Source organism: Oncorhynchus mykiss, chromosome 1 (assembly GCF_057628025.1).
Source record: "Oncorhynchus mykiss isolate SJ-2025 chromosome 1, ASM5762802v1, whole genome shotgun sequence".
Taxonomy (NCBI): domain Eukaryota; kingdom Metazoa; phylum Chordata; class Actinopteri; order Salmoniformes; family Salmonidae; genus Oncorhynchus; species Oncorhynchus mykiss.
Window position 1 is genome coordinate 67,382,452 of NC_143022.1, and position 72,089 is coordinate 67,454,540.

At 40.8% G+C, this 72,089-nt stretch overlaps 1 protein-coding gene across 1 annotated transcript; it reads left to right on the top strand.

Annotated features, from left to right (window-relative positions):
• Nucleotides 1–4,679: 4,679 nt before the first annotated feature.
• LOC149985614 (uncharacterized) lies at nucleotides 4,680–42,411 on the top strand. Its single transcript, XM_090184538.1, has 9 exons — nucleotides 4,680–4,825; nucleotides 5,545–5,728; nucleotides 6,048–6,093; nucleotides 9,229–9,365; nucleotides 30,003–30,143; nucleotides 30,415–30,517; nucleotides 34,376–34,490; nucleotides 34,994–35,954; nucleotides 41,925–42,411. Exons 1-7 carry the CDS (start codon nucleotides 4,680–4,682, stop codon nucleotides 34,417–34,419), a joined length of 801 nt encoding a protein of 266 aa, XP_090040664.1. The 3' UTR covers nucleotides 34,420–34,490; nucleotides 34,994–35,954; nucleotides 41,925–42,411.
• Nucleotides 42,412–72,089: the final 29,678 nt, after the last annotated feature.

Consider the following 72,089-nt stretch of genomic DNA (forward strand, 5'->3'; position numbering starts at 1 on the left):
GTGTATCTATATTTGACATTTTAGTCAGTAAGGAGACAATCTTGTTCAGAGCAACTTACAGGAGCAATTCATGTTAAGTGCCTAGCTCAAGGGCCCATCAACAGATTTCTCACCTAGTCGGCTCGGGGACTCAAAACAGCTTCAGTGATATTTGCAATTCGTTCCAGTCATTGGCAGCAGAGAACTGGAAGGAAAAGCGGCCAACGGAAGAGTTGGCTTTGAGAATGACCAGTGAAATATACCTGCTGGAGTGTGTGCTACGGGTGGGTGCTGCTATTGTGACCAGTGAGCTGAGATAAGGCAGGGTTTTACCTAGCAAAGACTTATAGATGACCTGGAGCCTGTGGGTTTGATGACGAATATGAAGCAAGGGCCAGCCAACGAGAGCATACAAGTCGCAGTGGTGGGTAGTATATGGGGCTTTGGTGACAAAACAGATGGCACTGTGATAGACTACATCCAGTTTGCTGAGTAGAGTGTTGGAGGCTATTTTGTAAATGACATCGCCAAAGTCAAGGATCAGTCGGATAGTCAGTTTTACGATGGTATGTTTAGTAATCAGAACATTTGGTAATCAGAAAGTTTGTTTCAAGTTTTAACCTTTCTGATCTCCCCATCCCGGATCCGGGATCGTGAATACAGACTCAAGCTCATTATCATAACGCAACGTTAACTATTCATGAAAATCGCAAATGAAATGAAATAAATATGCTAGCTCTCAAGCTTAGCCTTTTGTTAACAACACTGTCATCTCAGATTTTCAAAATATCTTTCTCAACCATTGCAAAACAAGCATTTGTGTAACAGTATTGATGGCTAACGTAGCATTTAGCATTAGCATTCAGCTGGCAACATTTACACAAAAAAACAGAAAAGCATTCAAATAAAATCATTTACCTTTGAAGAACTTCAGATGTTTTCAATGAGGAGACTCTCAGATAGCAAATGTTCAGTTTTTCCTGAAAGATTATTTGTTTAGGACAAATCGCTCCGTTTTCTGCGTCACGTTTAGCTATGAAAAAAACCCTGTATCCAGGATTGTGTAAATCTATCAGCAAGCTCATTAGCATAACACAACGTTAACTATTTATGAAAATCGCAAATGAAATGAAATAAATATGCCATCTCGCAAGCTTAGCCTTTTGTAAACAACACTGTCATCTCAGATTTTAAAAATATGCTTCTCAACCATAGGAAAACAATCATTTGTGTAAAAGTAGCTAGCTAGCGTTAGCATTTAGCGTTAGCATTTAGCGTTAGCATTAGCGTTAGCATCCAGCACGCAACATTAACAAAAACATAAAAGCCTTCAAATAAAATCATTTACCTTTGAAGAACTTCTGATGTTTTCAATGAGGATACTCTCAGTTAGATAGCAGATGCTCAGTTTTTCCAAAAAGATTCCTTGTGTATTAGAAATAGCTCCGTTTTATACATCACATTTGGCTACCAAAAAAAATCCGAAAATTCAGTCCTCAAAACGCGAACTTTTTTCCAAATTAACTCCATAATATCGACTGAAAACATGGCAAACGTTGTTTAGAATCAATCATAAAGGTGTTTTTCACATATCTCTTCATTGATACATCGTTCTTGGACACATGCTTTCTCCCCTGAATCAAATGGTAAAGTAGAAGCAGCTGGCAATTGCGCACCGAATTCGACGCAGGACACCAGGCGGACACTTGGAAAATGTAGTCTCTTATGGTCAATCTTCCAATGATATGCCTACAAATACGTCACAATGCTGCTAAGACCTTGGGCGAACGACAGAAAGTGTAGGCTCATTCGTTGCGCAATCACAGCCATATAAGGAGAGAATGGAAAACAGAGCTTCAGAAATTCTGCTAATTCCTGGGTGATGCATCATCTTGGTTTTGCCTGTAGAATGAGTTCTGGGGCACTTACAGACAAAATCTTTGCAGATTCTGAAACTTCAGAGTGTTTTCTTTCCAAAACTGTCAAGAATATGCATAGTCGAGCATCTTTTCGTGACAAAATATCGCGCTTAAAACGGGAACGTTTTTTATCCAAAAATGAAATAGCGCCCCTAGAGATCTAACAGGTTAATCTCACTTGCACAAGTACAGTGCAGTACAGTGAAATGCCTTTCTTGCAAGCTCCAAACACAACAATGCAGTAATAAATATCAATGTAGCACTAAAAATAACGTAAGGTAGAACAAAACACACAATAAATAAGAAGAACACGAGAAAGTAAGAAGCTATATACAAGGTCAGTACCATTACCATATTTACAATATGCAGAGATACTGGAGTGATGTTCGACGAGCACGTGTCCACATACTTTTGGTCATGTAGTGTATTTTTATGTGCAACCCAATCCAGTGATCGTAATGAATTTTGGGTTGACAATTAGACTATAGTTGCTATATTTTACCTCCAAATATGACTCCAGAGTGTTTTGTACAACAGAGACGAATTACATACTGTATGTGCAATAACTAATATCATAGACTAACTAATTTGGGAAATTCAAAACTAGATATAATACTCACTGCTAGTAGCTAAGTATTCATCGAAGAGTACATTTTAATGTCCTAATAAAAACTTTGCAGTTGTAGCCTACTACCCATGAGACACATAGGCCTATTTCCTGCAATTGCCGTTGCGCATTTCTATATCTCAAAGCCATATCACATATATCGGTTGTAAAATAGTTGCTTTTGAGCTGAATATTAATACCCTCCTCTCTCCGACAAGGAAAAGGGGACAACGTTTCCAAAGCTGTGTTTTTTTCTGCAATTGTATTTTGAAATGTTATACAATCAGAACATATTTTTCTCTTGTGCGGTGAGTGGCTCAATCATCACAGCACCAGGCCCCAACGAGGGTACAGGCTCAGCGTCAGGGTAGACACTTTCATTACAGGAATCATGAGGATAATGCGCTTTGCTTTTTGACCAAATCATAGTTTTAGATGCCCAAATAATAGGACGTTTGAGTGAGGTAACGCTGTGGAATGTGCTCTTTCAACATTTCTAGGCAGCCTTTATGTTTTTTATGACCGATTATCTTGTCTGTCTAACTGATGACAGAGTTGGAGCAGGTGTCTTTGCTGATGTCGTGTTGGACTTTGAATGTGAGGCTGAGCTGTGGTCACCCAAACTATCAGAAAACCAAGCCGGTCGTTGCCCACTGATCAGCCAAATGCTCATGATTGATTAGTATGACAGAGAACAAAAAAAGTATCTTAACAGGCCCATGGGCCACACCACCTTTTAAAATCTTAGATGTATATTTTTTTTATTTAAAAAGGTATGGGCCTGTTAAGATACTTTTTTGTACCGTTTCTAACTAAAGAAAATATATATATATATTTATATTTATATTTATATATTTTTACAATTTTATATTTTATATATATATTTTATATATTTTTATGTGTGTGTCAATTTCGAACCAGCAAACCAACAAAAAAATGGTTCAGATCATCTGGTGTTAGCCAGAATTGCCGGATGTACCTACCTAACTGTGATTTAATTATTTATTTTTGTCAAAAATGGCTTCTTAGCAAAGGGCATTTACTCAAGCAAGAATTTTGTTTGGTCTGAGTGGGGAGGGAAAAGCTGAAAATGTACTGTTATTGGCAGAGATTTGAACTCCCTTTCAAATTGGTCTATTAACAAATTGATCACATGGTGATGTCACCATGGAAGGACAAAACTCCATCCCCCAAAACAAACTGAAATTTCAGGTGGTGTGATCATTTTCAAAGTGTTATTCCAACCTCAGTGTTTAAATATACACAATATAAAACACAGAAATCACGTTTTTGACTGCACTGGGCCTTAAAAATATGGGATGGGATCAAGTGTTTGTTAACATAGCAAGATGAGCTGCACCTAGTATCCACAATAGAACATTACAATATACTCAGAGCCATATGCAGTAGTAGTTATAGTAAATATGTTGAAACAATGTGCAATATACAGTACTACCACTGACTTCAGTTAATGGTTATCTTCAAGGCTTTAAGGTCCCACTCTTAGTATGGTTCTCCAAAATGGTGACAGTCAGTGTCTATATTCCTTTAGCAGTAACATTTTGTCAAATTTCTGACCGGTTGACTAATGGCATTTTTTGCAGACTTATTCAATTCAATAACATTTGACCCTTTCAAGGCAAAGCCGGTCGGAGATGTTGAGCAATGCTGCATGTTTAAGAGGATTGAGCATGGTCCACAAGTCAGATGGACATCCTCACAGTTACTGAGAAATCTCTATGTCTGTCTCTGTATGTATAATTCCATGTGTGCCCTCGCAACTAATGCTCCGAATGTATAATGCCATGCTCCTAATGCTTTCGCACCTTCTTCACGACTGTGCGTGTGTGTTTGGACCATTTTAAGTCTTCAGTGATTTGGACACAGAGGAACTTGAAGCTCTCGGCCCAGTTGATGTGGGTGGGGCATAATCCTGTTTGTCACTTGAGTTCCATAAACCTGCTTAGACCGTTACGGAATGAAAATGAATATCTCGTGCTCTATCACTCTCAAACACCACTAAGTAGACATAGAGGAAATCCGGTTCCCACACACACCAGTTATGCTGCCTTATTAGGTGTGTGGCATTTTACTTCCAAGCAGTCCATATATTGTAGTGTTGTTTCCAGAAGCTATGGAATCCAGACACGTGTGTTCTGTGTGTGTGTGTAGGCATGGGGAGCCCTGAGGATGACCTGACTCTGAGAGCAGCTTTGTATGGAATGCTGTTCCACATCCAGGCAGACAGCTCAGACTGGAAGGGAGCTCTGAATCTGCTGAAGTATGCAATCCCCACACAAGAAACAGGTTGTGAGTACTGGTTAGAGATGGCAAGGGGAATAGGGGAGAGAGAAAGGCAGAAGGGAGAAAAGTGTGATAGAATATAGATGGAAGAGAACAAGGGATAGACATGGTGAAAGGAAAGGAGGAGAGAGAGGGGAAAGGATTTATACAACACTCCTATTACTACCATCATCATTTGTATGCATGTGCCTGCAAGGTATTCATACCTTGATATGAATATGACGTTATAAATTAGTATGTACGTAGATGTATGTTTAATGAAATTTCATATTTTGGATAGGGAAAATTCTTTCAATATGGATGCCTCAGCAAAAAAGGCCTCATCCTTATTGGGTGAATGAGCATAACTTTAAATATGTATGATTTGTAAAATCTACTGCTGAATAAAATCAACTTTGTGAGGGCATTTCAGAGTGTCAAATCCTTATGAAAACATTAGGTGTTGATAGTTTAGCCGAAGGAGATGATGCCCTTACTAAAGCATTAACCTTTTCATGATCACAGTCACATTTCTGTGGAGTTAGCCATGTGTGAGACCTTAATACCCTTTACACACTACTGAGTCAGGATAAGCTGCTCTGTGCTGGCCTGGTTGCACATCCACATAGTTACTGGAAATGACAATGTGAAAACAAAATGTCCGAGCAAGGACAGTATGATTCGGGTCTACATGATGATGTGAAAAGGGAATAAGAGTGTGAAACTGTGCATGTTCTCTCCTTGACTGTGCCTTAGGCTCCTGTTAATGCACTGGGTGCTGGTGAGGGCCTGGCTAGGGGAGAGCGTTCTGCTAGACATGCCGAAGTTCAGGGATGAAGGGGAACTCAGTGCCACATGTGGGAGCAATGGAGTTGCACTGTGTGCTGGGGAAATACTAAAGCAGCTGGCCAGCTACCAGAACTCCATAACCTCCCTACTGGTAGGTGGTAACACAAACACACACACGACGCACACTCACATAAACACAAATGCACACACACCACACACACTTTCCACATTCACTCTTGCGCTAGACTACTTTAGAGACATACACATAGCTTCAGTGCTCTCTTCGAAAGTGTGAAAGATTGCAGCAGTTCCTCGCTAGGTTTGAATCCCAAGTGGAGCTATTGCACTTAGGGTGTTGAAGGACTCTAGCAATATCTAGTGGAAACTTAGTGCTATTGCAGCTGTGCTCTGTGTATCGCGCTTAAGCTGTAGCTTTGTATGCGTGAGCCTTATGGGTTTATGGTGTGTAGAATGTGAAGAGTCACTGGCAGAAGGTGGATTACCTGTTGGAGTTTGGTGAGTGGCTATACTGTCAGAACTTTCCCCTGGCTGACCCCCAGCACCAGTGGGCTATCGACATCCTCCTGCACATGAACACTGACCATAAAGAGAGCAATATAATTTTTCTCGTCATTGCTATATGCATTTTGTATCCTTGCTATGTAAAGGTATGTTTAGCTGCTCAAGAATAGTAAACCATTTCATTTTCTTCTCTATTAATAGAGAAGACTGGTGCACAAGAGATGCAAACTGAAAGAACCGTAGAGGAGAGAGAATTCCCAAGGAGGTACTGATTTCTCTTGGGATGAGTATGTAGAATGGAAATGCTGACCTGGGATCAAATACTATTTCAAATATCTTCAAGTACTTTAGCAGGTCTTGATTATGCTTGCCTGGATCCAATAGAATATTCTCAGCTGCATTCCTGCCACTTTGGCACACCAAGTAGGCCAGAGCAGATGGCAAAGTATTAGAACATTTTCAAATAGTGTTGAAGCCAGTTCTTATGTAACGTTACAGTGCCTACATAAAGTGTTCAGACCCTTTGACATTTTCCACATTTTGTTGTTACAGCCTGAATTTAAATGTAGATTTTTGGTCACTGGCCTACACACAATACCCTATAATGTCAAAGGTGAATTATATATACTTTTACAAATTTAGTAAAATATAAAAAGTTGAAAGGTCTTGAGTCAGTAACAGTTTAACATGATTTTTTAATGACTACCTCATCACTAAAGAATGCCAGTTTTATTGCTTTTTTTAATCAGAACAACAGTTTGCAGAAGGGTTTTCTAATGATCAATTAGCCTTTTAAAATAATAAACTTGGATTAGCTAACACAACGTGCCATTGGAACACAGGAGGGATGGTTGCTGATAATGGGCCTCTGTACGTCTATGTAGATATTCCAGTAGATATTCCATCAAAAAATCTGCCGTTTCCAGCTACAATAGTCATTTACATCATTTACACTGTATTCCTGATCAATTTGACGTTATTTTAATGGACAAAAACATTTGCTTTTCTTTCAAAAACAAGGACATTTCTAAGTGACCCCAAACCTTTGACTGGTAGTGTATTTTTTTTTAAATATTGCTTTGTTTGCTCTTTTCCATATTATGTCTATCTCTGATAAGCTACCCAGGAAAGGGCTGAAAATAGTCCATATTAATATATGTAGCCCAAGAAATAAGGTTCATGTAATCAATACCTTGCTAACGTCAGATTTAAAATATGAATATATTAGCCATTTCTGAGACTCACTTAGATAATTCATTTCATACAGTGGTAGCCATACAAGGATATAAGATCTATAGAAGAGGCAGGAATGCTTATGGGGAAGGTGTTGCTGAATATATTCGGAGCCCTATTGCTGTAATGCTTAGAGAAGATCTTATGTCAAGTGTTATTGGAGTGTTTTGGTTGCAGGTTCTCCTGGCACATCTAAAGCCTCTTCTTTAGGGTGTTGCTATAGGCCACCAAGTGCTAACAGTCAGAATCTAAACAATCTGTGTGAAATGCTTTATAGTGTATGTGATGTCAACAGAGAGGTCTACTTTCTTTGGGATCTGAATATTGACTGGTTTTTATCAAGCTGTCCGCTCAAGATGAAGTTTCTCACTGTAACCGGTGCCTTTAATCTTGTTCAGGTTATTTCCTTGTCCCATCGTACTCTAGCAACTCCTTGTGGCGGGCCGGGCGCCTGCAAGCTGTCTTTGAGCGCAAGTTGGACAGTGATTTCTCCGAAACATTGGTGTGGCTGGCTTCCGGGTTAAGTGAGCAGTGTGGCTTGGCAGGGTTGTGTTTTGGAGGACGCATGGCTCTCGACCTTCGCCTCTCCCGAGTCTGTAGGGGAGTTGCAGCGATGGGACAAGACTGTAATTGGATATCGTGAAATATTAAAAGGGGTAAAAGTACAAAATATATATAATAAAGAGGTCATACAAAATATTTTGCTGAGACTTACATGGATAATGTTAGAAATATTTGTTGGTCTGAAGTGATTAATTAGGAGCATCTAGACACTCCACTTGATGAATTTATGAAATTGCTTCTTCCAATTATTGATAAACATGCACCTGTTAAACTGACTGTTAGAACTGTTAAGGCTCCATGAATTGATGAGAAACTGAAAAATTGTATGGTTGAAAGAGATGGGGCAAACAGAGTGGCTAATAAGTCTGGCTGCACATCTTCCTGGCTGACTTACTGCAAATGGAGAAATGATGTGACTAAACTCAACAAAAATAAGAAGAAACTGTATTATGAAGCCAAGATCAATGATATAAAGAATAATGTTTAAAAAACTTTGGAGTACTTTAAATGAAAATGTGGGCAGAAAGACAAATTCGACTCCTTTTATTGAATCAGATGGCTCATTCATCACAAAACCATTTGAATTAGTTGATTATTGACGACTTAATTGGCAAAGTGGGCAAACGAGGGCAAGAAATGCCAACAACGGGAAACAATAGGAAAGAGAAAGGAGGATACCTAGTCAGTTGTCCAACTGAATGTATTCAACTGAAATGTGTCTTCCGCATTTAACCCTAGTGAGCCATCGTACTATCGTGACTTGACTTTCATTAATCTGATGATTTATTTATTTAATCCACTAACAATGTTTAATTATTACCCGATTTAAATGAACCATGTAACAATTAACTCATTAGGAATTTGGGAATTTGTTTAGCGAGTTACCATCTCCCAAATTAAACTCTAGAAGATATGTTGATAAGTCACTTATTATTTCATCACGTCATATCAGTCTCATTCTGAACAGTCGTGACCCTCTTGGATCCAGAAAGAACCCCAGCTTTGCGGATTATTCAGTACGACATAATACAATACACACACACTTACATGAGACAAAAGTTCCTAGTGGACTGACAAGATATGACAGCATATTACACAGAGATGGAGAAGGGGGTGGGGAAAATAGAGAGAATACATTTTTTTTTTTTTAGGAATGTCTTCACATTAATCACACACCTTGCACACGAACCCCCGCACGCTTTGGAATAAGAATATATTTACATATATTTACACGTTTGAATGCCGCCGTTTGTCATCTATCTCTGTTGAAACCAAACCTTCTTGAAAGGGCCTTTCCACAGCTCACTTGTACATGCTCCGATTGTCCACCAGAGGTCACAATGTCCTTCTTAGTTGTCCAGTCTCCAATAAGCTTTGTTCAGAACTTGTTCTTTGCTCGTGTGGATAGTCAGAGTTTGAACCTCTTTTACACGGACAGCTGCAGCCTGTTCATGTTCGGGTATATTCTGGTGAGTTTTTCTTCTTCACCTTGTGTTTTTTCAACCATTTCCCACGTGTAGCTAAAGCTCAATTTGTTTCTAGTCTGGTAGGTTTGGTTATCTTCTCATCTAGTGTTGAAGTTGAGAGTTTCAGAGTTTCCAACCAGTTCAACGTGTGGACCACGGTCTCACATCTTCTGGTATGATATGTTAACCTCTCTGCGCACCGAGCCCGTTAGCGGGATTAAATTCGACAACATACGCTGATCGCTACATAAATAGTCATATTAAATATTCATGAAAATACAAGTGTCTCACATGTTTCGAAAGCCTAAAATCTTGCTAATCCAACTGCGTTGTCAGATTTAAAAAAGGATTTACTGCGAAAGAATACGATGCGATTATCTGACGATAGAGCCCCATAAAAAACAACTATTTTAACCAGCACGGGAGTAACAAGATCACAAACTGCAATAAAATAAATTGTTTACCTTTGACGATCTTCCTCTGTTTGCAATCCCAATGCTCATTGGTCTTTTGTTTGATAAAATCCATTTTTATAGCCTAACACGAAACATTTTTTGACCCGCTTGTGTCGTGAATTCCGTCTCATTCCATTTTCGACGACACATTTTATGTAAATACACACACTAAACGTGACTTTTCCAGTCATATTTGGTTTCATTGCAATCAACTGGTTTGTTTGTAACACAACCAAACCTGATGGGTCATTTCGCGGGACGTATTGACTGAAAGAAACCGATTTGAAGACAACAAGTAATGACATGATTGTGCATGAATGATATGACCGCTGTTTCATTGATTGACTGTATTTTAACCAGTTGGATTTAGGGGGCGCTATTTTAATTTTTGGGTGAAAAACGTTCCCGTTTTAAACAAGATATTTTGTCACAAAAAGATGCTCGACTATGCATATAATTGACAACTTTGGAAAGAAGACACTCTGACGTTTCCAAAACTGCAAAGATATTGTCTGTGAGTGCCACAGAACTGATGTTACCGGCGAAACCCAGATAAAAATCCAACCAGGAAGTGCCACATTTTTTGAAACCGCCTCATGCCAATGACTCCTTTATATGGCTGTGAATGAGCTACGAATGAGCTTACGTTTTCCACATTTTCCCCAAGGTGTCTGCATTGTGACATCTTTTTAGGCATTTCCCTTGAAGAATGGCTGTAAGGGACCATATATGGCATGTGGTCACATGGTGTCTCCCGCAGAAAACCTTGCGTAAAATACTGAGGTAGCCATTTTTCCAATCGCTTCTTATGAAAAACCAACTGCCTCGACGGATATATTATCGAATATATTTGTTAAAAACACCTTAAGGATGGATCCTAAACAACGTTTGCCGTGTTTCTGTCGATATTATGGAGCAAATTTTGAAAAAAGTTTGGCGTTATAGTTGTAGCATTTTAGGGTCGATTTCTCAGCCAAGCATGATGAACAAACGGGAGCTATTTCGCCTACAAAAATAATATTTTTGGAAAAAAGGAACATTTGCTATCTAACTGAGAGTCTCCTGAGTGAAAACATCTGAAGTTCTTCAAAGGTAAATTATTTAATTATGTTGCTTTTCTTATTTTCGTGAAAATGTTGCCTGCTGCCAGCAGAGCCTAGCATAGCATTATGCCATGATAAACTTACACAACTGCTTGTCTAGCGTTGGCTGTAATGCATATTTTGAAAATCTGAGATGACAGTGTTGTTAAAAAAAGGCTAAGCTTGTTTGAATATATTTATTTCATGAATAGGAAAAGTTTATAGGGGTATTTATGTCTGTTGCGTTATGCTAATGTGTTTGAGGCTATGATTACGCTCCCGGATACGGGTTTGCTCGTCGCAAAAGGTTAACCCAATGACCACTGATTGTCTTGCAATCTAGCTGGGTAGGTAGCCAATGAGCTGAGGTAAACAGCAATATGTAATGGTTATGTGTTGGAAGACCAACCCATGTAGTAAACTCCGGCATAAAGAGGGTCATTCGCCATTGAAGATTCATACTGGAAGGAGCGCATGTTACGCACAGCACTATTTGGCAAAGGATATGCATATTCTTGGTTTCATTTGAAAGAACACAATAGATCTGGTTTAGATAATACAATGAAAAGAACCATACTTTTTTTTATTGTTGTATCATCATCTTTAAAATGAACAAGATAAAACAAACATTCAGATAGGATGATGGGGACAATTTCAGTGAAAAACATAAGAGGGCAGCAGTACTTGCAAAGTTTCAGAATGATAACTTCCAAATGAGCCAGGTGTCCCACACAAGTAGCCCAAATGTACCCAAGTGGCCAAATTCGTGAGGTTATACATTTTGAATGGAATAACTATATACAAAATACCAAAATGGTATTCTAACACACCCCCCCCAAAAAATGGAGAAAAAACATGAAAAAATTTACAAAATTTACAAAATAACAGTTTCAATATTTGGAAGACCCTCAGTCCTCTAGACAATATTGTGCTGCTGATGCCAGGTGCCATAGCAGTCTCTTTCTGCTGTAAAGCAGAGGGTCACCAAGCATGTGGTGCAGGTGATGGGGGACTTAATTTTGCAAAGAACACAGCGACGCCTCCATGCTGTGCCCTTTTGGCCCTGAGGCACATCCGTGCCTGCAGAAATAAATTTGGGCAGATGAACACCACTTGTGGCAGGAGCAGAAGGGACAGAGGTAGAGGGGCCAGAACGTGGTGCAGTGGTGCTGTAGCCAGCAAGCTCCTTGATGAGCAGCTCTCTGAAGGCTAGCTGTGAGATGGGGGGGCTTTACCCAGCTCTTAGGCATTTCCTTGTGTAGGATGAATGCATTCACCCCAGCAATGTCGATGAAATGATAAAAGAATGTCTTGTACCATTTCATCATCTTATGGAGAACATTGTAATAGCCTATCAGCGCATCTGACAGGTCCACACCTCCCATGCTCTTGTTTTTGCAGTCCATGCCCCAGTAGCGCTGAGACAGGTGTCCGGCTGGATGAACCAGCTTCAGTGGGGGATGGACACCTTGGCACTGGGGGCTCCCATTCGGAGTCAGTGTCACTGTGAAAGAAAATGTTCAGTTAGAATAGTTTCACATATGAGCCCTGTATTAACAGGTATAATAAAAAAAAATATATGGAGAGTACAGGGAACATAAGGTTGAATATATTATTATAGACCTGCTAGATCTACTGTCTCATTTATAATATGACAGACCAGCTAGATCTACTGTCTATTTTATATTATCACATTTCAGCTAGATCTACTGTCTTTATTATATTACAACAGACCAGCTGCATGTACTGGCTCCATTTCACTTTGGCCATTGTTGTGGGCCTGCCCTCCCCTCAACAGCCTCAAATAGGATATTTCATGTGGGGGTGGGGTGGGGTGGAGCGGCAGACACACGCATCTCGGCCATGCTCCCTCTAATCCACAATATGTATATATGCACACACAAACATAGGCTATGGGTCATACACATACAGTGGGGCAAAAAAGTATTTAGTCAGCCACCAATTGTGCAAGTTCTCCCACTTAAAAAGATGAGAGGCCTGTAATTTTCATCATAGGTACAATTCAACTATGACAGACAAAATGAGAAAAAAAATCTGGAAAATCACATTGTAGGATTTTTAATTTATTTATTTGTAAATTATGGTGGAAAATAAGTATTTGGTCACCTACAAACAAGCCAGATTTCTGGCTCTCACAGACCTGTAACTTCTTCTTTAAGAGGCTCCTCTGTCCTCCACTCGTTACCTGTATTAATGGCACCTGTTTGAACTTGTTATCAGTATAAAAGACACCTGTCCGCAACCTCAGTCATATTCCAAACTCCACTATGGCCAAGACCAAAGAGCTGTCAAAGGACACCAGAAACAAAATTGTAGACCTGCACCAGGCTGGGAAGACTGAATCTGCAATAGGTAAGCAGCTTGGTTTGAAGAAATGGACTGTGGGAGCAATTATTAGGAAATGGAAGACATACAAGACCACTGATAATCTCCCTCGATCTGGGGCTCCACGCAAGATCTCACCCTGTGGGGTCAAAATGATCACAAGAACGGTGAGCAAAAATCCCAGAACCACACGGGGGGACCTAGTGAATGACCTGCAAAGAGTAACAAAGCCTACCATCAATAACACACTACGCCGCCAGGGACTCAAATCCTGCAGTGCCAGACGTGTCCCCCTGCTTAAGCCAGTACATGTCCAGGCCCGTCTGAAGTTTGCTAGAGAGCATTTGGATGATCCAGAAGAAGATTGGGAGAATGTCATATGGTCAGATGAAACCAAAACAGAACGTTTTGGTAAAAACTCAACTCGTTGTGTTTGGAGGACAAAGATTCCTCCAGTTGCATCCAAAGAACACCATACCTACCGTGATGCATGGGGGTGGAAACATCATGCTTTGGGGCTGTTTTTCTGCAAAGGGACCAGGACGACTGATCCGTGTAAAGGAAAGAATGAATGGGGCCATGTATCGTGAGATTTTGAGTGAAAACCTCCTTCCATCAGTAAGGGCATTGAAGATGAAACGTGGCTGGGTCTTTTAGCATGACAATGATCCCAAACACACCGCCCGGGCAACGAAGGAGTGGCTTCGTAAGAAGCATTTCAAGGTCCTGGAGTGGCCTAGCCAGTCTCCAGATCTCAACCCCATAGAAAATCTTTGGAGGGAGTTGAAAGTCCGTGTTGCCCAGCAACAGCCCCAAAACATCACTGCTCTAGAGGAGATCTGCATGGAGGAATGGGCCAAAATACCAGCAACAGTGTGTGAAAACCTTCTGAAGACTTACAGAAAACGTTTGACCTCTGTCATTGCCAACAAAGGGTATATAACAAAGTATTGAGAGAAACTTTTGTTATTGACCAAATACTTATTTTCCACCATATTTTGCAAATCAATTCATAAAAAATCCTACAATGTGATTTTCTGGATTTTCTTTCTCATTTTGTCTGTCATAGTTGAAGTGTACCTATGATGAAAAATACAGGCCTCTCTCATCTTTTTAAGTGGGAGAACTTGCACAATTGGTGGCTGACTAAATACTTTTTTGCCCCACTCTATTTACTTAACAAACAGTAAGATATCTGTCCTGCTAATGCTGTGTTTTATGGTCTTCACTCTAGCACCCTGCAGCTAGTCTGGGTGTTGTGGACATGGGTTTTGCTAGAGATAGCTGGAGCTGACAATTAATTGACATTATGATAAAACCTACAGATGGCATTCCAGTGACAGGATGTGGGGTGGTTGTACCTGGGATGGAGAGGAGTAGAACAATGACTCATAGTTTCCCAGATGCCAGGAAGATGAGACAAAGTAAAACACCATCCTGTGTAGATAACCAAGGTGGCTTATGGGAAGGTTAGAAATGACTGACTAAGCAATCTTGGTATCAGCTATATAAAAACTGAGCGTGGTCTGTAAAGTCTAGGCTCTCAGCCTAACAGTCAGAACAAGACTGACAGGCTGACGGTCTCATTATTGCAATAGCTAAATCGATATTAAATAAAGATTTTTTTTTTTTTAAATGACCAAGTCTCTCTCAGTACTGAATTTCCACAACAACATATATTTTCTCAACGGGTTATTGTCAATAATATCAAAGGCTGCACTGAAATCTAAGTACAGGTCAATTTATTTCAACCAATCATTAGTCATTTGTGCCCTTCTCTATACGCATGCTGAAAGTCTGTGGTTAATTTGTCTACAGAGAAATAGCATTGTATTTGGTCAAACAGATTGCTCAGAGCTGGCAGCAAGCTGATAGGTCTGCTGTTGGAACCAGTAAAGGCCGCTTTACCACTCTTGGGTAGCAGAATGACTTTGGCTTCCCTCCAGGCCTGAGGACAAATACATTCCTCTAGCCTCAGATTAAAGACATGACAGGAGTGGCTATAGAGTCAATTACCATCCTCAGGAGATTTCCATCTAAGTTGTCAATGTCAGGAGGTTTGTCATTATTAATCTCTAACAATAATTTTCCACCTCTTCCACACTAAATCCTAACATACAATGCTTTTCTATCATTATTGTTTTTTTTTATGCATGAGTACTGTCATGACTGTCCTGTGAGGTTCAGAATGGTCAGATCAGACTGATGGGAGGGGGACAGTAACCAGGCCTCTCTCCCACAAAGAGGAGAGGGAGAGCTGCTGGAGGGTGACCTTCACACCATGTCGTAAATCAAGCAGGAGAGAATTATCTGGCTCTCTAGTATTGGGATCGGAATTTCTTTGTCTAGAGAGACTTTTGCCAACCAAAAACTCTAATGTTATAAAATGTAACTTTGGAACAAATATTTCTAACATCCGAAAGTGGGAAATGGTCAGAGATGGTCTATGGAACATTAATGTCTATTTTGTGATGTAATTAAAAATGGTATAGTGAAAATACTGTAACTTGGAAAGTGTACACACTGTCAAGTTTACCTCCAATATGTGGTGTAGACTGATGGTTCCCAAACTTTTTATAGTCCCGTACCCCTTCTAACATTCAACCTCCTGCTGCATACCCCCTCTAGCACCAGGGTCAGCATACTCTCAAATGTTGTTTTTTGCCATCATTGTAAGCCTGCCACACACACACTATACGATATATTTATTAAACATAAGAATGAATGTGAGTAGGTAGATAGCCTAGTGATTAGCGTTGGGCCAGTAACCGAAAGGTTGCTAGATCAAAACCCCGAGCTGACAAGGTAAATAGCTGTTGTTCTGACACAGAACAAGGCAGTTAGCCCATTGTTCCTAGGCCATCATTGTAAATAAGAATTTGTTCTTAACTGACTTGCCTGGTTAAATAAACGTTAAATTAAAAAAAACATTTGTTCATCAAAAATTGTGAATAACTCACCACAGGTTAATGAGAAGGGTGAGCTTGAAATGATGCACATAACTCTGCATTGTTGTATTGGAGAGTCTTAAATCCTTTTCCACATAGTCTGTGCCTGTATTTAATTTTCATGCCAGTGAGGGCAGAGAATCCACTCTCACATACGTACGTGGTTGCAAAGGACAACAGTGTCTTATTATGGGGGGGGAGTGGTGAGAGTAGTAGAGACATACCAGTATAGAGGGATAGGCCAAAAAAGTGATAAGTTTCACAAAGATTGGATTTTAGCATTTATAGCAATGGTAACCAACTGTACTGCAGGGATGAAATGGAAGTCACAGAAAATTGAGGTTGTGGTGGCAACTGCAGAGAGGTATTTGGGTGTGCGAGACATGACATCACAGTTACAGGGTTAAGTGTGTTAAGTGGTGACGTCCCATCCTTTCAGGATGATGGCATGAAGTAGGAATACATGTCATTAGTGGAGTAGGGTGGTGTTAATTTTATTTTATATAATTTTGAAATTAGTGAGTGTAGTGTTAGATGGTAGGGTATTTATTTAGTAAATGTTTATTTTTGAAGCAAAGTATACGGGAGTTGTACTCTAGTCTAGTGGGTGGTGGTAATGCAACAAATAGGATACTAACCGCTATTAAACCTCATAGAAGAAGATGTAGTAGTTGGGCGTGACAGTTCAAGTGTGCCTAGGATGTGGAGTCTCATTGAAATAGAGTAGGTTGTCTACATGGGTGGAGAATCACGTGGCAGTTAACTTTTAATATGAAATGAACTTAAATATGATTAGACTGTAGTTTACTACAGTGTAAATAAATATTGATAATGAAAAGAAGTGAAGGGCCCTCATGCGTCTAAGTGCAATGAGTCGGAGTGCAATCAAAAACTGTAATCATCATTTTTAATTAGTATGGAGTACCAATTTATTTGTCTCCGCCTGCAAATTGTCCTCCTAAAGGGTAGGTTATAACGTATAGGTGTCGCTGTCATCAGTGTCGCTGTCATCATTCTTGCTGCTTCCAGTTCAGTAGCCATACCTACGACATCAGTGGCGCGTGTGGTCTCAATTAAACACAGTAGGCTATATCCTATGTATACATGGGCAGAGAAGCACGGGGCAGTTATCTTTCCAAGAAAATGTACATCCTAAATGGGCCTATGATTAGGTTTACTACATTGCCTAGATATAGTCCTACATTTTGATCACCCATTTTTTTACCTGTCTGAAAAAACTCCTACAAGCTAGGCTATAAAAATAGCTCAAGGGAAAGTGTAAGTCTCTCCTACTCTGCTCTCTTCAAACTACATCTAGGCTGATATAGCCCAGTAATACAATGTTAGGGCCATGTGAGAATGTCTGGTAATTTAACCTATTTCTTAAGTTATTTTAAATTGCTGGGACCACGGCTGGCAAGTGAGCTGCGTCACATGTGCCTAAAATAACATTGCTGGACTGTTGTTGTGTTTGGCTGAGAGTCGGACATAAAGCCAGCAGGGGTGGACGGGATGAAGAAGTCGATCCTGCAAAGACCTCTACTGTGCACCCTGACAGTGAAACCTGTAACGTTAGAGCTGTTTATTACTGATGGGGTCAATGTCAAAAGTAAGGAATTAGCTTTGGAAACTGACAGATCAATACCCAGCTAGCGATGAGGAATCGGCCCAGAAGCAGCCGAACTGATTGAATCGGGTGCCGGACTCGGCCCGGAATCAAAATGAATGACTTCCCAAGTACATTGTGCCATTTCCGTCTCCCAGAATTCAGCCGACTTTGCCGGCATTTTACCAGAATCCCCCCAGAAGTGGCCGTATACAAAATTACCAGATTTTGACATTTTAAATATTACTATTATACATAGAAATTATACCCATCCAAAGTTTTGAATGCTGATCAATTGCCTTCAACAATGTATCAAAACACGACTTAAACAGGAAAGACTCTTAAAGAATTTAATCTCAATGTTAATTCAAAAAAATGTATCACAAACAATGAGAAGTAGGTCTGGTCACTTCTCACCCGCTCTCTCCCTTTTCTCCCTCCATCTCTGTCAGGGGCTAGCTGCATCCATCGTTTAATCTATTTTCTATTTTTTTTTTAATGTAATTTATGTATTTGCTGTATCTCCACATCAGGAACTTCAGAATGGCTGCAACGCACAGCGCCTTTGTAAATATCAGAAAGAGAGAAAAAATGAACTTCCCAGTTGACAATCAAATTGACACGCTGGCCTGTTTTTATTTAAATAACCACTTTATGCCTCTCTGCCCCATGCAGTGGCCTTGAAAGCAAACTTACCGATAACAACACTTTTTAAGGCAAGAGGTGCAAAACCCTGTTTACCATTGGCCCCTCTCCAAAACATAATCAATGCAATCACATTATAGATCAGGTGTGGGCAACTTTGATGTTGGTGGTGGCCACAATATGGAGCTGACATGTAACACTTACGATCACACACTGGCTGCTGCTGTTGTTGAATGTTTGGCTCAATCCTTGTTGGCCGATCAGAATTCCCAGGTGTCTCTCTTCTGTCGTCTGGAGGTCTGCTAACTGGTGCAGGTGAGAAACCCTTAAGAGGTGTTTGACTGGCCCTTGCTTGAAAACTTTTCCATTGGCTCCTCATCCTCAGTTTCAGTAGCACTGAATATTTGCGTATTTGTGCTCCTGTTGTTAAACACATAAGGTTATTGAAGTCATAAGAACAACCAGTGAAGTTAACATATGTTGGATATTTAGGCCATGCAATGAGAATTCTATATTTTTTTTAATTATATTTGTTATACCTTCCTTTTCTCTTCATATATGCGGGGCGGTCATCCTCCTCCTCTGTCTGAAGATCAGATTGGACCACAGCCATAGGAAGCTTACGGTGAGCCTCTTCATATGTGTCTGTAAGGGAATATGAATGTACTGTTTAGATTGCGGATACATATTGTTGTCTCAGGAGGTTGATGTCAGTTATAAATAGTTGACTGCAAATATAACATTAACTCACCTCTAGTGTACCTGATGTTCACAGCAAACAAATCCCATGTTTCGTCAGGTGCTTCTTGACGCTTCACTGCCCTTGTGAGGCGTCCTGTGGATGTATAAGGGGGCCAGTAGCTCATGCCATCCTGGACCAATGATGAAGGCACAACTTCGGTCTCCTTCTCCACGGATATAAAGTCCACAATGTGAAACACGCTGTGTGAATTGAGAATGAATATGCATCATTTTCAGTATTGAAAGTAAGACTCTGATAAGAGGACTTGCTCTGCTGACCAGCCCAAACACAGGCTGTGGTGTTGATTGGAACTGCTGAGCCTCACTAATTCTGAATGTCTCACATTTAGACCACGACATTGTGTATTTGTGTCATGGCCATTTTTTTTAGACATGTTTTACTTTACCATGCTAGTTTATGACCTATGTATGATCACAGGTTTGTAGTGTACAGTTGAAGTCGGAAGTTTACATACGCCTTAGCTAACTACATTTAAACTCAGTTTTCACAATTCCTGACATATTTAAACCTAGTCAAAATTCCCTGTCTTAGGTCAGTTAGGATCACCACTTTATTTTAAGAATGTGAAATGTTTGAATAATTGTAGAGAGAATGATTTTTTTATTTCAGCTTTTATTTCTTTCATCACGTTCCCAGTGGGTCAGAAGTTTACATGGACTCAATTAGTATTTGGGAGCATTGCCTTTAAATTGTTTAACTTAGGTCAAATGTTTCGGGTAGCCTTCCACAAGCTTCTCACAATAAGTTGGGTGAATTTTGGCCCATTCCTCCTGACAGAGCTGGTGTAACTGAGTCAGGTTTGTAGGCATCCTTGCTCGTACACGCTTTTTCAGTTCTGCCCACAAATTTTCTATAGGATTGAGTTCAGGGCTTTATGGTGGCCACTCCAATACCTTGACTTTGTTGTCCTTCAGACATTTTGCCACAACTTTGGAAGTATGCTTGGGGTCATTGTCCATTTGGAAGACCATTTGCGACCAAGCTTTAACTTCCTAACTGATGTCTTGAGATGTTGCTTCAATATATCCACATAATTTTCCCACCTCATGATGCCATCTATTTTGTGAAGTGCACCAGCACCAACACAACATGATGCTGCCACTCCTGTGCTTCACGGTTGGGATGTTGTTCTTCGGCTTGCAAGCCTCCCACTTTTTCCTCCAAACATAATGATGGTAATTATGGCAAAACAGTTCTATTTTATTTCATCAGACCAGAGGATATTTCTCAAAAAATTACGATCTTTGCCCCCATGTGCAGTTGTAAACTGGCTTTTTTAACGGCGGTTTTGGAGCAATGGCTTCTTCCTTGCTGAGTGGCCTTTCAGGTTATGTCGATATGGGACTTGTTTTACTGTGGATATCGATATTTTTGTACCTGTTTCCTCCAGCATCTTCACATGGTTCTTTGCTGTTGTTCTGGAATAGATTTTCACTTTTAGCACCAAAGTACGATCATCTCTAGGAGTCAGAACTCGTCTCCTTCCTGAGCTGTATGATGGCTTTGTGGTCCCATGGTGTTTATACTTGCGTACTATTGTTTGTACAGATGGACGTGGTACCTTCAGGTGTTTGGAAATTGTTCCCAAGGATGAACCAGATTTGTGGAGGTCTACAATTTATTTTCTGAGGTCTTGGCTGATTTTTTTATTTATTTGCCCATAATGTCAAGCAAAGAGGCACTGAGTTTGAAGGGAGGCCTTGAAATACATCCACAAGTACACCTCCAATTGACTCAAATTATGCCAATTAGCATATCAGAAGCTTCTAAAGCCATGACATCCTTTTCTGGAATCTTCTAAGTGTATGTAAACTTCCTACTTCAACTATATGCATATTACTTAATATTTCAATATGATATGAATGATGTAGTGCTCATTACTTTAGACACAAATTCATGCACTTTAAAAGACACATTTGTATTTAGAATAGTTTGAATCAGGGGCGTGGCCATAATATTTTTTTTTGGATAGGCCTCGAAATTTTGGATAGGCATTTTTTTCTACTTGTTTATTAGATTTATTTTGCGATATACGGTATATTATTTCATAAAACAATCATTTTATACTAGTGCATAGTACTTGGAGTAACCTCGTTACATATACAAATATTTACCTATCCCACCATATTAAAATAAGACAGCAACTTTAGACCAGTTGCCAACAACATAAAACTCATCTTCAGATGCACTTTAACCCCAATGGGCAAACAAGCCTATATTTGATGTTACCATTTATACCACGGCGGGCAGTAGTACTATAAAAAGGTACCTTTAGCAGACGTATCGTAAGGCGTGACCTTCATCACGAGGCGCAGACGGCGAGGCTTTTAGTGGAATATGGCGACGATTTCATCATAATCCAATGTATCTGTCAGTTGACGCTCAAAAGACAGCAAACTGAAGTGGTTCAGCCGGGCGCTTGTCATTGATTGTGTGAAGACAATTTTTGTTTATCCTAGTTGTTGTTGAGAAAAGTCTCTCCACACTGCATGATGTCATTGGAAGTGTGACAATGATCCTTAACAGAGAGTTTATATTAGGGAAAATATCATCAGGGCAGCTGTCAAGTACACTCATTATGGGAGGAAAGTCACTTTTTCCCATGTTCATTTTGCGACTCATCTGCTGAATAAAAACTGTGAATTCAGCATCCTGATCGCATGTGGTCTTCAGCTGCTCTTTAAGGCCGCAGGTTTGGGATTCTTTGGAAAAGGAGGCTGCCACTTGCATGATCCCATATGTGTCTTCTTGAAATCTTGAGTTTAACTCCAGAATCTGTCTGTCTAGAATATTGTTCCAAAGTTGCCTCAGGTCAGTGTCACTCTTGAATCTGGATGTTTTCCCTAATGAAGTTGTGACTATACTGTCTGCCAATTTTACAGGCAGTTTTCACTGCCTGATGCACTCACATCCCAATTACTAATATCATGTTTAATCATCATCTCTTCAGTTAGCTTGAGAACCTTATCAAAGTCTCCCCCTGAGTTCTCTGAATGTAGAAAAGCTGCTTTTGAGGATTTCAATTAAACCGACACAGTCCGTCACAGATAATGTAGAGCTTTGTAACCCCTTCGTAGCAAAATCCCTAGTGTCAAACCATTTACTAAACGTGACTAACAGGGATAAAGACTTCTTGTTCTGGATTTGTTGTAAGAGGGCTTCGAATTTGGTTTGTCCACAAGCCTCTGAAAAATCTGCAAGAACCTCTAAAATGACATCTAGCAGTAACAGCCCTTTACTCACAGACCCTGATTTTGACTCCACCGTACATCTGTGGATCTTTCCAGCTCGATACACGGCCTATCGGGATGCAACTCTTTCTGTACTTCCATGAATTGAGCATGTTTGTGGGATCCACTCATAAATGTGTGTAGCTGGCTTACTGTGCCAAAAACAGTACTTGCGTGTCCCGACTCTTTTGCCGCGGTGCACAGAACCAAATTCAAACCATGCGGGTTGCAATGCACATATACGGCTTGCTTAAATGTTTGCTTTAGTATGACATGTACCCCTCTGTTCCCTGACATGACTGAAGCACCATCGAAACAAAAACCCACACGCAGAGTGGGATCCAACTCCAGGGGTTGCAACACTTTTTCTGAGAAATTCCTTGTGCAGACAAATCAGCGGTTTCCATAAACCCAACAGCTCTTTCTTTAATCATCCCCGCATGAATGTATCGAATGCACACAGCAATAAGTTCTCGTTTAGGTTGATGTTTATGTTCATCTGCTAGTATGGCAAAATACGTGGAAGGCGCAGAATGAACTTCATCTTTTATCCTGCACAGTAACAATGATGCTGCACACTCCAGCAACTCATTCTGAATTTCTGGGCTCATAAGCATGGCATTGCGAGGTAGCTCATTAAGCCTGTTTTGTATTTCTGAGTCATACTTTGAGATGAAATTGAAGATTTCTAAAAAGTTACCTTTGTTGATTGCCTCTACGGTTTCTCTATGCCCTCTGAGTGGAATATCCATGACCACTTTAACATGTGCACAGTTTCATTCTATAAAATCCATGTTTGCATCACCATGTATTTGGTTCAACACAGTCCTATGACTTCTATGACTTTCTATCCTGGCACCACCTGTTAATGTCTTATTCCGGAAGCTATTGGTAGATTGATCCAATTATTTTCTGGTACACACTATTTTTCCTCCAGACGTCTTTTTTGAAAAACCTAGCGATCGACATCTGGTTTGCCATTGCTAGAACTACTAAATGACCTTAGCTGGTGAGTCAATTTGAGTAAGCTAGCATGGTAGAGCTTGTTAGCTTATGCACTAAAAAGTGACATTGCCAGGTTGTTCAGGTAAACCACTGTATGATTTTTTTTTAAATGTAACCAATAGTCGGAAGCCAACTTGATTGTCGTTGACTATTTCTTTTGTTACATTATATTAAAATTACCCATAAAAAAATAAATCTCACATGCATTTCTTTTAAAAATGTAATAAAATAAATTAAAATGAATTGAATAATATTACACTTTTTGGTGCTTGGCCTGAGATCAAACTGGGTAGGCCACGGTCACACAAAATACTTATTATTAGCTGGCTAGCTATTTTGTTTCCGTCTTGAGTTCCCGTCACAGTTGGAATACCAAGCGCCTCATTAACTTGTGTGCGGGTAGACAGGTTGAAGTAGATCTGCTCGAGCGCAGGTGGTGGTCCAACGTGGATGTTTAAACTCAACAAATAATAATGGACTACTGAGGTATACACGTCCAAGCATAAATGCATGATTCAAGATACAGTGGCTTGCGAAAGTATTCACCCCCCTTGGCATTTCTCCAATTCCCAATTCTAGAATTACATTTTTTTTTTTTTTTTTGGGGGGGGGGGGTGTGTATCATTTGATATACACAACATGCCTACCACTTAGAAAATGCAAAGTATTTGTTATTGTGAAACAAGAAATAAGACAAAAAAACTGAACTTGAGCGTGCATAACTATTCACCTCCGCAAAGTCAATACTTTGTAAAGCCACCTTTTGCAGCAATTACAGCTGCAAGTATCTTGGGGATTGTCTCTCTAAACTAACTTGGCACATCTGGCCACTGGGATTTTTGCCCATTCTTCAAGGCAAAACTGCTCCAGTTTCTTCAAGTTGGATGAGTTCTGCTGGTCTACAGCAATATTTAAGTCATACCACAGATTCTCAATTGGATTGAGGTCTGGGCTTTGACTAGGTCATTCCAAAACATTTAAATGTTTCCCCTTAAACCACTTGAGTGTTGCTTTAGCAGTATGCCTAGGGTTATTGCCCTGCAGGAAGGTGAACCTCCGTCCCAGTCTCAAATCTCTGGAAGACAAACAGGTTTCCTCATGAATTTCCCTGTATTTAGCGCCATCCATCATTCCTTCAATTCTGACCAGTTTCTCAGTCCCTGCTGATGAAAACATCCCCACAGCATGATGCTGCCACCACCATGCTTCACTGTGGGGATGATGTTCTTTGGGTGATGAGAGGTGTTGGATTTGAGCCAGACATAGCATTTTCCTTGATGGCCAAAAAGCTTAATTTTAGTCTCATCTGACCAGAATACCTTCTTCCATGTGTTTGGGGAGTCTCCCACATACCTTTTGGCCTACACCAAACGTGTTTGCTAATTTTCTTCTTTAATAAGCAATGGCTTTTTTTCTGGCCAGACCTCCATAAGCCCAGCTTGTGGAGTGTATGGCTTAAAATGGTCCTATGGACAGATACTCCAGTCTCCGCTGTGGAGCTTTGCAGCTTCTTCGGGGTTATCTTTGGTCTCTTTGTTGCCTCTCTGATTAATGCCCTTCTTGCATGGTCTGTGAGTTTTGGTGGGTGGTACTCTCTTGGCAGGTTTGTTGTGGTGCCATATTCTTTCCATTTTTTAACAATGGATTTAATAGTGCCCGGTGGGATGTTCAAAGTCTCTGATATGTTTTATTCACCCAACCCTGATCTGTACCTTCTCCACATGTCACACCCTGACCATAGTTTGCTTTGTATGTTTCTGTGTTTTGGTTGGTCAGGGTGTGAGCTGGGTGGGCATTCTATGTTACATGTCTAGTTTGTCTAGTTCTATGTTTGGCCTGATATGGTTCTCAATCAGAGGCAGGTGTTCGTCATTGTCTCTGATTGGGAACCATATTTAGGTAGCCTGTTTGGTGTTGGGTTTTGTGGGTGATTGTCCTTGTAACTGTCTAGTGTTAGTTTGCACCAGTTTAGGCTGTTTCGGTTTTCACATTACGTTGATTGTTTTTGTATTGATTCGTGTTAACTTTGTTTTTATTAAACATGAATCTCAATAGCTACGCCGCATTTTGGTCCTCTGATCCTTCTCGCCTCTCCTCTTCAGATGAAGAGGAGGAAGACCGTTACACCACAACTTTGTCCCTGACCTGTTTGGAGAGCTCCTTGGTCTTCATGATGCCGCTTTCTTGGTGGTGCCCCTTGCTTAGTGGTGTGAAAGACTCTGGGGCCTTTCAGAACAGGTGTATATATACTGAGACTATGTGACACTTAAATAAAGTCCACTTGTGTGCAATCTAACTAATTATGTGACTTCTGAAGGTAACAGATCTTATTTAGGGTCTTCATAGCAAAGGGGGTGAATACATATGCCTTACACCCCTTTTCATTTTCTTTAACAAGTAATTTTTTTCAATTCACTGTCACGTTCTGACCTTAGTTCTTTTGTTATGTCTTTGTTTTAGGTTGGTCAGGGCGGTGAATTGGGGTGGGTTGTCTGTTTGTTTTTCTATGTTGTGTTTTGCGTTTGGCCTGGTATGGTTCTCAATCAGAGGCAGGTTCGTTAGTTGTCTCTGATTGAGAATCATACTTAGGTAGCCTTTTCCCACCTGTCTGGTGTGGGTGATTATTTTCTGTTAAGTGTTTTTTCAGCACCATACAGGACTGTTCATTTGTCGTTTTATTGTTTTGTTTCAGTGTTCAATTACTTTATTAAAGAATATGGACACTTACCATGCTGCGCAATTAAAGAATCACCCACCAACCAAGGACCAAGCAGCGTGGTAACGGGCAGCGGCAGAAATCTCAAGACTCCTGGACATTGGAGGAGATTTTGAACGGAGAAGGACCCTGGGCACAGGCTGGGGGATATCGCCGCCCCAAGGCAGAGCTGGAGGCAGCGAAAGCTGAGCGGCGGTGGTATGAGGAGGCAGCACGGCAGCGCGGCTGGGACGAGAGGCAGCCCCAAAGATTTCTTGGGGGTGGGCACAGGGGGAGTGTGGCGAAGTTAGGTAGGAGACCTGCGGCAACTCCCCGTGGAGAGAGGTGGACCGGGCAGGCACAGTGTTATGCCGTGAGGCGCACTACATCATTACATCCCATTACATCGCAGCGCCCCGTATCGGCCGGGCTAGAGTGGGCATCGAGTCAGGTGCCATGAAGCCGGCTCAGCGCATCTGGTCTCCAGTGCGCCTCCACGGTCCGGTCTATCCAGTGCCTGTCAGAGTCTCCCGTCTGTCCTGAGCTGCCGGAGTCTCCCGTCTGTCCTGAGCTGCCGGAGTCTCCCGTCTGTCCTGAGCTGCCGGAGTCTCCCGTCTGTCCTGAGCTGCCGGAGTCTCCCGTCTGTCCTGAGCTGCCGGAGTCTCCCGTCTGTCCTGAGCTGCCGGAGCCGTCCGTTACTCCGGCGCTGCCAGGATCGCCCTTCACTCCGGGGGTGCCGGAGTCTCCCGCCTGTCCGGTGCTGCCGGAATCTTCCGTCCATTCGGGACCCGTTGCTAGGGTCCCCAGTCCGAGGTCGGCGGCAAGGGTCGCCACTCGAAAGGCGCCACGGATGCGGGTTAAGAGGCGGAGAAAGACTATGGTGGAGTGGGGTCCACGTCCCACGCCAGAGCCGCCACCGCGGACAGACACCCACCCAGACCCTCCCCTAGGAGGTCAGGGTGTGAGTTGTGGTGGGTTGTCTATGTTCGTTTTTCTATGTTGTGTTTTGCGTTTGACCTGGTATGGTTCTCAATCAGAGGCAGGTGTCGTTAGTTGTCTCTGATTGAGAATCATACTTAGGTAGCCTTTTCCCACCTGTGTTTCGTGGGTGATTATTTTCTGTTCAGTGTTTTTTCAGCACCATACAGGACTGTTCGTTTGTCGTTTTATTGTTTTGTTCCAGTGTTCAATTACTTTATTTAAGAATATGGACACTTACCACCCTGCGCATTGGTCCTCCTCTTCTTCCACCTACGACAGCCGTTACATTCACTTCACCAATTTGGACTATTTTGTACATGTCCATTACATGAAATCCAAATAAAAATCTATTTAAATTACAGGTTGTAAAGCAACAAAATAGGAAAAACGCCAAGGGGGATGGATACTTTTGCAAGGCACTGTTTTTTGATGTGTAACCTAATCCTGCGATTGTCATGAATTTTGGGTTGACAATTAGTCTATAGTTGCTATATTTTCCTGTCAAAATAGGACTCCAGAATTTCCAGAAGTATTTTATTTCCCAATAGAGATGAATCACACGCACACTAATATGAGAGGCTAATTAATTTGGGGTTCAACACCTCAAGAAGTGGAAACTCAAAACACATTTAGTTTCATGTTTAGCTGGATATTGATATAAATTAAAAACATACCCACAGAGAGCTGAGACCCCCCTGTTTTACAGGGACGAATGGATGAAGCTTCCAAAGCGGTGTTTTTCCCACAATTGCATTTTGAAATGGGAGTGGCTCGCTCACAGCATCAGGTCCTAGTGAGGTCACAGAGGCAGGGCAGACACTTCCATTACAGGAATCATGAGGATAATGCACATTACTGTTTAACCAAATAATGGTTTTAGCCACCCAAGGAATAGGACGTTTTAAGTGAGTTGACAATGTTGAATGTGTTTATAGTCAGCCTTTCCATTTTTTTTTTACAATCCATGATCTTGTCTGTCAAACTGATGACAGAGTCGGAGCAGGTCTCTTTGTTGAGGCCGTATCTGAGTTTTTCAATGTGAGTTTGGTGACCTCAGTTCAGCCTGTGATAAAACCGGGCTGGTCCATATTGGTAAGGGGACCAGCCGTTGCCCACTGATCAGCCAAAGGCTCATTATAGATTACTATAACAGAAATTGTGCAAATGTTTTTTAATCGTATCCGTTCCATGGCACCCATTTCATTGTTTTATTGTTATATAAAAAATATTATTTTTGTGTGTGTCAATTTCCACCAACCCACCAACAAAAAAATGGTCCAGCCCATCTGTCATTTGCCAGAATTGCAAGATGGCCAATCCACCTCCGCGAATTGCTAGGGAGCTTTTGAGGTCCAAAAGTCACTGCAAGGTAGAAATGACCCTGATGGTAGAAATGTGTTCAACATTCACTGAAGTAGCTAGCAAGTTTATTAGCTTGATAGCTACAGTATTTGCCTTGGTAACCAAACAAACAGACTTGTTAGCTTTACTAACCAAACCATCAGTACTCCTACAGTAGCTTGCTGTTATGAAAATCAAATTCAACGATGCTAAAAATGTTTTCAGTGCGACATATGCTTCCAAAAGCAGCTCAAACATAGAATATGTCGTATATTAGAAAACTGGTTTGGAAAAATCTGCAATCTGATTGGCTTAAATTGGACCCCAAGCCTTCGATAATTCCCTGATATCTGCACTGTCTGAGGTAGTCAATCACTCACTGAAGTAGTACGTGATGTCAAAGTATCAACATGCCAACTCCAAGCTTTGAACAAAACAAAACACATGGCACACACAATCTCTCACCGCAGAACCATAACCAGTTGTAAACACAAACTTCAATGAAGGTTATTTTAAAAGACTAATCTAACATTCCCACACCCCAATAACATTGTCGCAGAGGTGGACTTGCTAGCTAGCTACAATATTTGAGTACCTGTATCTCAGCTGTTTTCTAATAAAACAACTCAGCTAGTGAAATCATTTGCAACACTAGCCAGGTTTCCATCTAACCTTTGTTAGGAAGTAAGTACATGTCAGATAAAAGAAGTGTCACGACAGGCCTGATGGAAATTTTTCGGGAAATGTTCCAAATGTAGACAAAACAAAATACCCTAGCCAGGAAGCATTCGGGGCTCGAACCATCATGTTTATAATACATACTACTATTGTTGTTCCATTTATTTCTACTTTTTTAAATTGTGAGGAGCTGGTAATGGAGAAATCTGCAGTGTACTGCGAGAAGCTCCTGAGCCTGACTGGTGTCCTTGAGCAGGAACAAATGGAATATGTTTGCTCCAATCCTTCCCATCAGCTCCTGTAAATACTGAATACTGATTTGTATTGAGTCTGTAGTGTTTACCCTTACTCTGTTATGTGTGTTTAGCCCTGTTTAGATCTCCTGTATATTAATTTCATATCTGAAATGACCATGACTTGTACAATACCAAGTGTATTATCACTGTAATGGTTTGTAGACCTAGAGTTTAGAGAGAAAGAAATAAAAGCTGCACAGGTGGATTACAGTAAAATGCAGACAAGGATGTATGTCCTAACTACACTTTTCATAATGTGACACCCATATCACATCACAGGTTCATGAGAGTTTGATTAGTTGTGGTTGTTATCACTTAATGTCAATATTGCATGACGATGATCATACCTTTTTTTACGAGCATTATTAATGGTGGTCATTTTTTGTTACCTTACCCAGAGATCTGTAGCCCATGAAAATCCCTTTAGATTGATGTTCAGACCTAACCTATTGAGTTCATTACATCGTTCTGTAATATTTTCCATGATATGCAGGTGCAGTGTTGAATATAATTGAGGTATCCCTAATTGTGACAATGCTGCTTTCATCTAACTAACGCTCTGTTTACAGATGTCTGGGAAGGAGTGTGGTGATCTGGGTAGTCAGGATACCTGGCTTGATAAGGCTGAGACATGCCTCCGTATGGGACTGAAATTGATGCTGGAAAAGAGGCTGAACCAAGCTCCTAAATTCAGGTTCGCTGGAGAGCAGGTAAGGCTCCTGATTTAGGTCCTGGAGAGTTTCTGGGTTGTGCAGGCTGTCAATAAATCAGTAAATCACCTGATTTAAACTCCTAAAGGTCCAGAGACCGACACACCATCTTGATGAGTTTGATATTTGAATCAGGTGTGGTACTGCAGGGCATGGTCAAAAGCCTGCACACTCAGGCCTTTAAAAGCCATAGTGTACAGTGTTCTACCCTCTGCTGTGACGAAAGCAGACTTCTAGATGTCACTGACTCAATGTGCTGTCTGTCTTTCAGAGGGGTGGTGGAGCATGTGCATGCAGCCAGCCCTGTCGAGCCCCATCCAACCAGTCAGTGGAGAAGCTCATGGCTGCCTTTGACACCCTGAGAGAGACCGCCAGTGAGTTCCTCTGGCCACAGAGAGCAGGCTGCTGAGGTCAGACACAACATCATAGCATGATCTGATCCAATTTGGGATTAATAATGTTCATGTATGAATTTATTCATCCTATCTGCAGTTCCTCTGTTGGTCTGCTTCAAATCATTCACAACATGTGTTCTACTTCGTAAGATACTGGCTAAACATTTTGACAATAAGGAGGGGAAACGACACCACATGATGGCTGGCTACTCCTTCATAAAGCAGGCCGGCTCCACACAGGAACATGTGGTGCTGAACGCCCAAAGCCTGTTCCCCTCACAAGAGGTTTTAAGCTAATACTGCATATCTTCCCAACACCAGCCTTCAAGTGAGAGGATTACAAACATAACATACAGTACCATACAGTTAAACTCTTAGGTAATACTTTGGACTTGTTTATAAAAGCTGTTGTAATTGTACTAAAGATCACCACCAGTTGGTGGTGTCAAGTTATTCTGTTAGATTCTGATCTAAGGATGGCATGTGCATGAAACAGAAAACAGAACACATTTTTGGAACAATATCTCAGCAGTGTTCTTCATTGTAATAGAGTTTGAGTTAATAAGTGTGCAAATCCCATTTTGCTTGGCTGTTAGAGAGCCAAAACTCTGGTTTGAGGAAATCTGTTCTGGAACTAAAAGCATTTGCAGATGGCTAACAAATTACACTCTATTTAGGGAGTAACTGAACATGTTGATAGGGGTGGGTAATTAGATTTGGTTGTGAAAAGTCCATATATGGCTTGTTGTCAGAAAGTCTGATTCGCTGCTTGGACACCTGTCAAGCCAGGGCTGCCAAGGCCAAACCAGTGCTGCTAAATAATTTATTGACTTGAATTTGCCTTATGTTTTACTACGGATTTTGTTTGATTCTAGAACAAGGAACTCTTAAAAAGTAGAGAATCATTCATTAAAAATGGGATAAATATACTTATAAAGAAGTGTTGTGGAAATTCTTACACTGGGACACTCAAAGTCAATCTTAAATTAATCATTGTTTATTTGTCAGCGCGCTGGAGAGGTTTCAACCAACTCAATGCACCATAGTACACGTCAATCAGGAGCTCTCCTTGTGAAGTTCCAGCAGTTGTCTTATATACGGCTATACACAGACAAGTTATAATTGCATGATTTAGAATAATTAAATAATCATTACCATTTTGTTTCATAACATGTGACGGACCAATACCTCACGAGGCTTCTTCTCTCTAAGCTAAGACATTGAAACTGAGATATCTTTTGTTCGTTCTCAAAACAAGGTCTGGGCGCACTGCCAAATTTTACAGATACTGATAAGTGAGGATTCTTTAAATCAGTCACTTGCATGAACACAAACATTGGTGAATAGAACACAGAAATGAGTTACAAGAAAAGCACAAACATTCAAATTCCTATTACAAGAAGTTAAGTCTCGGCCTGTTCATGCCTTCTTCACAACAACAAAAATCCATAATCTAGCCTTTCTTACTGCACATGGTATATCAGACAAATTATTGTTGACTGTGTGTGGACTCTGGAGGTTCCACCTGTTTGCTCCAGAGCTCAGTTTGTTCAGACAGACAAACCACACATACACACACACACACACACACACACACTGTTTGGTGGTTTGTCAGCAACATCTGATAGGAGACGACTTCCCATATGAAGAACAAGCATTCTAAGAGCCAATGTCAAAAATGGAGCAGATATGACTTGAACCATCTCCATCTGGATCTAATAATGAAAAGACATTGAAACAGTCACCTGCTTCATTATTAAACCACCTGCTGAAATATGTCAGAATCCTGTGTCGGCTGTATAGAAATAATAACACTGAAAGTGAAGATCCTTAAACGAAATAATGAGGATTTCTTTCCACCTAATGGAGGTGTAGATTACATCTCACATTCCAGTTCAAACTTAAACGAGACTGCATGGGATTTCTCTTAAATGCGACTCCGTGCAGTCAATCACAATGTCTGCAATGGGTATAATGCAGGGAGCCGCTTGTGAATTTGACAGCTCTAACGTAGTTCCACCTCAGACCGCCGGCTAGCGCGGATTTGATAGAATCTTGCCCAAGTTTCAGATGGGAATACAATGTCAGATATTTTGTATTTATACAACAATTTAATGCATTGTCACTGTACTTAATCTAATAGCACAACCAAAATGGCCTGGATTGCAGTTGAGATTACATTTAAAGCACATTATACAAGTGATCAATGCTGTTTGAGATTCTGTGCATATATTAGTACAGCAATTGTGAAGATCTCCACAGATCTGTGACCTTTGCATGCTATCATGAACATGCAGGCTTTCTATAATTACAATTATAATTTCTATAATTACAATTATAATTCTATAATTATAGTTACTAATTTTAAGGTTGAATAAATACTGTTACATTAGTTTGTAAGATAACTTGCCATGTGTAGCTCCCTTCAGTAACCACGAGCACAACCGTTCCTTGATTTTAACTGGCGGCTTTATTCTGTAGTTTTAGTCAGAATTATCACCTTCCGTGAGAACTATAAAGTAAATTAAAAATACAGTTAAGCACACTCTTACAATCTCCTTATCTTACGAGTGACTTTTAGCTTGGTATAACTCTGAAGTGCTTACATACATAACAGTTTAACCGGCGCTATAACAGTATCATATTAAACACATGAATAAAGGAAAAATACCTAATTGGCTGCTTATTACAGAAGGGAGGAAATCAAACTTCACACGTATTATTCCTGGCATGAATTCACACTTCATCCCAGCATACACGCTGCAACCTTTATGAACTACACCCGATGACATGAAAACTTAGCTAACACAGCGCAGGATTGCCTTCCCTCCAAAAGTGTGTTGCTACAATAAGGATCCCCGTTACAACAGTATTAGCTACGTAGTTCCGCTTGTCTTATTATTTCCCCTGCACAGCAGACACGTAAACAATTCAAACAAAAGACAACAACATAACCGCTAAGTCTAACTGTCAGTTACACCATGTACTGTATTACCAAAGTAATAATGAATTGTGTTTGGTTGCCAACGCAACCAAATATTTAAAGGGTAGGACTAACTCAAATCAAACTTTATTTAAAGTGCATTTTAAGTTTGATTTAATTTTGTCCTATTCTTTAACTTAGATTTTTGGTTGAGATGATAGAGACAAGAATCCAAGATATCAATTATTAATTTGTAGACAAACTGGAATTAAAGCCAGACTAAGTCAGTGGCACAGATGGAACTGTCCAAGCAGAAGATACATCTCCTTCAAATATTGATGTTTGGTTGCGTTGACAACCAAACACAATTCAATATCAAGTTTGTGGAAAAATACCCCCAATACATGCTAACATCCCCTGTTATTGCTAATGGTGAGAGGATAACATGTTTTCGGGGTATGATCTTTGACCCTCTAACTTTCTCACTCATCATTATTCACAACTCATTCAGGATTATCCATAATCATGGTGGCATCCACATCAATGTAGAAATGATTAGAAACATGATTTGTCCTTATTTAGAATAAAAGTCCTTCCAAAATGACACAATACATTATTTACCATTCATTCAATCTGAAACACAACAAAAACTGCAAAGGCATCCAACATGTTTGTAGAATCACAAGCTTGAAGTAGTCATTGCATGCTAGGAATATGGGACCAAAAACTAAACTTTTGAATACTTTATTTATAAGAATCTTTAAGGGTGATAATCATTTTGACCCCTACCCTTTTTAGATTTCCCCCTTACCCTCCATCTCCTTCCCTTCTTCCTTTATGCAGCCCTCCATTACCAAGTTTGTATTGTCAGCGTTCATGACCAGATTGTAAACTAATCTTGATTCGATAAACAGGAGGAGGACCGATCAGAGTAAAGCCAGCCCTGAGGAGGAGTTAACCAGAGAGAATGGCCGAGATTCAAGCAGAACTGAGCCCAGACAGTACATGGCCAAATGTGCTGAGTTGCAGGTATTGTATAGCCTACCTGAAACAACTGACCTATGACCCTTTCTCCACTTTAATCTGGTGTCCTTAGACAAAACCTAGTCTATCTTGGCTAGTCTTAATATCAAAGACAGTCTTTATACTAAAAGTAACCTGACAATGTCAAGTCCATCCAGAAATGTAACTCTGAATTTAGTGCACTAGATTAATAGTAGAACTTGTGCGTTATGCTAGTATGTTGGCATACACAACTTGAAGATACTTGTTTTCTGTATGTGTGTGTGTGTCCGTGTTTAACTATACTTGTGGGGACCAGACTAACTGGGGACATTTTGTTGGTCCCCACAAGGTAAAATGCTATTTCTAGGGGGTTTACGGTTAAGGTTAGAATTAGGTTTAGGGTTAGGAGCTAGGGTTAGTTTTAGTGTTTAGAGCTAGGGTTAGGGAAAATAGGATTTTGAATGGGAGTGAATTGTGTGTCCCAACAAGGTTAGTTGTACAAGGCTGTGTGTGTATGTATCCTACAGGAAGAGGGTTCTGCCTAGCAGCTGCTGGCTCTGGCCAGTGAGGCTTTAGCGCAGGCCATCAGCCTCTCTCTGCAACACAAACCCCCCTAGCTCCAACCTCTCAGAAGCCTGTCTCAATATGCTGGAGTGTCACGTCCAGTTTGACCCGTGTGCCACCGGTCAATACCTGGCCCTGCTTCAGGTATGTACTGTATGTGGGGGGGTGCACACACATATAGAACAGTTTTATATCTGTGTGTGCACATGTGTACATGCCTGTGTATGTCCGCACGTGTGTGTAGTTAGAGGCTGTCTTGGTCACTACGATGTGTGTCACAGTCTAACTGTTTGTGTGCTAGTGTCCTTACTCCCTTCCCATTAAATCAGAGAGCTCACCATTGTGTGCTCTTGCTAATCTCTGTTCATCTCTATTCCCAGAGCTGCTCTTGCACAGCTATGATGGCTGACATTCTAAGATCTGATTGCAGATTGTGCCAGCGCTCTGCACTACTCAACCTACATAGGGACCTGCTCCTCTCTCACAGGAGACCACTAGCCTACTGAAGGGAGTGGAGGGCACCCTCAATACAACAGATCTTTTATAAGCACCATATAGACATTCACTTGAGCACTCATTACTGGTTCCCCATAAATGTAATTCAATACATTAAATTAAGCCTTGTTTTGTTTCACACACTGAATGCCATGTGGTCTCACTGTGATGTATCCTCCATCTTTCTTAGCTGGCTAATTGCTCTTTAAATTGTGTGTTCATTATTTGACATACCAAGCTTTGGATAAAATATTTATTTGCAGTTACCATTTCAATTGTGTATCATAAATAATGTGTACAAAATGCATCAACATGTATAACATTTGTGCCCAGGCCTACAGCCACCTGACCATTAACCCCAACCACCTGTGTCTCCTGGTAGAGCTGCCCTCTAACCTGAAGATCCTGCTGCTTCAGCACACAAGACAGGTACTTGTCAACCACAGGAGGCTGCTGAGGGGAGGACAGCTCATAATAATGGCCCAAACGGGGGCCAATGGAATGGCATCAAACACCTGGAAACCATGTGTTTGACGTATTTGATACCATCCCACCTAGATACCATCCCACGAGCCCATTATCCCCATTTAAGGTGCCACCAACCTCCTGTCAACATCGGCTTTTAGTCTATCTACCGTGTCAAACACATACAAGTACACAAGTCTACTCTGGCCCCATCTGTTACACTGGCTCATGGTCTAAGTTCATGACCGCAGGTCACATCAGGTTATTTTACATACTTTTTCTGGTGCAGAAGTGGCCTTGGTGCAATACTTGATGACGCCACCAGAGGGCTAGTCACATCTTATGTCCTTTGTCGAATCAGCACAGTCAGACTCCTGCTGAAGCACATAGCATACTGTAAATGCCACACATGTATATACTGTACTGTTATGACACAGTTTGCAGACAAATAAGTCAATTGTGTGTTATTTTTTTTAGGTCAACTCTCTGTGGAGCTTTCTATGAGAGGAGCATTAGGTGGTAACCAGTAACAGGATTGCCTTAGATTATAGGTTTATTTATGTGTGTGTGTGTGTGTGTGGTGGGGGGGGGGGGGGGATGTTTTTCATTGATATTATATGGAATTCGTTTTTTAAGACTAGGCAAATATGCCATTGAAATGGCGCAGCACTGAACTCAGCATTCAGACTTAAACTTTAAATAAATAAATTCCAGCGTAACATTTAGTTAGTACTACGGGTCTCTCCCTAGCAACATGAAAGGTTCAAAGCTAATGTAGACAAAGAGACACATGGAGAGATAAACACTGAACAGTAAGATACCTGTACACGGACTCTTTCACATCTGCCAGCACCATGCTTCACCGTAGCGATGGTGCAGGTTTCCTCCAGACGTGGCGCTTGGCATTCAGGCCCAAGAGTTCAAACTTGGTTTCATTAGACCAGCGAATCTTGTTTCTCATGGTATAAAAGACTTTTGGCAAACTCCAAGCGGGCTGTCATGTGCCTTTTACTGAGGAGTGGCTTCCATCTGGCCACTCTAGCATAAAAGCCTGATTGGTGGAGTGCTGCAGAGATGGAAAGTTTTCCAATCTCCACAGGGGAACTCTAGAGCTCTGTCAAAAAGACCATTGGGTTCTTGGTCTCCTCCCTGACCAAGGCCCTTCTTCCCCGATTGCTCAGTTTGGCCGGGCGGCCAGCTCTAGGAAGATTCTTGGTGGTGCCAAACTTCTTTCCATTCAAGAATAATAGAGGGCACTGTGTTCTTGGGGACCTTCAATGCTGCAGACATTCTTTGGTACCCTTCTCCAGATCTGTGCCTTGACACAATCCTGTCTCGGAGCTCTACGGACAATTTCCTCATGGCTTGGTTTTTGCTCTGTCAACAGTGGGACCTTAGACAGGTGTTTGTTTGCCTTTCCAAATCATGTCCAATCAATTGAATTTACCACAGGTGGACACCAATCAAGTTCTAGAAACATCTCAAGGATGATCAATGAGTCTCATAGCCATTGGTCTGAATACTTAAAAGTATGTTTTTTTAAAAATAAATGAACAAACAAACATTTTTAAATGGTTTTTGCTTTGCCATTATGGGGTATTGTGTGTAGATCGCTGAGGATTTTTATTTATTGAATCCATTTTAGAATAAGGCTGTAACTTAACAAAACGTGGAAAAAGTCAAGGGGTCTGAATACTTTCCGATGACACTGTATGGCGGTGGATCTTTGATCTATTTGACTTCTTCTGGTCGTGGGGTCGTTGTTAAGGTCAACGGCATCATGAACTTTACAAAGTACCAGGAACTTTTTGCCAAAAAACCTGGTTGCCTCTGCCAGGAGGCTGAAACTTTGCTACAAGTGGACCTTCCAGCAACACAACAATCTCAAGCACACTTTTGTGAAGCAAAATCTCTTTCTCTGAGCAATTGTATTAGTACAGAATAATATATATTTTCCAGTATTTTGCATACAATATAGCTCAGTGTTTGTATTATTTATTTTATACAGTCTTTTTGGATCCCACTGTATCACAACTGAAATTAACAATTTCTCCAACAGTACAGAAGGTCACCAACAAACCCCTGCTTTCACTACATTTAAAATGTCATAACCCAGTCATATTTCTTTACTCTTCACCATGCATGGCATGTATTTAAAAAAAAATGTAGTATGACCATTAGAAAGTCAGTTGTGGTGACTTTTCTACTCCAAAATGAATGAAAATAAAATGATGCTGTCACCAACTACAATATAATTTCCCCCTTCACTGATCTAGCTAATGATTAGCACAAATACAGATGGGCAACCACCCCATGCTTCAGCCTATTTATTTATATCCATTATGCTGAATCAGTTGGGCTACAAGTGATAATGAATATTGCTAAATAGCGCTACAAGTGATAATGCATATTGCTAAATAGCGCTACAAGTGATAATGCATATTGCTAAATAGCACAGCAGCCTGATAATATGGAGCAATATGTTGTTAGGCTCATTTATGCTTCCCAAACTTTTTCAGTCATAGCCCCCTTTCATTATGGGAGAACATCTTGTGTGTGTGTGTGTGTGTGTCCCCTCTCCCCCATACCCCTCATCTTCCCCAAATGAATGAACTGCTACTATTGTTACACAAAAATATGGTATAAGAATAACAAAACATTTCAAATGTAGTTAATAAATTTGCCTTTTACAAAACAAACAGTACATACAAACACCAGTACCTGGTTTCCCTTCCATATTGAAATCAAGGAGATAATAAAATCCAAATAAACCAGCTTAGTGCTGTGCAATGTCACATGCACTGAGGACTAGGGTGCACCATTTTCTATTGTAGATTCTTAAATTGAAATTAAAATGAAAGAATATTTCTGGAACTATTCTGATGGTGATTATTAGATTGTATAAACATGATTAGTGCTTTCCCCCCACAAGTTTGGCCTTCAAATTTGCATAAATAAGGATGATAGGTTGCTGCTCTTGGTCAATGGTCAGATTCTGGGAGACAGGCTGGCTTTCTCTGACTGGGAATAGAAACAGGCTCGTTTGAGGTTCATAGAAACAGCTCTTCTCTAATTCTGTGGCCTACTCGAAATGAGATATTTTAAAAGTGACCAATTACCACTCGGTTTGAGAAATTGCACTTATACGCGAGTGTGCATTTAACTTTCTCCCTTTGATAAAACCTTATTTTCTATATAATTCTTATTAGTGCGTATGTCAAATTTGAGTGTACTATTTTATTTGTTCAAAGTTAACTCACAGATTTGAGGGTTTGTTAAGAATAGAGAGGAGAGGGAAAAATAGATATTGTGCGTCTCCATTCTCCTTACTACAAGCCTTGCTCAACTTTTTTCCCCTCTGCAAACCACAGGCTTCTGAGGTCTGGGTCAAACCAAGAGCAGAATTAGTGGCGGGAGAGCCAATCATAAAATTAGGAAATGAGTAGCACTGTGTGGTGTAAAGACACTGAAAGCCAGTAGCTGCATGGTGCTTCACGGTGGGGAAATCATTTTTGATTAACTAAATTCATCATGGTGTGTATATATTATTGAGGGGTTGGGGTGGTGGGGTGGTCATGACACATATACTGTATGTCTTTACTAATGCAGAGATGCCATGGCAACTTTGGTTGCATTTGAAGGTTTCTGTGGACAGACTCTGAACTAGGCCAATGTAATTTAGGTCATGCAACAGTACATCATAGGTTTAAGGACCCTACTGGAGATGCAGGCAGATGTAGAGGGTCGTGTGCTTGGCGAGGAGAGGACCTATTCCCCTCATCCCATAAGACATGTTTTCCTAGAATTGTGACAAACATGGCTTGAAATATTCATACATTGATAAACTTTAAATGACATCAAAATGATTGATCTGTCAGGCTTTGGTTATCTTACCCCATCTTGCCTGTTTATAGATGTAACTAAGTCGATGATACGACTACAAAATAACATTTATTTTTTTTATAACAAAAAAGAAAGAAAATAGAGCATCACATACATAAAATACATGACAAAACAAAATAACAGCAGGTATAATTTTCAGCAGCAGATACAATTTTAAAGTGCAGGTAGCATTATAACTTAGTAATACATAGCATTAGATGTCATTTCATAATGCAGATACATTTTTCCGAGCTTTCTTGAATCAACTACTACCAAAGAATGTAGATTTAAATATGAAATAAAGGTATTCGCTGCGTCTCAGCATGCCCGGACACTTTAAGGACAGAAAGGGATAACACAATTTCAGGAATGTGGGTCTGCAATTCTGTAAGTACATTGTACATTTTTTCTAATGGCTAAAAATCTACAACTTGTTTTAACCCACCCACTTTTCAATTGTGGTTTTCCTTTTTCCAACACACGAGAATACAATTCTTGGCAAAGTATGAAATAATTACCAGTAAGCTTGTCTCGTCTGAGTCAAGCATTATATTCTGCATGTGTTTAAGTAGGTAAAGGCTTGGCGATTGTACCAATTCTACCCCCCAAAAATTCTGAGTGTCTGTATGAATAGAGCACCTGAAATCTTAGCCTATTGCAGTGCCAGAATTGGTGCAAAAAAGTTTGTTTCTCCATCCTACATTTTGGGCAATTTGGTGAAGAATGCGGGAACATATGGTTTAATTTAACAGGGGTAAGATAAAACTCGAAAATGAATTTGTAGTTAGTCTCCTTTAATATTCGGAGTAGAACGTGTGTAGTGGATCTTATTACAGATCCCCAACCATACCTCAAATTACATACCAAATCATTTCCCCACATCCTTTGCATTGGGTAAAAGGCAGATTCACATTGTCTGGATAGTGTACAATACATCTTATCAAATATTCCTTTGATAGATATAGATGTTGTTATTAACTCTTCAGCTTTTGACAAACGAGATACCTAAAAAAAACGAAGATGCCTAAATAAAAAATAAGATACCTAAATAAAAAGAAGATACCTAAATAAAACAAATCTGTACCAGGAATGTTGTATTAGTTATGGATTTAAAAACAAATTACTTAATTGTATTCAATCCACTATGCAACAGCTCAGCGAACCTCCTTAAGACCCAAATGTGTTGAGTTTTGCTGACCAACAGTAAAATTGGAAATTGGGCAGACACAGACCTCTCCCCCTACCATTAAAAAGGTTAAACAATTAGCATAACACTTGTTGGTGCTCAAAAGGTTACAGACTTAAATGAGCAGAGACGTAAACGGGGAATTTGGAATCTGGTGTGTGTCTCTACGCGTGTGTCTGTCTGTGTGTGTGACGCATGTACACACGTCACCGTAAACAGGGATTAGTTGTGGATGAGTGTGGCCGGAGTATTAGAAAGAAAATGACATTCGCTTTCCACACCTAGGACCAACATTACCATCATTTTGACATCTATAGTTTACCATTGTGTCAAGAAGATGTACTGCCTGAAGACACTTTTGGAAAGGCCTATTTGTTATTCTACGCAGTGCTTTGCATGAAACATGCACATGATGAATTCGAGCACACAATAAACAGACTGCCTTTAGGAAAGCAATGCTTATTTTGTTTAAGTGTGTGTCTGTTGTTTCTGCCTTTTTTTTTTTTTACAGGAGATATGTTTACTGAAAAGTAATAGTACGCGGTCTGATATTTGAGGGTTCAATGTTTTGCAAATCTGGTTTGCTAATCTCGGTTAATCCAGAACTAAAATCTTTGCGCAATTTGGTGAGGGATAGTCTGTCCATGAGAGATTACTAGTTTGCAAATGGTCACAACAGAAGTAAGAGTGGGTCATAGGAAAACTTTTGGGGTGTTGCTCTATTCTTTCAACATTGTCAATGAAATCTAAATGGCTTTGGCAATAAACCTGAAAGTAAAGTCATTCGAATTTCAGTCAAAATGCTGTGTAATTTAAATTGCCAGACAACTGCTTCCTGTATTAATTCTGCATCCTGTTTGTGACAGTTAAAAGTGACAACAAAAAGGGGACCAAAGGTAGAAGGGAACCAAGGGAAAGGGAGATCAAAGCGAAGCCATCAAAGTGGTGAGTTCAGTAAATTAATCTGTTCCTGCCAGATGCACTATTACTTTTACCTACCTCAGCACAGGCAATTATTTAAGAAATGTATTAAGTCCCCTTGCTTGCGACTTCTGTAATGATCCTGTGTCTGGCTTCTAAGTCATATTTATCCTCTCTCTCCTTTTCTCCATTCAAGACTCCTTTTTTCACTTTCCCCTCTTGTTGTGTGCAGAGGGGCAATTGAATTCAAGCTTCACAAAAGATAAATCAATTGTTAAATAATTTATAGCCTGTCTTATGGGTAACACGGTTGACGTCTTATGGGTATCACGGTTGACGTCTTATGGGTATCACGGTTGACGTCTTATGGGTAACACGGTTGACGTCTTATGGGTATCACGGTTGACGTCTTATGGGTATCACGGTTGACGTCTTATGGGTAACACGGTTGACGTCTTATGGGTATCACGGTTGACGTCTTATGGGTATCACGGTTGACGTCTTATGGGTATCACGGTTGACGTCTTATGGGTATCACGGTTGACGTGTTATGGGTATCACGGTTGACGTGTTATGGGTATCACGGTTGACGTGTTATGGGTAACACGGTTGACGTCTTATGGGTAACACGGTTGACGTCTTATGGGTAACACGGTTGACGTCTTATGGGTAACACGGTTGACGTCTTATGGGTAACACGGTTGACGTCTTATGGGTAACACGGTTGACGTCTTATGGGTAACACGGTTGACGTCTTATGGGTAACACGGTTGACGTCTTATGGGTAACACGGTTGACGTCTTACGGTTGACGTCTTATGGGTAACACGGTTGACGTCTTATGGGTATCACGGTTGACGTCTTATGGGTATCACGGTTGACGTCTTATGGGTAACACGGTTGACGTCTTATGGGTATCACGGTTGACGTCTTATGGGTATCACGGTTGACACTCGACCCACTCCGTTTTCCACCGCCACAAAAGAGTAGAACCAGCTCACCTGCTTTAACACTATGTTAGATGTTCAGTATCTATTTAGAAAACAATGACAGTATTTAAAAAGGAACCGTTTGTGGTTGTCTTTGTATTTGATCATGTTACCACAACAATTTTTTTGTTTTTGTTTTTTTTATTGCAGAAATCAATGTGTTTATGGTAAAAGCCAGTATGAAAGCAGTCCTAATTGAGCATTTATGTTTCACCACCACCCTGTGGTGAACACCAATATACAATGCATTCAGAAAGTATTCAGACCCCTTTTTTTAAACATTTTGTTACATTACAGCCTTATTCTAAAATGGATGAAAATACATACACAATAAAACTACACAATAAAACCCTCAAACTACATACACAATACCCCATAATGTCAAAGGAAAAACGTGTTAAGAAATTGTTGCAAATGTATGTTCAAAAATCCCCCCGGAAATATCACATTTACACAACTATTCAGACCCAACAAGCTTGGCAGACATGTACTGTCTGGTAACACTGTTGACGTCTTATGGGTATCACGGTTGACGTCTTATGGGTAACACTGTTGACGTCTTATGGGTAACACTGTGGACTTCAGGAAACAGCAGAGGGAACACCCCCCTATCCACATCGATGGAACAGTAGTGGAGAGGGTAGCAAGTTTTAAGTTCCTCGGCATACACATCACAGACAAACTGAATCGGTCCACCCTCACAGACAGCATCGTGAAGAAGGCGCAGCAGCGCCTCTTCAACCTCAGGAGGCTGAAGAAATTCGGCTTGTCACCAAAAGCACTCACAAACTTAACTTCTACAGATGCACAATCGAGAGCATCCTGGCGGGCTGTATCACCGCCTGGTATGGCAACTGCACCGCCCTCAACCGTAAGGCTCTCCAGAGGGTAGTGAGGTCTGCACAACACATCACCGGGGGCAAACTACCTGCCCTCCAGGACACCTTACACCACCCGATGTCACAGGAAGGCCATAAAGATCATCAAGGACATCAACCACCCGAGCCACTGCCTGTTCACCCCGCTATCATCCAGAAGGCGAGGTCAGTACAGGTGCATCAAAGCTGGGACCGAGAGACTGAAAAACAGCTTCTATCTCAAGGCCATCAGACTGCTAAACAGCCACCACTAACACTGAGTGGCTGCTGCCAACACACTGACACTGACTCAACTCCAGCCACTTTAATAATGGGAATTGATGGGAAATGATGTAAATATATCACTAGCCACTTTAAACAATGCTACCTTATATAATGTTACTTACCCTACATTATTCATCTCATATGCATACGTATATACTGTACTCTATATCATCGACTGTATTCTTATGTAATACATGTATCACTAGCCACTTTAACTATGCCACTTTGTTTACATACTCATCTCATATGTATATACTGTACTCGATACCTTCTACTGTATCTTGCCTATTCTGCTCTGTACCATCACTCATTCATATATCCTTATGTACATATTCTTTATCCCCTTACACTGTGTACAAGACAGTAGTTTTGGAATTGTTAGTTAGATTACTTGTTATTACTGCATTGTCGGAACTAGAAGCACAAGCACTTCGCTACACTCGCATTAACATCTGCTAACCATGTGTATGTGACAAATAAAATTTGATTTGATTTGATTTGGTTGGATGGCGAGTGTCGATACACAGCTATTTTCAGGTCTCTCGAGATATTTCATCCGGTTCAAATCCAGGCAACTCAAGGACATTCAGAGACTTGTTCCAAAGCCACTCCTGTGTTGTCTTGGCTGTATGCTTAGGGTCATTGTCCTGTTGGAAGGTAAACCCTGGCCCCAGTCTGAGGTCCTGAGCGGTCTGGAGCAGGTTTTCATCAAGGATCTTTCTGTACTTTGCTCTGTTCATCTTTACCTCGATCCTGACTAGTCTCCCAGTTTCTGCCACTGAAGAACATCTCCACAGCATGATGCTGCCACCACCATGCTTCACCGTAGCATTGGTGCAGGTTTCCTCCAGATGTGATGCTTGGCAATTCAGGTCAGAGTTGAATCTTGTTTCTCATGTTCTGAGGGTCTTTTAGGTGCCTTTTGGCAAACTAAGCGGGCTGTCATGTACCTTTTACTGAGAAGTGGCTTCTGTCTGGCCACTCTACCATAAAGCCCTGATGGGTGGAGTGCAGCAGAGATGGTTGTCCTTATGGAATATTTTCCCATCTCCACACAGAGGAACTCTGGCCGGAATAAATTGTTTTCCGAATCCTCTGCTCTCTGCGCCTGAATCCACACCCATCACTCTTCTAAGCCTGACACAGGCGGAAATTGAGATAAAAGGACCCTAGCCTGAAGAAGTTGGGCATGCTTGTTATCTGAGAAATGGATTTCAAATTGGTCGGTATTTTACGGAAAAAGCTGACACTAAAAGAAAATCTAACTAATTAATTAACTAACTCATTTTTTCCAACATCCTCTGAAGAAGGTTCTTGAAACTCATACCAAACAAACAGACCAAGAAAAAAGATGGTCGATATTGGATACAGTACCATAAAGGTTGAGGGCACTGAGCTTGGATGGTGGGATGTTGGCTAGAAAGCCCCCCATTCCATGGAAGATGAAAGCACAGCAGTTTGCCAGCAGCTGCTCCACCTCCGAGACTGACACACACATTTCATTGTTAGTGGAGCAGAGTCCAGCAGGCAATGCAAATACATCACGTGAAAAGCATCAGCCATGAGATTGGTATGCATATGTGACCCTACCGGAGCACTTGTGTCAGTACTGCTAATGAGTGTGTTGAGTGAAGGTGACTCTTGACCTGGGGGTGTGTTCCCTCCACATGAAGCCCTCCCACAGTGGGGTGAACTTCTGGCTGTATGCCTCCAGAGTCCTCTTCATCCTCCCTGTCTGCCTTCTGACACACGCACATACACACAGAATGAACAGAACATATACAGGTTTTGGATCTTGTGAAAAAAAAAATATTTGAATTGTATGAGGTACATAATTGTAGGACCACCTAATGTAGAAGCTGGATTGCAGAATCTAAATCTAAGCTGTACCTAAATATTGCACAAATTTGTTTTATTGTGAAGTGCGATTGGGGACCTGAGAGCAGAGAGGAAGACATGTCGAGGCAAACAGACAATTGACAAATTAAATCATTGCAAAATGTTCCTGCTGAGACTGAGAAGGACTATTAGCTCTAAACACAGATATCCATAAACACAAACATCCATAGAAGATGTTTGGGGTAGGTGCTGCGATTATGCTGTGCTGTATCAATTCTCGAATACAGGACTAGTAAAGTCCCAGTGCACTACTTTTGTGAGAAAAAAAGTGTATACTTTTAATATATACTTTTTAGTTAAGATTTTTTAGGGGGTGCCGAAGCACCCCTACTTCCCACAGCTATGCAGGTTCCCCATTACTACACCCACACTTAGGGACACCAACATAAATGTCAGGTTAAAAACTCGGATCCTTACAATCACTTCTATTGGCACATTTTCATGCTTATTAAAACCTCTAGAGTCTATGTCAGGGTGAGGGGGAGGGTTCTACTACGCTAGCATATGGAATTGTTTTAAGATAGTCATACCAAGGATCATTTAGCTATTTGATTAAACATTTTAGGACCACTTTAGGCATATATACAGTATATATAAATAAATAAAAGATTTACAAATAATTGAATGAAACTTTGAATGTGGCCTTACTAAGTCTATAGAAACACATTGAGTAACATTCATACATGAAAAAAAAACAGCTAATAAAAAAATTATCAAAAGGAAGTTTGTTTTGAAATGTCTGTCCTATATCTTAGAGATAAAAGAAAGATCAGGAAACTCAATTGTTTTTGACACATTTAACCTTCGGCATTTTTACTGGTACAGGGCTACCTTCAGGCAAGTCTTGTGGCTTGTGGGCGTCCAGAGCAAAACCAACATGTACGTGTCCTGAGAGACTCACCTTTCCAAAGAGGGGTCATAATAGTTTTGTAGGCTAGCGTTTTCCAAACTCGGTCCTGGGGACCTCAAGTGGTGCACGTTTTGGATTTTGCCCAGGCACTACACAGCTGATTCTAACCTGATTCAGTTTATTAACTAGCTAATTATTAGAATCGGGTGTGCTAGATTAGGGTTGGAACGAAAACCTACAGGACGGTAGCTCTTCAAGCGACAGGGTTGGAGAGCCCTACGACAGACAGAAGTTGGCAGATCGGCGCTACCGACTTCAGACGAATCCCGTGGCGCTTGTGGGGATCTGTAGAGCAAAACCACTACCACCATGTATGTGTTTTTGAGTCTCACCTTTCCATAGAGGGGTCATAGTTTAGGCCAAACCATTCAGACACTACAGATCTTTTCGTGAGATCTTTTCATCTCATTGTCTTGACAAACACCTCTGTAGCTCTAGCTTAAACATACACATTTTGGGGGGGGATTTTTCTTAATTAAGGAAGGTTTTAAACCAAAGATGAAATCAATAAATGGGAGTAGAAACCAGTGTTATCTTAAATCAGTTACTTTTAGGGGCATATTCTACACCAAATTGGAGGTGCCTCTTCATGGGCTTGTATTCTTGGATGTTTCAGCCAGGAGTGTCTTGCCCTTAGGTGTCTACTTCAACAAAACTCAGCATAGCTCAGCTCACAAAGGTATCAGTAGAGATCAGGGCCTATATTCATAAAGTGTCTAAGAGTAGGAGTGCGGCTCTAGGATCATCCTTCCCCCCTGTCCATATAATTGTATGAGTTATTATATAAAAGGGATATCTGATCCAAGACACTTTATGAATATTGGCCCAGGCTGTCAGAACAACACAGTTTATCATCTGGGGCCTTATCCTAATCAACGATTCTCTTGGGAAATTTGCAAAATCATAAACACAGACAGTAATAATGACAAATAAAATATGACACCACTGCAGTACTAACACAACATACCTCAGACTTAGTAAGCCATTAGTCTGTCTCCGCATCCCAAATAGCATCCTATTCCCTATGTAGTGCACTACTTTGACTGTGGCCACTGGTTAAAAGTAGTGCACTACATGTAGGGAATAGACTGCCATTTGGGACACGTACTATGTGTCAGAGACTTGTTGTTTACCATCTACTATTCCACTGGAATGTCCAAAACTTAAGAAAACCAAATAGAAAACAGCGTTATCATTCAACTCCAAAGACTCCGGCATTCAAAGGCATTCGGCTATTCGTTCAGAGCACGGAACATAACTCTAACGAAAGTTATGACGGGGCATATTTGTAAAGGATGAACCTAAAATGAACCTCACAGTATGTCAGATGACTGATTAACATGATATAGGCCTATTCAATTTTTGATGTAGGTTTAATGTAACAAGTGTTCACATGTAAAAAAAAATATGTAATGTTCTGAATCTGTCCCCTGTAGATGAAATAGTTATTATAGGCACTGGAGAGCAAGCTGTCAATGAATGTTAATCACCCATTGAACTGTTCCAGCAGATCACAGAGTCTGGAGCTGACAGTGCACCACCTGTGGTCTAACACTGTGTCACACTTTGGCAGATCCATTGACCAACACCTCCACAATTGATTTTGACTAGGGGCCTTGTCTAATAAACATTGCTTACAACAGTTGTCACACAAACATCTGTACAAGGTTGAAGTGTTATACATGTAAGAGTAAATCGAAAAACACACTTGACTAACACATTGACAAAAAAATATATATTTTTTGCTGAACTTATGTTATGAAAAGATTGAAAAGGTACACTATTTTCTTCTAATTTGCATTATGTGAAATTAATACCGGTGTCTGAAAATAGCACAACGAGGTAAAAAAATGTGATCGTTTTTGGGGGGTTGATTCATCATGTTCATGTTGTAGGCCTTTGGTACTTTGGAGGCAAAACGACGACTCCACCCTTTACTCAGTGGCTACTGTTTTTTCCACCAAATCGTCCTGAAATAAATGATCACACACACCAAACAAGCCTTTCAAACACTTCACAGGCATGGCTCGCAGCCAAAACAAAAGAAGTTGTGTGTGGATGACACTGGGGCGTATTTTATCTGATTGACAGTGGAAGTCAGGCTGACTTCAGCCCTACATATTGCCCTGGGCCTCACAATACCACATACAGGCGGGGCTTTGGCACTTCTAACCCAACACAGTAGTGGGAATGTTCAGACTATGTTGCCTAGTCTGAATTACAGCTGTTACTTATTACAGCTTTTACTTACTCCATAAGTGAGTGACGACCCTCCCACTGTCTGCCGTATTCTTTCTTTGTTCTTGTTTCCTTATTAGGATGCCGGTGGGTGGAGTTGGGAGGGTCGTCAGCTACATGGGAAACACCTGGGCTAGGTGTGTCCCAGGATAAATAGACCTCTTCCACATTCATGGGAGAGACTCTCTCCATGCAGACACTTTTCTAGATTTTGTTGTGTTTCTTGGTGGCCTTTTGGTTGTTTGCTTTGGCACCGTTCAACACCCTGCATTATCACATTCATGCATGCAAAACACTCACTTACACTACTGATTACTGATTACACACACCATTGTATATTGTACTTAGTTTCCTTTATTTAATAAATATATGTTTTGTTACTCCTTATCTCCACGTTGTCTCCCTTTTGTTACGGGTTTTGAGCCGGTTTGTGACACAAGCCAACCCCACTCAATTAACAAGCCAGCAGGAACCAGATATTATAGATAGCATCATGACAGAGATGTTCAGAACTGATATACAGTAGAGGAAGGAAGGATGAGCTGCACTTCCTGCACTCACACTAGTGCCTGAAGAGATTCTTGGCCACGACTAACTGTGCTTGTACCTTAGAAGCATGAACATGAATCAACAGCTCTTCTCTTTTTCCTTCCGTCTGGCCTCACACCCTGGCCTAAATTCATTGACCTTCCTTCATAGCCCATCTAGGGACTACGGAAGAGCCCTTTTACTAACTCCAGAACAAGGACATTGATGTAAACAATTAAATGTTAATGTCCACGGTCCCTGTCAAATAAATTCCAGTAGTAGTTTGAATGCTGCCAAGAATACATATGAAGGTCATTCCACCTATAGAGTGCCTTTGGGGTAGTGCAATTTGGAAAAAAATAAATGTTTCACCTAATTCAAACCGTTGGTCATAAAGAGCACATGTTCAACTTCATACAAAACATGTTTTCCCATCTCCAGAGGTTAAATTAAGAATTAAGTGTCAATTACTTAACAGGTTGAAGATTTAATCTTAAGCCAGGCATACAGTAACTCCCCTTGTAAGAGGAAGCTTGTTGTGTGCAGGTAGGGGCAATAGAATGCAATTGTTAAAACATACAGGGAACAGAGTGCTAAATAAATAAACAATCTTCAGAAATGACTTTGTCAAAGTAACTAGGGTTTTACAATGATGGTGGGTGAAAAGGTGGGTAAATGTTTTGGTTAAGGGGGTTAAAAACCTAGAAGTCAGAAACACATCAAGTCTTTTCACTTCAACTCTTTATTAATATAAAACAAATCTGATTTATTGAATTTCTCATGTAGTATATAGGGCACTTCATTTACATAATAGAACAGACTTAATATTGGTGCACAATTTCCTCTTAATATATCAAGGGACGTAAAAGCCATTCTATTCATGGAATGACCCATGACCAGATTATTTGTCCTCAGAGTGCCAGATGGCAATCTTTTTCAACCTTGTCCGGAACAGCGCCAGCATGCTACGGAATCCAAGCTTGACGTGCAAAATAGGTAACGCATTGGATGCTCTTCCTACGACTTTATCCAGTGAAGTTTATTAAGTTGCATCCTCTCATGCCCTTCCTTCACAGGCACTGCACGATATAACACATGTCGTACCGCTGCTTGATGCTTTGCCTCAGTATGGTAATAAAGACACAGGGCGGTTCCAATTGAGTACTCGTGTGTCAGTCTCTCGCTCTCTCATTTGATCCCTCTTTCCATCTCTAAAAAAAAAACAGAATGGAGCTAAGCACAGGCAAAATCTTAGAGGAAAACCTGGTTCATTCGGATTTGCAGACAATGAGAGATGAATTCCCCTTTAATTTTAAGCAGGACAATAACCTAAAACACAAGGCCAAATCTACACTGGAGTTGCTTACTGAGAAGACAGTGAATGTTGCTAAGTGGCAGAGTTACAGTTTTGACTTGAATCTACTTGGAAATCTAGACCTGAAAATGGTTGTCTAGCAATGATCAACAACCAATTTGACATAGTTTGAAGAATTTTGAAAATAATAAAATGGCCAACTATTAGACAATCCAAAGCTCTTAGAGACTTACCCAGAAAGAGTCAGCTTTGGTCACTGCCAAAGGTGTTTCTACAAAATATTGACTTAGGGGTGTGAATAATTATGTAAATGTAATATTTCTGTATTCAGACCCCTTGACTTTTTCCACATTTTGTTACGTTACAGCCTTCTCCTGAAATTGATTAAAATAGTTTTTTTTTCATCAATCTACTTACAATACCCCATAGTGGTGAAGCAAAAACAGGTTTTTATAAAATCACATTTACATATGTATTCAGACCTTTTACTTAGTACTTTGTTGATTATTCTTGGTTATGACACTACAAGCTTGGCCCACCTGTATTTGGGGAGTTTCTCCCATTCTTCTCTGCAGATCCTCTTTAACTCTGTCAGTTTGGATGAGGAGTATCGTTGGACAGCTATATTCAAGCCTCTCCAGAGATGTTCGATCGAGTTCAAGTCCGGGCTTAGGTGGGGCCGCTCAAGGACATTGAGACTTGTCCCGAAGCCACTCCTGCGTTGTTTTGGGTGTGTGCTTAGGGTAATATTCCCATTGGAAGTTGAACCTTGGCCACAGTCTGAGGTCCTGAGCACTCTGGAGCAGGTTTGTATCAAGGAAGATCTCTGTACTTTGCTCCATTCATCTTTCCCTTGATCCTGACTAGTCTCCCAGTCCCTGTCACTGAAAAACATCCCCACGTCCTCCAGACTTGACGCTTGGCATTCAGGCCAAATAGTTCAATCTTGGTGTCATCAGACCAGAGAATCTTGTTTCTCATGGTCTGAGAGTCCTTTAGGTGCCTTTTGGCAAACTCCCAGTGGGCTGTCGTGTCTTTTACTGAGGAGTGGCTTCCGTCTGGCCACTCTACCATAAAGGCCTGATTGGTGGAGTGCTGCAGAGATGGTTGTCCTTCTGGACTCAGTTTGGCCAGGTGGCCAGCTCTAGGAAGAGTCTTGGTGGTTCCAAACTTCTTCCATTTAAGAAGAATGGAGGCCACTGTGTTCTTGGGGACCTTTAATGCTGCAGATTTTTTTTTGCACCCTTCCCAGATCTGTGCCTCGACACAACGCTGTCTCAATGCTCTACAGACAATTCCTTCGACCTCATGGCTTGGGTTTTGCTCAGACATGCACTATCAACTGTGGGACCTTATAAAGACAGGTGTGTGCCTTCCCAAATCATGTCAGGTCAATTGAATTGACCACAAGTGGACTCTAATCAAGTTGTAGAAACACCTCAAGGATGATGCACCTGAGCTCATTTTCAAAACATATTTAAATAAGATATTTCAGTTTTTTATTTTGAATACATTTGCAAACATTTCTAAAAACCTGTTTTCACTTTGTCATCATGGGCTATTGTGTGTAGACTGATTGAATTTAAAAAAAAAATCAAATTTAGAATAAGGCTGTAACGTAACAATGTGGAAAAAGGGGTCTGTAAACTTTCCGAATGTGCTGTATTTGCAAAAATGTCTAAAAACATGTTTTCACTTTGTCATTATCGGGTATTGTGTGTAGATGGTTGAGGAACATTTTTATTTAATCGATTTTGAATTCAGGCTGTAACACATCAAAATGTGAAATAAGTCAGGGGGTATGAATACTTTCTGAAGGCACTATAAATATTCTCTATCCATATTTCTCTCTCTCTCCCTCTCTCCTTTTCCCTCTCTTTCTCCTGTAGTGGTGGGCACCTGGCCCTGGAGAGGCCCCTGGTGACAGCCCTGCTGCTCACTCTGAGTGGTGTGTTGTGTTCTTATTAACCAGTGGTACAGCAGCTCCGAGAGGAACATACTGTACAGTTGAAGTCAGAAGTTTCATACACCTTAGCCAAATACATTTATACTGTTTTTCACAATTCCTGACATTTAATCCTAGTAAATATTCTGTCTGTAAAAAATTGTTGAAAAAATGACTTGTGTCATGCACAAAGTAGATGTCCTAACCTGTCACAACTCGGCCCCTCTCCTTGTTCGTGCGGCGTTCGACGTCACCTGCCTTCTAGCCATCGCCGATCCACTTTTCATTTGTTTTGTCTTTGTCTTACACACCTGGTTTCAATCCCCCAATTACTTGTTCATTATTTAACCCTCTGTTCCCCCATGTTTGTTTGTGAGTAATTGTACGTAATACGGTTCGTTATGTGGGCTCGCTTTATTGTATATTATTGGTCTATTTCTGAGTAAATTAAGTTTATTTACTCATATCTGCTGTCCTGCGCCTGACACCTCTACACAAGCTACACACAGACCTCATTACATAACCGGCTTGCCAAAACCATAGTTTGTTAACAAGACATTTGTGGAGTGGTTGAAAAAGAGTTTTAATTAAAGAGGCTGCGAATTTTTGCAGCTTTTTGTTAAAAATCGCGCAACATTTCAACGTCCTGCTACTCATGCCAGGAATACAGTATATGGATATGATTAGTATGTGTGGATAGAAAACCCTCTGAAGTTTATAAAACTGGTTAAATCATGTCTGTGACTATAACAGAACGCGTTTAGCAGGAAAAATCCCAAGGAAAACTGTTCACAAAAAAAACAAAATAATATCCCTCCGCCAGTCTCTGTATTGTATTGAAAATAGATAGGGCCCTGTTTACAATGCCTACAGCTTCCACACGATGTCGCCAGTACTGTCAATTGATTTTAAATTAATCCTTGGTAACATGAGGAATAGGCGCTTCCTGTCGTCGACCACACCACAGGAAGTAATGAAAGAGAGAATGTGGACCATGATTTCAAAACGTGCTGCTATTGAATACAGATCGCCCCATGATCAATTTGATCGATTATTAACGTTTACTAATACCTAAAGTTGGATTACAAAAGTAGCTTGAAGTGTTTTGTCAAAGTTTATAGGTAACTTTTTTAATTTTAAAAAATGACGGTGCGTTTTGGAACGGTGCTTTTCCATGGATCAGACGGCCTTCATAAATTGACATTTTGGGTATACATAGACGGATTTAATCGAAAAAAAGACCCAATTGTGATGTTTATGGGACATATAGGAGTGCCAGCAAAGAAGCTCGTCAAAGGTAATGAACGTTTTATATTTTATTTCTGCGTTTTGTGTAGCGCCGGCTACGCTAATTATTCTGTTTACGTCCCCTTTGTGTATTTCGGGGGTGCATGCTATCAGATAATAGCTTCTCATGCTTTCGCCGAAAAGCATTTTAAAAATCTGACATGTTGGCTAGATTCACAACGAGTGTAGCTTTAATTGAGTACCCTGCATGTGTGTTTTAATGAAAGTTTGAGTTGAGTTGTATCGAGTACTATTAGTTGTCACTCTGAAATTTCCGCTGATGTCCGCTGATGTTGATCCCTGTACAGGGACAGCAGCCGTAACAGGTTTTAATGACTCCAACCTAACCCTAAGTGTACGTAAACTTCTGACTTCAACTACACATAATATGGACTACATCATAGAGAGTGAGTTCAATACACCGGTGCTATTATAATAAAATAAGATCACATTACTGTATGTAAATTAAAAACAGTTTTATATACCTAAACGTGGTCATGACAGCTTTAATTTAAGGTGTGATATGAAGTCTATAAATAGCCCTAATATGTGTTGTGTGTACTATGTGTGTTTTCATGTGTTGTAGATTTGCTGAGGGTGTGTCTGACCTCTGGCCAGACAGTCACTGAGGAAGGGATAAATCCGGAGCACAGAGAGACGCAAACACTGAAGGATAAATTTGTAGATTATATACATTCACTGTAACTCTGGGGCTGGGCCTTATTCAATCATATCTCGCAAGCATTCTGTTAGGTCAGTGAAGAAACATGTCGAAATATACTTTGCAGAATGAGTACTTTTTTGCATTTCAAAATGTCATGGGATGCATTTGTTCCATTATTTACATTTTTGTTGATGGCACTATGCTGGAATAATGACATTAATAGAGTGATCCTTTATGTGCATGTATTCAGACCTCAATCAGTCTTGCTACCAAGCTAATTTTGCTTTTGACTTTTCCCATTCATGACACATTTCTTAGAATTTAAATGTTCCTAAAAATAAATACTGCCCCTCTGTCAAGTATTATGATTTGAAAGACAGAGTATGTGTGCTCTCTCGATCTCGCTCTCACTTTTACAGATACAGTGTGTCATGATGATTAATCAAATAGAGATGGGAATGCACATGATGCTCAACCAAGAGTGATCCCTTCACCATCAGCCTTCAATTGTGTCATCTACGGACTAACTAACCTAGTTGTGACATGATACAATTCAGTCCCTCGTAATATGCATTATCAAATTTAACAAGACCCACCCCCTAAAAAAAATGACAAGAAAACAGCATAAGGTCATCTAATAAAAGTTATTCTTAAGGCTGTAAGATTACAAGCAGATCCAAAAATATATTGCCCAAAAGTAACTCGACATTTTTGTAAGAGACAGTTCACCGTTCATTGCTTGGCTTCCGTGAGATGTTGTTCTCCTCCACTTGTTTCACCATCTGTTTCATTGCAGCCAGCAGAAATAAGCCATCTAATGCGCCTGGCACCAGTGGTGAGACAGGGATGGTAACAGAGAGAACTCTCCAAGGCATCATTGTACACTCCCCTCGGCCCCTAGGAAAGAATGTTTGGGCCCCGGTTTATGGAGCTCTGCCATTCTTTGGAATTATACTTTTATCAAAGCCAATAATATAATCAAACACTATGAAAACATATGGATGTACAGTACATATTATGTAGGACCACATGGTTTGATTGTAAGAGGACTAGATATAAAGTAGGCCACAGGACAGCACCTGGGGCTGTATGCAGTGTAGTGAGGGCCAAAGGCAGGTATTTATGCTCTACACCCACTTTTATAAGTGGACATTGCGTATACTCCTTAATCCACACTGATGCGTATAAAAGCAGTGTACTGGAGGTACACGCTGTATCAATTATGTAGTAATATCGAGAAATCATGCACAAAGTAGCCTATACAATCACAAAGCACGTGAAATACATACACACGCCAGCCACAAACACGTTACGTAACCACGACCAACACTGACATAATTGGTTGGTAACGTCCTGACATTACCTTCCCACAACGTTGTGGCAACATAATCTGAAGGTAATATCATAGCCACTGCATTTGGTCATCTTCCAAATATGGTAGTGAGAGGAAGCCCAGTGGACGGCAGTGGGAGAAGATTGAGCTAGATGGATTTTGGCCGACATCCTTTAAATTTTCTCATTAAGGAAATGGTTGATTTCCATAACTAGAATCAATAACAAACAGAGTGCACTAAGTTTTGTAGACCTGACTTACCTAATTGTTTATAGAGATTACTTTGTTTAGGACAAGTGCACTAGATAGTGGGCGTTTTCCTAATGAACGTTATGCATATTCACTAAAGCACAAATGGTCTTCATCCTCTTCTTGGCGGTAGCTAGCATGTTCCAAGTAGATCTCTAGCTGACTAGCCAATTCACAAAAAACGCACTTGGTATAAATAGCCAGAAATAGATTTCTTTGCAAGTTTTCCCACTACTAGTACTCCTTCTGTGACTCAATTTTTTTCACGATTAGAAACATACGTCATCAATTAAATACCTTGTTTATTGTAAAATGGAAGGGAGGAAAATCATTTTCCAGTTTCCAACAGACATTGAAAGGTATGTAATAAATAATGAAAAAATGCATTTGGAGTAATTATTGCATGGTGAGGCACATGTTGTTGGCTGTGTAATCAGTAGTGTGCTGTATCCATGACCACCCATCGAATCAATCACCAAAGCAATGATCACTGATCGATAAAACATGCTAGCTACCAGTAATGAAACAAATCTATAGCTAGGTTTAACACAACTAGCACGAGGCAGCAGGCAGCTAGCTAATGTTAGTTTACCAATCTGCCCGGCAGATTGTTTGACCCATCGCGGGTTATCTGTATTTCCGTACCCCCTTATTGTTCTCTTTTGCCTGACCTTCGGCTAGCTAGGTGCCTGAGAGCTGTGACTGCGCCAAGGGCTAAAATATTGTGTGTTGTCTCTTCGTGTGCAGGCCAAATAAAAATAATCCAACCAGCAGACCTACAGTTGTGGCAGGGTCCTAATTAAAAGTGCACAACGCAGAACGAACCACGCTACACATGCATCCCCTACACAGGATAATGGTGCAGAAAAGAAAGACCTACACCATGTGCAGCATTAGAGCAGAGCCTCAACACATCTACCAGGTTTAAGAGGGCAGCAACTGAACATGTTTCATAGGACAAAGTGTGGGTCTTTATTCTAATGTTTCATAGGACAGGATAAAGTCTGGGTCTTTACTATATAATATGTTATCCGTTATCGGGGGTGTTGCTAATCAGGCAATGGTTGTTAATTAAGGTGGTGTCTCACAGAGAGGAGTGTCCGTTTTGATTGAAGAGAAGGAGTGTGACATAGACCCCCAGAAGTCTGCAGACTACAGGGTTACACTACTATCTATAGCAGGACACGATCCGTAAGAATGTAAGGTCCTCATTTGGGTACTGGTCACAGGAGTAGCAAGAAAGGCTGCCTTTCGTATGACTTCTGGAGTCTACGTTACACACCCCTCTTACACATACAGAGAGAAAAACGACGGGCTGCAGTTTAAATTAACTTTAGAGTGCTATTTTAAAAAATCAGGGTGAATAACAGGGATAGAGGACATAACCATAAACGATTGTCTACAAACGACAATATACTACCACAGATGTTATAGCAACCCCTACACTACTAAATTAACTATAAAACAGGAGACCTTAGGGATAGACCAACATCCAGTGGAATTCAATAAAATGTGATTAAAATATTCTCTGGTATAGGTGTCCCACCAGCGTCATCGATTTGAGTAATCCACTCGTTCAACATGCAGAGAAAGGAATCCAAAAAGCTACCACTAAACTTTGTTAAAACAAGTCAAAATATGTTTCTATCCAATCCTCAGGTACCCTAAAATGTCATTAAACTATAATATTTCATACAGAAAGAAGTATGTTCAATAGAAAAGTAAAATAAACAAGGATTTAGGACCACGCGGACACCACAGAGCATGTGAACAGAGGCCGCGTTTGTCTGTGCGTTGTGCTTTTTCTCAGAGTTGTCAAAGCAAGCAAAGCAGAAACTGGGTACTCTTAATTTGACTGATGTAGCTGGCAAGGTAACTGCTGTTTGACTGAACAGAAGAAAAAACATTTTTTCCCAGTGCTGAGCTAGTAGTGTAACTGACATGTAACGTTAGCTAATGTTTCATCCCCTCTCGACTGAAGTTCTGTCTGAAGTGAATGGCTAGCTACCACAACCAGTTCAGCTCTAGCCTCTAGCTATCTGTCTGGTAGCAGTATCTAACAGCTGTTGTGTGTATGGAAATGTGTTGTAGCCTTTTGTTTTGTCCCGTTTCAACAGAAGTAAATTAACTTGGCTTGTTTTTGCCAGTTGATGCACCATTAGAGCTAGCCAGAAGTTGGCTAACGCTAGGTAATATTTTTGCTTCAATCACAGTCAGTCAGTATAGCAATGCAACATTATTGGTCTGTCAGTTTCCCTACCTAATTCTCTACTTTTCACACTGATACAGTATATACAGCTCTACAGGCCTCACTGTCATGGTGCACAGTCAGTACACAACACAATGTTTATTATGTCTTAACAAGATCAGATGGTGACAGGTGTCACAGCATGGTCAGACAGCCAGGGAAGACCAGTCGACGGAGCTCAGGTGAATGTTGCAGTATATTATAACAATCAGTGAATAGATAAAGTTCCATCTTGAGTTGATGGGTAGACTACAGTATGGGATCTGGGAATAATGGTAATTTAAATTATTGAACCATTGATTATATTCTTGGATAATATGATATATAAATGTACACCAAGGTAATTCGTTGTCATGCCTCATCTAGGCTGTATCCCAACCGGTCGTGATTTGGAGTCCCATAGGGCGGCGCGCAATTGGCCCAGCCTCGTCCGGGTTTGGCCAGTGTAAGCCATCGTTGTAAATAAGAATTTGGTCTCAACTGACTTAAAACAACCACAACATCTAAGCAGGATCAGATGTTGACAGGGGTCTCAGCAGGGTCAGGCAACCAGGTAAGACCAGTCTGTGACGGCACTGAGCTGAACTTTTACAGATACAACCCTTTATTCTCTCTGTGCAGCAAACACCGGACAAGACAGAAGCTTCAAAGATTGAAACTATTTTAAGGCCGTCTGACAAAACCTCAAGTTGATTTCCAAAGTGTATCAAGGCTTTTGACAGGCTTTTCCTGATGACACAAAACATGTAAAACAAAAAATGTGTGGAAAACCTGGGAGACGATGATGATGAATGCCCAGTAATATTCATAGAATCTCAGACATAAATTGCTGCAATTTAAGACCCTCCATAGAATGTACTATAAGCCAGTGAAACTGAATATCGTGCACTCAGAAATGTAATTACTCTGCTGGAGGTGTAAAACACTAAAGGGGACATATTTCAATATGTTATGCTCTTGTGAAGGCTGGCTGATTTCTAGGAAAGAATATGTTCTCTTATCTCACCATGTCTACAGATTCTCCCTTCTCCCGGTTTTTGTTTGCTTGGAAATGTTGATACTGGAGACTGTTATCAGAAGAAACTGTGCAACCTAGCATTTATAGCAGATAAGAAATGCATTGTCATCAATTGGAAGGTTTGTTATCCTCTCATAATGTCACAATGGATGGCAGGAATGTCAAATGATGTATCACTAGATTTGATGTATTACAAGATTAAGGGTATACTGTGCAACTTTCATAAGGTCTGGATGCCTTAAATAGAATACTGTACGACAAAAGGAGTCTGTATTGAAAACATGCCCACGTCAGGGAAGATACATGTTTAGGGAATCACTAGCTGCTGGGTTGCTCAGTCCTGGCCCTGAGTGTCTGCCGCACTGTTGGTTTTCACTCTGGCCTTGGCCTAACACACCTGAAACCAATAATTTATGTTTCAGTAAGATCCTAAAGTGGTGTAGGGTGTGTTGGGTTGGGGCTCTGAAAGGCGGTGGACCCCTAGGGGCAGGACAGGAGGATCCAGCCATATTGTGTGCGAGTAAATAGAGCTCTACAGTACTGTTAGGCCTATGTTATGAATTACAGTACTCTCCGTAATTATTGGGACAGTGAAGCATTTTTTCTTCTTTTGGTTCTGTACTCCAAAAGTTTTGATGTGAAATCAAACAATGACTCTGAGGTTAAAGTTCAGACTGTCAGCATTCATTTGAGGATATTTTCATCCATATTGGGTGAACCGTTAAGAAATTAAAGCACTTTTTGTACATAGTATCCCATTTTTATGGGACCAAAAGTATCGGGATGATTTGACTTAAGTCTTTGGTTCCACATTCATAGCACGCGATGACGACATCAAGCTTGTAACTCTACACATATGTTGGATGCATTTGCTCTTTCTTTTGTTTGTGTTTCAGTCTATTTGTGCCCAATAAAAATGAATGGTAAATAATGTATTGTCATTTGAGTCAATTTTATATTTGAAAATAAGAATGTAACATGTTTCTAAACACTTCTACATTAATGTGTATGCTACCATGATTACAGAGAAAGTTAGATGCACAAATATCATACCCCCAAGACATGCTAACCTCTCACCATTAAACTAATAGGGAAGCACATGATATTTGTGCGTTTATAATTTTATCACTCATCAATATTCACAATTAATTCAGGATTATCCATAATCATGGTAGCATCCACATTCACGTAGACGTGTTTAGAAACATATTCGAGTCTTATTTACAATAAAAATGACCTCAAAGGGGTCATATTATATTGGGTAGAAATGCAGGAAATTAGCTTTTCAAAAAGGACCCCCAGATCCCTACTAGGTTACCCCCCCCCCCTCCCCCCCCTTCTAAAACTAAAGTTGTGCCCCTGTGTTCAAGTGTCATGACCGATTGAACATTTTCTTCATTGAAAGTGAATGAAGCCAGGGTTAATTTTGTCAAAGATGTTTATAACTAACCTGCTCATCTGTGGTTTTGTATGTTAAGTCTGAGAGAAAATGACCGCCACAATAATTTTAATATGAATGTTTTACATTGACATTTTAGTCACTTAACAGACTTACAGGAGCGATTAAGGTTAAGTGTCTTGCTTGAAGGCACATCTACACATTTTTCACCTAGTTGGCTTTGGGATTCAAACCAGCGACCTTTTGGTTAGGATATCTGCCAACCTAATGGTTTTGATTGCACAAACATAGGCTCACATGATTTGCCTTTTTCTGTATACATATGAGACATATAACCTGTTATACAGTGCCTTGCGAAAGTATTTGGCCCCCTTGAACTTTGCGACCTTTTGCCACATTTCAGGCTTCAAACATAAAGATATAAAACTGTATTTTTTTGTGAAGAATCAACAACAAGTGGGACACAATCATGAAGTGGAACGACATTTATTGGATATTTCAAACTTTTTTAACAAATCAAAAACTGAAAAATTGGGCGTGCAAAATTATTAAGGACAAAGTCAAGTTATTGGAGTGGCCATCAGAAAGCCCTGACCTCAATCCTATAGAAAATCTGTGGGCAGAACTGAAAAGGCGTGTGCCAGCAAGGAGGCCTACAAACCTGACTCGGTTACCCCAGCTCTGTCAGGAGGAATGGGCCAACATTCACCCAACTTATTGTGGGAAGCTTGTGGAAGGCTATCCAAAACGTTTGACCCAAGTTAAACAATGTAAAGGCAATGCTACCAAATACTAATTGAGTGTATGTAAACTTCTGACCCACTGGGTATGTGATGAAAGAAATAAAATCTGAAATAAATAATTCTCTCTATTATTCTGACATTTCACATTCGTAAAATAAAGTGGTGATCCTAACTGACCTAAGACAGGGAATTCTTACTAGGATTAAATGTCAGGAATATTGAAACACTGAGTTTAAATGTACTTGGCTAAGGTGTATGTAAACTTCCTGGAATGGCCTAGTCAAAGACCAGACCTCAATTATGACTTAAAGATTGCTGTACACCAGCGGAACCCATCCAACTTGAAGGAGCTGGAGCAGTTTTGCCTTGAAGAATGGGCAAAAATCCCAGTGGCTAGATGTGCCAAGCTTAAAGAGACACACCCCAAGAGACTTGCAGCTGGAAAAGGTCTACGAAATATTAACTTTGGGGGGTGAATAGTTATGCATAATCAAGTTCAGTTTTTTGTCTTATTTCTTGTTTTGTTTCACCCCAAAAAATGTTTTCCATCTTCACAGTGGTAGGCATGTTGTGTAAATCAAATGATACAAACCCACCTTTAATTCCAGGTAGTAAGGCAACAAAATAGGGAAAATGGCAAGGGGGTGAATACTTTTGCAATCCACTGTATACATATGGTTCAAAGGATCCAATAAGTGGTAGGGTGGGGGCAGGAGAATAGATCCTAGATTTCAATGTTGAGAGTATGTAAGCGTTTGCGGTTAACTGACTGTGTCAGTTGTATGCGGCCGTGTTGATGGCAATGATTATAGGTTTGAGATGGGTAGAGGTGAAACCACTCAGAGTGGTGATCTGCTTTGATTTGGCTGCAGTGTTGAGTAGTGTGAAGACAGGCAGGTCAGATTGTGGAGATGATGAGATTGGAGAGGATGGGAGTGGTGGTAAGCTTTTGCTGGGTACCACCAATGTGGATGTGGAGGGTAATGAGAAGGTCGATGTGTGGTGAGAAGAAATTGGTAGATATTCAGGTCCCGCTGGGCCACAGGGAAGTCAGGTTCTTGATCCGGGCAAAAGGGCTTGATCTTTGGCAAAGAGAGTGGGATGCTAGTAGTAGGGGGAGTCAATTTTGTCACGTGCACCAGTCAGTTAAAGGGAATGGAAACACTAGGATTTAGAACACCAGGTAACGGTAACTGTAAATCTCCATATTGGCATTGTTGCCAATATGGAGAGAAAATGTTGGAACTCCCAAAAATGGCTGAATTTACTGAGAAGTAGTTTATTTACAGAAAATTAAATAATGTTAGTTAGGGAGTCAACAAATCTATTGAAGCCGTTCATGTTTGAGCCGATCGTTGCCCCAGATCAAATAGTTTGTTCTCATAGCAGTAACAACACAGACATGCCGCCTGAAACACCTCAGCTAGAGGTGTCGGTGTTGCCAAACACAGACTGGTGTTCGTGGGGATGCTGTCAGATTATATATTTTTTAACCTTTATTGGCAAGTCAGTTAAGAACAAATTATTATTTACAATGTGGGCCTATCACGGCCAAACCCGGACGACACTGGACAAGTTTGGGAGCCCTATGGGACTCCCAAACACGGCCGGTTGTGATACAGCCTGGAATCAAACCAGGGTCTGTAGTGATGCCTATAGCACTAAGGCAGCAGTGCCTTAGACCGCTGCACCACTCAAATTCCTGCTAGCTCGAGCTGGCATGTCCTTCCTCTTCAAGACATGGAGCCACTTTTTCAAAAGTTATGGGTTCTTGGGTAACCGATGGTAGTTAACCGAAGGATTTTTTTGAGGCCAGTTCATACTACCTGGCGCAATACAGTTCATGTTTGAATTACTACTTGTTGTTGCCATCTTCGTTGTCCGCATCTAATCTCACTCTCTTCGATTCACTCTCTGCGTGAAAACTCAATACCACAGACGATTTGCTGATTCCTGCTAGTGACGCACTGGTGTAAGTTGTTACTATGGCAATTTAAAATGGCGCTGACCATAGAGCAATAAACCTTGTCGACGAGATCAAAATACTAAATATAGAGATATTTTTATGTTTATTTTATTGATTTATTTATCCAGGTAAGTTGACTGAGAACACGTTCTCATTTGCAGCAACGACCTGGGGAATAGTTACAGGGGAGAGGAGGGGGATGAATGAGCCAATTGTAAACTGGGGATTATTAGGTGACCATGATGGTTCAAGGGCCAGATTGGGAATTTAACCAAGACACCGGGGTTAACACCCCTACTCTTGTTAAATGTTAAATGCTCTTTGCTTAGATTTACTTCCTAAAGTGTTTCAATTCCCCTTTAAGGAAGAGGTGGAGAGTATGTGATGTAGGAGAGAAGAAGTTGTGTGGAGTAGACTACGGTTTGAATTCACGTTGTGGATGACAGGGAGACATGAAAAAGGTTTGTTTGAGTGTTAAGTGGAGGAAACGGTGGAGCATGTGTTGATATTTTATGAACTGTATGATGTAAATATGGAGAGATTGTGTGAAAGGGTTAGAGAGGCTGGTTGGGGTTTGGTGGTGTAGTGGGGGGAGGAAAGTGGTGTTTAGGGCTCTATTTCACTTTCTTAGAGGAACAGGACTAATGCAGATAATTTTATGTAGGTCGGCCATGACTGGCCTCACACTCCAGTACAGTAGGTGGTGGTGTATGCACCTTAAAAGTGGGATGCGATCCGCGAACCCAATCCCAAAGAAGTAGAAGAGTGGACCAGGAGTAGACAGAAGGCAACACGTAGGCTTGGTGGATTCATTTTGATAGTTCTAAAAGGGCCAGTCCAGTATGGCATAACCAAATACCTGCAATTCTGGAGTGGCAAATAATGAATAGGAAACCTTAAATGCATAACAATGGCATGCCGTACTGAAAACGTAAGCAAAATATGTTGTATCGACCAAAATGGGTCTTTTCACTTTGATGTTGTAAATTTGTAACTATCTTACGTAACAAGTATGAAAGCGTACATCGTTAGTTTATCGTGACAATATAACTTTGTTTGGTTGGGAGCCTAGTTTCAGCAAAATACCATATGTCATGCTCACAAAGAGGGACATCGGTAGATGGTAGGGTAGATAGGAAAGACGTTTGAACTTAGTTATGATTTACTGGTTGATAACATAAGGCAACAATGGGTATGCAAACCAGGTATTGAAAAAGTTTGGTTCCTTGTCTTGGTGGAATCTTTGTGATGAGCATTTCATTCATCATGTGCTGTTTGAAAGCTTTACCAAAAAACCTTCCCAATTAAATTTTGACTGCAAAGTAGGCCTACCTAGCAGAATGATATTAAGATTTTTGTCAATTGGGAGGGCGTTTGTTTTGCACTCTGCCATCACATTTACACTGTAGACCACAGAAACACAGCTAGCCAAATGATCTCTAGCTAGGTGTTCAATTTAATTAAAGGGCAGCTACACATTCCCCTTAAATGTGGATTTTTCCCAGACCTCAAAAAAGTTCTCTGGGGATGTGGATTAAGTATTGTTGTGGATGTAGAACAACCAAATTGTGTTTTTCTTTAAAAGAAAATTGCGATTTTTTTGTTTGTTGTGAAAATCTACAAGAAAACTCATAAAAACATCCATTTTTCACACAGGGCTCATTTCCTTCGCCAGCGTCTGTTTGGGGAAAATTGTCTAATTTAGAGTACACCCACTTCTCCAGGCACCACTACACCACTGGCTGTATGTATGCAACAAACACTCAAACTGGACAGTTTAATCCCAATCTCTTCATTCAAAGACTCAGTCAGGGACACTCTTACTGACAGTTGTGGCTGCTTTGCGTGATGTATTGTCTCTACCTTCTTGCCCTTTATACTGTTGTCTGTGCCCAACAATGTTTGTACGCTGTTTTGTGCTGCTACCATGTTGTGTTGTGTTGCTACCATGCTATGTTGTCGTCTTAAGTCTCTCTTCATGTAGTGTTGTGTTGTCTTTCTTGTCATGATGTGTGTTTTGTCCTATATTTTTATTAAATTGTATTTTTAATCCCAGCCCCCATACCCGCAGGACGCCTTTTGGTAGGCCGTCATTCTAAATAAGAATTTGTATTAACTGACTTGCCTATTTTAAATTAAAAAATAAATATACAAAAAAATCAAGTGTCTGAGGGTAGGAATGCTGATCTAGGATCAGGTCCCCCCTGCTGTCTATGTGGTCTTATTCATTGTAATTTAAAAGGCTAATCTAGCTGGTCACACATATGTGCCATTTGACGATCCAGCAGATGCAACTGAAGTACCGTAGTTGTGTGTGTGTTGCTCTTGACATCTTTCACCCCCTCGATACATCATACACACCTTTGTTAGCAACTGTTGTTTATAGTACTATCTTCCTTGTTGTCTTTTGGTTGTGTGTTTACTCAAAATATACCATAATGGTCTACTCTTTAAAATGATTTTATTTTACCTCCTGTTCTCCTTAATTTCGTGATATCCAATTACAATTCTGTCTCATCGCTGCAACTCCCCAACGGGCTCGGGAGAGGAAAAAGTAGAGTCGTGCGTCCTCCTAACCTCCCTTAACACCCGCCAGCTTAACCTGGAAGCCAGCTGCACCAATGTGTCTGAGGAAACACCGTTCAATGCGATGAGCCAGGAGAGCTCAGGAAAAGGAAACCCAGGAGAGGTACTGGATTGGTTCAAACTGGATTTGCTTTAAAAACAATTTTATTCTCGGTACGGAATCCCATATTTGGAACATTGTCAGTCCTCCTCAGATCTCAAACCTCCCCTAGTCATGTCTTAACACTGAAGTAGTCTAGAGTAATCCCTCCTCCTCAACCTTCACCCCTCACCTAGTCAAGTCTCAACCCTGAACCAGTCAAGCGCCACCCCCAATGTTCCTAATATGAATTCTGTACCTTGGCATACATTGATGGCATGGGAGTTCACATCAGATGAGGGCTGCAGGCTGCTGTTGGACTTAATTTAATTCAAGTGCTTTTACACTTACATTAACTTCCCTTTGTGGAATCCCAATACAAGATGGGTGCCGACGGGTAACACTTTACAAGTTCCAACCCTAGTGAAAGGTTTTTAGAATTTTAGCTCATTTATTAAAAATAAAAACAGAAATACCTTATTTACATAAGTATTCAGACCCTTTGCTATGAGGCTCGAAATTGAGCTCAGGTGCATCCTGTTTCCATTAATCATCCTTGAGATGTTTGTACAACTTGATTTGGAGGCAACCTGTGGTCAATTCAGTTGATTGGACATGATTTGGAAAAGCACACACACACACCTGTCTATACACCTGTATATACAAGGTCCACAGTTGACTGTGCATATCAGAGCAAAACCCAAGACATGAGGTCGAAGTGAAATAATTGTCCGTAGAGCTCCGAGACAGGATTGGGTCGAGACACAGATCTGGGGAAGGGTACCAAATCATTTCTGCAGCATTGAAAGTCCCACAGAACACAGTGGTCTCGATCATTCTTAAATGGAAGAAGTTTGGAAACACCAAGACTCTTCCTAGAGCTGGCCACCTGGCTAAACTGAGCAATCGGGGGAGAATGGCCTTGTTCAGGGAGGTAACCAAAAACTGGATGGTCACTCTGACAGAGCTCCAGAGTTCCTCTGTGGAGATGGGAGAAACTTCCAGAAGGACAACCATCTCTGTAGCACTCCACCAATCAGGCCTTTATGGTAGAGTGGCCAGACGGAAGCCACTCCTCAGTAAAAGGCACGACAGCCCGCTTAAAGGACTCTGCCCATGAGAAACAAGAAGAACGGGAGAAAGTCCCCAAATACAGGTGTGCCAAGCTTGTAGCATCATACTCAAGAAGACTTGAGGCTATAATTGCTGCCAAATGTGTTCAACAATGTACTAAGTGTCTGAATACTTGTGTAAATGTGATATTTAAGTTTTTTTTACTTACACATTTTTGCTGGGAAACAAAAGGTTTTGCTTCGTCATTATGGGGTATTGTGTATAGGATGATGAGAATAAAAAAAATTAATTGAATCAATTTTAGAATATGGCTGTAGTTTAACAAAGTGGACAAAGTTCTGGTCTGAATATTCTCCCGAATTCACTGTAACTATGTGAGAATGCTGTTCAACACCATAGTCCCCTCCAAGCTCATCACCAAGCTAGGGGCCCGGGGACTGAACCCCTCCCTCTGCAACTGGATGCGGAACTTCCTGACGGGCTGCCCCCAGGTGGTGAGGGTAAGCAACAACACCTCCTCCACACCAACTCTCAGGGGTCCGTGCTTAGTCCCCTCTACTCCATGTTCACCCACAACTGCATGGCCACGCACGACTCCAACACCAAGTTTGCTGATGACACAACGGTGTTATGCCTGATCACTGATGGCAATGAGTCAGCCTACAGGAAGAAGTAGACTTAGCACTGTGGTGCCAAGACAACAAGGAGCTGATTATGGACTATAGGAGAAAGCCCCCATCCACATCGACTGGGATGTTGGAGAACTGATCGAGAGCTTAAAGTTCATCGCTAAGGACTTAACATGGTCCACACACCCACACAGTCGTGAAGAGGGCACGGCAGCGCCTCTTCCCCCTCAGGAGGCTGAAGATATTTGGTATTGGCTCTCGGATCCTCGGATCCTCAAAAGGTTCTACAGTTGCACCACCGAGAGCATCTTAACTGGCTGCATCACCATTTGGTATGTCAAATGCTCCTCCCTTGACCGCAAAGCGCTACAGAGGGTGGTGAGGACAGACGAGCACATCTATGGGGCCGAGCTCACTGACATCCAGAACCTCTATATCAGGCAGTGTCAGAGGAAGGCCCGAAAAAATTGCCAGACTCCAGCCACCCAAGCCATAGACTGTTCACTCTGCTACCATCCTGCAAACTGTACAGGAGCATCGGCTCTTGGACCAACAGGCAAACTATTTGAACTGACTATCTTGCACTGAGCCTACACACACTCACTAGACTATATATACACACACACCATACAAACACTCACTTACACACACTACATTGACACTCCCACACCAAACACACACACATTCACATACACTACATACGCTAACACACACACAGTCAAATCTGGGGAGGATGGCTCATAATAATGGCTGGAATGGAGTCAATGGAATAATAAACATGTGGTTTCCATGTGGTTGACACCATTCCGTTGACTCCATTCCAGTCATTACCATGAGCCGTCCTCCCGTCAGCAGCCTCTACTGATAAATACACATTACAGACATGCACACTTTTACACTCATAATTTGCTGCTGCTGCTACTCTGTTCTTTATTTTACTCTGATCTATCCTGATGCCTTGTCACTTTACCCTGCCTTCATGTACATATCTACCTCAATACCTCATACCTCTGCACATTGTATTTTATTCCTCTTGTCTCACAATTTTTTTAATTATTGTTATTTTTAAACTCAGCTAATCCACTGTTCCTAGGCAGTCATTGAAAATAAGAATTTGTTCTTAATAACTGACTGGCCTAGTTAAATAAAGGTAAAATAAAAGTCCACACTAGTTGTAATCGGCACATGTCACAAATATAATTTTATTTGATCCCCGCAGGGCTGACTGATGTTGCCTCTCAAACATCCAGGGTGCTCCTGGCTGCCTCTAAATTCAAGGCCTGGGTGTCTGTATGCTAACCATGAACACCCAGATGACTATGATTTATGTGACCCCACATTTGACTCAGTTCAGACTTGGCATAGTGTGCATATAGGCGGGTCTGTTGACCCTTTGCATAGTTCTTTTGTCTTGTTGGTTTGCAGACAGATGAAAGCTTGGCTGTGTCTGAAAAAATGACTAGCTGTCAAAACCTTGCTTCCTCCATCCTTGTTTTCTCCATTCCTCTCTGTCAAAATAAAGGTTAAATAAAATAAATAAATACAATTGGAGAAGAGGATCCTAGGTCCCGCCCTAGGACTTCCAATTAGCTTTTAGAGAGGAGAAGTTAAGAATGGAGGAAGCAAGGATTTGGCAGCTTGTAAATGTTTTGAATAAAGCCCAAGCTTTACTTCTGGATCCTCGCTGTTTCCAGACTTCTAATTAGCTCCTGATATCAGCACTCCTACTCAGAGAAGCTTGATACGGCCAGTGGTGTAGTGGTGCCTGGTTTACTTCTTCAAATAGTCTCTCCTTTACACTCATTGGGAACACAGACTATGACCTGTGACTGGCATAATGCAATATTTTTTTACCCCAAGCTATGGCACATTCTTGGCATGTTAGGGAAAGTGCAACATGGTGTGACATTATCAAACTATGTCAGTAAGGAGATAACATATAGCCTAACCGAGTGGTGCAGCGGTCTAAGGCATTGCATCGCAGTGCTTGAGGCGTCACTACAGACCCGGGTTCGATCACAGTCTGTATTGCAGCCGGCCACGACCGCGAGACCAATGAGGTGGCGCACAATTGGCCCAGTGTCAGCCGGGTTAGGGGAGGGTTTGGCGGGCCAAGATGTCCTTCTCCAATCGCACTCTAGTGACTCCTGTGGCAGACCGGGCGCACGCGCGCTGACACTGTTGGCAGTTGTATGGTGTTTCCTCCGACACATTGGTGCGGCTGGCTTCCGGGTTAAGCAAGCAGTGTGTCAAGAAGCAGTGTGACTTGGCACGGTTATGTTTCGGGGGACGCATGGCTCTCGACCTTCGCCTCTCCCGAGTCCGTACGGGAGTTGCAGTGATACCAATTGGATATCATGACAATTGGGGAGAAAAAGGAGTAAAAAAGTATGTTGAAAAATGTATAACATTGCCTGTCAAACACATCCCTCTTTATCAAGGCCTGCCAGCTTGTCTTTATCTTGGGCCGTGAGGTCATCGATGGCATTGCTTGAGGTGCATGCCACATAGTCGAAGTCAGAAGTTTACCTCCACCTTTGCCAAATACATTTAAACTCAGATTTTCACAATCCCGGACATTTAATCCTAGTCAAAATTCCCTGTCTTTGGTCAGTTAGGATCACCACTTTATTTTAAGAATGTGAAATGTCAGAATGATAGTAGAGAGAATGATGTATTTCAGCTTTTATTTATTTAATCACATTACCAGTGAGTCATGCGTTTACATACACTCAATTAGTATTTGGTAGCATTTCCTTTAAATTATTTAACTTGGGTCAAACATTTCAGGTAGCCTTCCACAAGCTTCCCACAATAAGTTGGGTGAATTTTGGCCCATTCCTCCTGACAGAGCTGGTGTAACGGAGTCAGGTTTGTAGGCCTCCTTGCTCGCACACTCCTTTTCAGTTCTGCCAACAGAATGTCTATAGGATTGAGGTCAGCGCTTTGTGATGGCCACTCCAATACCTTATCTTTAAGCCATTTTGGCACAACTTTGGAAGTATGCTTGGGGTCATTGTCCATTTGGAAGACCCATTTGTGAACAAGCTGTAACTTCCTGATGGATGTCTTGAGATGTTGCTTCAATATATCCACATAACACGTCTTCTTCCTGAGCGGTATGACGGCTGCGTGCTCCCATGGTGTTTATACTTGCGTACTATTGTTTGTACAGATGAACGTGGTATCTTCAGGTGTTTGAAATTGCTCCCAAGGATGAACCAGACTTGTGGAGGTCTAGAATTTTTGGCTGATTCTTTTGATTTCTTTTGATTTTCCTATGATGTCAAGCAAAGATGCACTGAGTTTGAAGGTGGGCCTTGAAATACATCCACAGGTACACCTCAAATTGACTCAAATTATGTCAATTAGCCTATCAGAAGCTTCTAAAGCCATGACATCATTTTCTGGAATTTTCCAAGCTGTTTAAACTTCTGACCCACTGGAATTGTGATACAGTGAAATAATCTGTCTGTAAACAATTGAAAAATGACTAGGTATGGAAATGGAAAAATGACTTGTGTCATGCACAAAGTAGATAATGGACTTGCCAAAACTATAGTTTGTTAACAATAAATTTGTGGAGTGGTTGAAAAATGAGTTTTAATGACTCCAACCTAAGTGTATGTAAACTTCCGACTTCAACTGTACATTTAGCCTGGGTCACATGATCCTTTTTGGATCAGACACTAGACATTTTTGTTATTTACATGTCTGTTCATAGCAGACAGTGTTGTACTATTGTTCATTATTTGATTTTGTATTTAATTTTTTTTTATTCGTCATATTCCCAGAATACAACAGGTATTACAGTGAAATGCTTACTTACAAGCCCTTAACCAAAAATGACCCTTTCTGGAGCAGGCGTTC

Coding starts and splice junctions, on each gene's coding strand:
- LOC149985614 (XM_090184538.1), top strand. CDS start 4,680: ATGGGGAGCCCTGAGGATGACCTGACTCTGAGAGCAGCTTTGTATGGA. Junction 9,366..30,002: donor TCATGTTCGGGTATATTCTG/GTGAGTTTTTCT, acceptor CTCTGTTTACAG/ATGTCTGGGAAGGAGTGTGG. Junction 30,144..30,414: donor TCAGGTTCGCTGGAGAGCAG/GTAAGGCTCCTG, acceptor TCTGTCTTTCAG/AGGGGTGGTGGAGCATGTGC.